Consider the following 72089-nt stretch of genomic DNA (forward strand, 5'->3'; position numbering starts at 1 on the left):
AAATATTGTGTATAGTAAGAGAGGTGTGAGAAAGGCCACAGACAAATGAGTATAACGAAGGAAGAAGTGCGTGCGTGAATTCTCTGCGGAGCGATGAAAAAATCACTGACAAAATTCAATTGGTAGTACATACCTATATACACTCTGTTTTATATTAATAAAAACATATATTATATTACATACGTTCGAAAAATGTATGCCGTTTTGTGCACTTGCGGAAATTTTTTTTCACTCATTTTAAAATTCATCGAAATAGAAAAACTGATACTCGAGTACTAGTATTTATATACATACATTTTATGATTTATTTCTAGACAGTTGCCTGTTCAGAGAGAGGAGCCGCCCGTGATCGAGATTCGAACCAGCGACGGTCTTCGTCGGAACCGACGCCTCAGTCCACTCGGCCACTCCGTCCCCCTATAAATATAATTATTTCCTGACGAAACCACGAAACTATGGTAACGGAAAGACCCGAAGGATTAACAAAAATATTTTAAGATAAAATGGAAAACAGAAATCCAATATAATATTACTCAGTTTGAAGGTTGTACGGTGATAATTGAATCTCCCCAGACACCCGTCTGGCTGTATTTTATTTTAATATACTTTATATTGTATGATAGTAATAATAATTAAAAAACCTATCATATTGCATGTATTATGTTTTTGAGACGAATTTATAATTTATTGTTTAATTTTTCAATTCGATTTTCTAATTAAGTTTATTATTGCGTGGTTGTGAGATATTTTTAATTACAATATATAAAAACTAATTTGAATAATAATCAAATGTTCACGAGCTTAATAGTTTTAAATAATTTTCTCGTTTTTTTTTTTTTTTTTTTATATTAGCGTGTTTTTGTGGTATTTTTTATTCATTTATTTTAGTCATATATACATAAGTCACGACTCGTACTGAAACTAATGAATACAGAATAGCATCTATTATTCAACTGACTTTGTTATTACAATATATATATTATAGTCGGCGTATGTATACAGCGTGTTGTATTTAAGTAGATTGGCTTCAAAATTCCTACGCGTTTTTCATTTGTAGGTATACTGCCTAATAATGTGATACAATTAGCACAATTCAACGTCCGTTATTCAGAAATAATTGTTTCGAAATTCCGTCTCGTGTTGACCTTTTCTTGTTGTCCGTTTTTTTCTTTATGTATAATATACTACCGCTTTTATTACTTGGGATATTATAAATTTATAACTCTAATCGTATTGTATAGGGATTAACTGTGCGGCAATATGCTTATGTGCATGTAATATACCTGTATAATATCTTATGTAATATATTCATAAACTGCGGTACATTTAATTATGCATTTCAATTGAAATTCGTATTTATATGAATTTTGCCGAGTCTAGTAATTTGTGTTTTCTTGAAAAATTTGAAGGCTACGGATTGTTCATCTTGGTTCTCCACGTAAGTCAATATTGTTGTATTGTTGACTGTTGTTTATACTAATTATATATTTTGATAAGCCTTAACTACGATAATAAATCATCTAATAATCGTGATTAGTTATTTATATATACTTCACTGTAAATTAAAAAACTTAAAAATAATAATATCAACAAAACCCTCTGAGATGTTCTAGATAATATTCTTACCTTTAAATTTTATAAGAGTTTTTATCAGTTAATACGGTTCAATCTTTTTTTATAAATTACAGAGTAAAATGTGTTAACGTGAACGTAAAATTGTAATGTTGTACGTTTGTAAGACGGAGACAATGAATGCCCGTGTGGCGTCCTCTTAAACACGACATGAGTAACGTCGTAAACGACTTTAAAAATGTATTTAAAATTGTATAAAATAAAAATAGAAATTTGAATAGAAAACCACAAGTTTTCAAACTTATTTTCTACTTACAGGACGGACCTGCAGGTGTTCTAAAATAGTAGTATTGTTCACACAGAGCCCCCTCTGCTGTCGGCTATACAGGGAAAAAAAGTGTTCTAAAATGACTAAAATTATTTGAAAACATATCTTTCACTAATAGGTTATTTAATTTTTGTATGAACAGATATTATTTGTACACATTTTTTCTAGGACATTCGGACACTTGTCTTACATCTATTTATTATTGAACATTAAACAATATAGGTAGGTTATATAATAAATTTCATTGATTAATATTTCGATTCAACAATATTATCAAACAGTTTGAGTGAAATAATATAAACGATTTATTCTCCAGTCATTGTTTTTCAGTAGTGTTCTAGTTTTCCACCATTATAGTATCCAATTGTATAGATAAAAGAGGGATTATCTCAAACTTTTTAAATCGTTGGTGGATTTAAACTAGATGATAAGATAAGTACATATATATTGAGGAATACTGCAAGGGTCGATCAATTTATTATATTTTCTATATTATTATGGTATCGGTTCAAGTTGTATGTTTGGAATCGACTTTGCACCACACAATTGAAAATAATATGTACTCGTCATTTAAAATATATACAATAATATCATAATAACAAAAGTTAGAACGGGTCAAATGCATTAATTTATACATAAAAGGTAAGTAGGCACCTATACTTATTAATCAACACTAACGCGTTAAAAGGTTAATAAATTGTAAAATTGAGATGGTATTAAATTACCGGATATCGCTACTGTTGTATCGCGTGCACGTCATAATCATGTGACGAAAAAACAATATGGTCGTAATAATTATATAATAAATGAACAAATCTGCGATTTCGTCGGTCACGTGTTTAATAATAATATGCAAACCGTGATATAAATCCAATCAACCGACTCGTATATTTATGGGCGAACAGTTGTATAGACTGTAGTTATATAGTAGTAACACGCGAACACATACCTAACTAAACATCATAGTAGCGATAATGAGCCTCAAAAGTTAAGGCATAATATTATATACAATATGTTGTAAAGGTACATACTGTATACACGACTGTGATAAAGGCTGTACGACTCGAACCCAAAACCATCCTTAACTGCGCACTCCGAGCATGTATAGGACTGTGCAGGCGAAATCGTCACGTTGAAATAAATTCATTTTGGTTCAAATAAATTGCTTAGGTGCACGGCTTATCGATTTCCATTGGACTACATCAATCTTGGGGTTAAGCCATGTGAAAACGGTTCGGTCTCCATGTAGAGTGATTCATCCGAAAAAAAAATTTAAAAGGTGCATGGGAATTGTGTATGTTGGCAGGGCCGTATTTAAACATTTTGCGCCCCGATACAACATATTTTGTCTCGCTACCACCCAAAAAAAGTTATTAATGTAAGGTATAACTACCCCTAACCCCTATACGAGGTCTTATAACAGGTATCTTTCAATGTTTTCTGTATGTTGGGCAGTCGCGTTTCTCTGTTTTTCCTTTTCTATGTCAGACTTATGGGAAAACATGGCGGTAGCGAGTCACCGTGTGCCAATACTGTTTTCCACCGACACAGTGGCGTATTTAGGAATTTGTCATGGGGAGGGTCCAGATAGTTTTCAGAAAACTGAGCCACGAAGGCAAAGCCCCCCATACCACCCAATTTATTAAATAAATATACCATATTTATAAGACGATATAAAATGTATGAGTTTTTAATTATTAAATAATAATATGTCCTACAAAACAAATTTAAAAAGCGGGTAAGTGGATGTTGCTTTGCTGTACAGTAGGTTACATGTGGGTCAATGTATAATGGGTTGTATTAAACTTGAATTCAATGATATAATAACATTGTATAAGAAAAACGATTCTGAGCGGAGACGGTTTGTCAATCTGAATATTTTATATTGTTATTATTTATTATAGCCTGTAAGTTGAATTGATATTGAAATTTTTTTTTTTTTATTTGTTTCTATGGTGATAAACAAAGCGTTAGAAATTAAAATTCCATTTTTAGGTGGTTTTTCGTTTTTTCCGGTGGTTTTTCCCGTAACATTAAATTACTATTGAGAAAATCAAAAAATGACTTCCTTAAAGTACCATCTTGAGTCAATTTGCTAAAATATAAGGTACTATGTATTAAAATTGAAGCACTCCTTCTGGTAGAAATTTTTCTATACAGGATGAAAAAAAAAATAAAATAAACATCATTGTAAAACTACTAGCTTCATCGCTCCGCTCAGAATCTAATACAGTTATGTTATAACTTTTATAAAAATATTTCCTTAAGGTTTGAGGAATTTCAAGGTTGAAAAAGATCTCTCTGGAGTGGCTGTAGATACTGGCAATGTTCAAAACTACAAAATATTTGAATTAAAAAATGAACTCGGTATTTTAAAACCATTTTTGGTACCAAACTAATAACAAAAAAAAAAAATCACGAAATTAACTGAACATGTTGATAACTTGAAGCTTCAACATTTTTTTACAAAATCCTTAGTATTTTATGATAAAATTTGTTTTCTTATGTAAAAACACAAAATTTAACGAGACACGAGTCGATAAATACCTACGCCACTGCACCGACAATGGTTGGTGGTAAAGGAACATTGGTTTAAACGCACAGCTTACACTCGAAAACATAGGTATTGCTGTAGTCACTCTTTTTCAATAATTCGACGGGAGGGTGAAAACAACATGTCTCAACACTCGTCAACATTTTCAGATTACGCATAACATATATCATATTATTTGTACGCATATCATCGCAGATGAACAAAATACATAGACAACGAAAATAAAACTATAGTCCGCGTGTCTATATAAGTGTCTAACGTACACTCGCAGTCTATATATATTATTATTATATAAAAAAAAAATTTATGACGAAAATATTATGTTTGACGCTGTCCGTAAGCTTGAATAATATAGCGGATCATTACACGCACGCCGAGTGTATATATGTGTAATCCATATAGAGTCTGTGTATATTATGTATATTTAAGGTTCAATGGCCAAGATACTGTAATATAAAATGTAAATGCGCGCGTATGAATGATACGCTTATGCACTGCTTATGTACGTGAGTGAGAGAGATAGTAATGGCGTTTTTGACGATCGCCGGCCTTCTGCTGTGCCTTTTTCGAAAGGTTTCGGACGAGAGGTCATTATTCGGCCGTGACGTCTCTTACAAAGGTACACACGCACACACTTATACGCGCAAATAATATAATATTATTATCATATGTGTATAAAAACACCGATGTGTGTAAACAGCCACCACGGGATTTTGGACCAATTATATATATTATAATTTTTACAGCGACGTATTATGATATTTGATTTTTTTTTCGTTCTAATAATAAAATAATAGTTATGTCTGCGCGTTGCACTATTATAGCCATATATCCATATAGCTATGTATATTATAAGGTTGAGGGATAGTAAAAAACCGACGACCTAGCAATAACTATAATGCTACATATATATATTATTATAATATAGCTATTAGCTGTAGGTACGTATTAATATATATATTATAAAATTACGTAATTATTTTTTTTCTGTTTCGGCCGGTCTAGACGATCATATTTGTTTTTATAGAAAGCCATGTCAGCGTGCACAGTATAATAAGTATAACAATATTTCAAAATTTTCATCAACTAATTTTGTCTAATAATACATGCATTTATATTGTGTGTGATATTATTATGTCTACGGACAAAATATGTTACAATGTCCAAACGTGTAATGAAAAATCTTTGTAAAAGCCTATTCTTTCATAATATTTGAACTCGTTTAGGGTGCAGCTGCATGATTCATGTATACAAATTGAAATAAATATTTTCCTAGTTATATGTCGTTTTGCTCTCAGTTTTCGTCAGTATTTTGGTATGATTTGATTATTTTGAAGTAGGTATAGTAGATACCGTCATACCAATGCATTTTATTTTTATAGTTTTAACTATACTACAAACTAGAAAATTGTTTTTCAAACGATGATGCGTTTTTTTTTAATTTTTTATCCTGAAGAAGAATTTGAATCCAAGCAATTTGACCGTTTTCGTTTGACAGAGACAAAAATAAAGCTCACGCCTATACGATCTTGGCCAAAAATTAGATATATTGTATTGTTGTGAAATGTAAAAGACATTTTCTCTCGGCAGCCATGTTTCCAAGGATTGGTTTTCCCTGGTTTTTTTTTTAAATTTTTTATGTAGGTAATTAAAATGACTAACGCGCACGATTCATGTTTATGAACACCACGAACGAGGGCGAGCGCGCGCGTGACATGCAAACTGACTGACCAGCGTTATTACAGGTGATGGGTGAAAGGGGTGGGATGAGGTATAGAGTCGACGATTTATATTTTCAGGCGAATGACCTTTTTACCGGGCGACAAGAACATGTATCGGCGTTTGGTACACTCTGTTAGGTCGTCGTGCATGTATATAATTCGCGATCGTCGGTAGAATCGACCTAATAATAATAATAATAATTATATTTAATCACTTTTTGTTGTTGTACAAAATTCGATTTCATCGTTTGCCAAGTTGTGTAGTTTATAGTCATTATAGGTAATATATATACACGTATAAACTAATATAATAGTAATAACTAATAAGCATTTGCTGGTAAATTATTACGATCGTGTCAATAGTCAATACAATAACATAATATATCAATACTATATCTCACATGTTTGGTGTTATATTGTACTAAAACTTCTTTTCTTCAGGAGGTACAACATTATGGTATAGCCTCCATCACCCTTAAAACTATCTGTAAAAAAGATTTGCGTATTTTATTATTCATTTGTGCATTTAATGTTTTTCATTAACTGTCTGCAGTACATTATAATGTACCTATAATAAGTATTCTTATCGCATGGTAGTATAGAGAATGTATGATGTCATAATGACTTCATATTAAACAAAACTTAATTATATATATATATATACATACTATAGTGGAGTCGAACTAGTCTAAGATCGTTGGGAAGGAAGTTGGGAATAAATAAAATTTAACTATTCAAAATAATTACCTCACTTTCCTCCCGTCAAAGATGCAGCAGTCTACACTGACGATGTAAAGTTATCATTCGGCCGTCTGGCGCACTACACAAACCGAATAAATATCAACGCGTGTATATATGTATATACAAAAGCACGGCGTGGCGTGGGGGAAGGCAATATCCCCCTCGACGTGAGTTGTTTTTTAAATAAAACTTATTTTTACACGTACTGAAACAGTGATGTTAATATGTTATACACTTTTCACGTTAGAATATTATATATATACATAGCCATTAGCCATGTACATAACTATACGGTGCTCAAGGAACCCCTCTATCGAATTCACCCAAAATCAGCGAGTGCCATCCAGCCAGACGCCACTTTTGCCATGGATGGTATTATTCGTTATTCCTGAACGGATTGATTTGTTTTGTAACCTCAATATTTGTATTTGTGTAAGTTTAAGGTTATAGTGGTATATAGTGGTATAACCACTCATCACTTTAACCAGCTTATTTGTAATAATTTGTATATATAGATATAGGTACACAATATATCACGTAGGTAGCAGAGTTTTTATTGAAAACTATTAACTCGGTTAAATCAAAACAGATTGGTACAGAGAGTTAAAAGAAAATTAAATTGTTTTTTATAGCACGAACGTCCTGAATCGTTTAAAATTTTTGGAACTTGGACGTTTTTATATTTGAACGTTTTATTTTACCACAAAAATCGTTAAAAAAAAGATAATTGACTATGCAAACGGACAAATGTGTTTAATATTGTAAGCCAATCTATTTTCCGCTTATCTCAGAAAATAAAATATAATTAATTAAATAATGATAAATTAATGATTATTTGATAATAGCGTATAACATTTTTTTTCTTATCAGTTACACGTTGCAAATTACATAGTGTAATATACAAATAGTAACAAAACATAATCATAATATTATACTTTTGTTTGTTTAATATTTCATTTTCGTTATCACGTTTTTTATTACGTTTTACGAGTATTATGATGCAAAACCGGACTTGGAACTGTTCAAATTAGATAGCAAACACATAGTAACAATAATAATCACAGCTGTTAGTTGCTACATATTATAAAAATATTTATATTCAATTAGCCGGATTGTGTACTGTGTGAACCTAAGGTATATTATATAATATATTGTATACAATATACTTAGGTGCACCTATTAGCCGGGCGTTACCATTTTCCGCCCAATAAGGCCAAGCGGGAAAATTTAAATCTTCATTTTCCTTAAACACTAAAATATAATGTCTGGAATAAAATGATAATTAACTCTTACATAATTGTAACACAAGTATTTGGTAGAAAAAAAGAGTAGTAAACTCAAGTTTACTTGGCATAGATCGATAAAATAAAAGTAATGGTTTCACTATAATTTTTGATTAAAAATCTTAAACCTAATATCACAGAAGTATCCGTTCAAATCCAATTACTGTATGAAGTTCGCTATTATATTATAATATTTCAGATTGGTGGAAGTTGACAAAGTATCGTGTTTTTTTCTCGTTTTCTCTACCACCGACAGGAAAGTCAAAATTCATTGGGATACAGTGGTCGTATAATTGTAATGAAAGGTCGTAACTCGTAATACTTCAAATAGGTACCATAATATACTTTATGTTTAGTGAGATGAGGATCTATTGTTATACACGTATTGTACTACATATAATATACGAATCTTACAGGTGTGATCGTGACGATCTATATATACCATCCGGTTCAGGTGTTTCTGTATAGATGTTACGTGTATAACTGCAAGTCCTTTATGTAGCTTTTAAAAGATGAAAAAAAAAAATGAGAAATAAATAGAAACCACCCCCTTACCGAAAACTATAGATTATCCAATATAATATATTATGTAGATATCATATATAGGTCGACCTACCTGAACAATATGATTATACTCAATAATCCCCAAAACCTATACTGGCTATACTGAATAGTGTATATAATAACATAATATACATTAATATGCCCGAACACGATTTCCAATTTGGGTTGCGTGCGTCCCGAGACGATAGAAGATGACAAAAAAAAAATCGATAAAATACTTATATAATATGCGTTGTAGTGAATTCAAAACGTTTCGTATATTTAGGTATATTGTACATATACATTATACATATAGGTATATATTTTTATATACAGCCTACAGGTACCTACCTTTTTTCGTGGAGAATAAAGTCTCCAACAGATAGCTCATTACTAATGACTCATTAGTCAGCTTTTACAATTACATTGACATTGTGTTAAACATTAAAATTATTTTTAGTCTATAAGCTACAAAGATAAAAACGTAAGACGTACGATTTGGTTGTACATTTAAATAGTAAACAATACATTTAAGGAATTAATTAATTAATTCATTGTCTTATATTTAAACGATCCATAGCAACGCATGGAGGGTAGGCATTGTCCAATAATGGTTTTTTTTTCTTATCTGCAGAGGAGGTCCATCTTTGAAAGAAATGATCCTTTCTTATATTGGGCTAAGACGAAACGCACATATGGAAAGTCTGATTTCTTTGTTATGAATAGTGTCTATACTGTGGAAGATAGGTTTGGCTGAACTATAAATTATTGAACCATAATCGATTTTAGAAAAGATTAATGATTTGTGAGAAAGTTTTTTTTTTTCCAAACCTCATATCATGTACGATGAGAGACTTCTTTGATTACTTTAATCTCATTTTTGAATTTGATTTTGAGTTTTTTAAGGTTTGAACATAACCTAACCGTGTAAACTTAATATCATAGCCCATAGGTTATCCCCAGTATACGGATAAGTAGTATTGTTTTTAGTGTAATCAATTTCAGATCTATTTAGATATACGTGATATAGTATGTCGTTGTGGTTTTTGATTGTTGACAATTATGCAATGTGTTTTAGTTGTTGAAAATTTGAGACCTGTGGTGACTGGTGGATGACTAATTTAGCAAGGACTTAATCGTGATTTGTTCTGTTGTGGTTTTGATCCTCTGCAGTAAAAGTACATCGCAGTCGTCAAAAAGTAGTGTGTATTTTATGGAGCGTTGTAAATTGTTGAAAATATCATTGATGGTGACGAGGAACAATGTAACGCTTATTGATGAGCTCTCGAGTAATTCAATGTCCAGATAATCCGATTGTACGTTCCCTGATTTTACCTAAAATTTACAATCGAGGAGGAAATTGTGAAGCAAGGTCAGAATGTTTCTGTTCGAACTTGAGCCTTTTCGTGCCTATTACGAACAGTGTGTCCGTTTGACACTTGTTGTCACCCCGCTGACGTTCCGACGCCGAAGTGCGCTTGCGCGAACTTTTGGCGATCGGCTTCGCTGACCACCGGTTGTCCGCGGCCCGGCCGTCGCTGTCTTTTTCCTGCGGTCGGACCGTTCGTTCCGTCCCGACTTGTGCACGTTTTGTTCGGGTGTGCCGACCACAAAACCTCGTGGTTGAGTCTTTTCGTGTGCGTACCCTTCTGTGCCGCCCGTAAAACGTGTCGTGTTCTTCGCACGCGTGTTGCCATCTTTCGCACCGCCGTCCGGTATTGGTCGCCGTGCCCGTGGTCGTTAATCATTTTAATATAATTATTATTATATACCTGCGCCGATCGTTCATTCTACGTCGCGTCGTGGTTACGCATCTTGCGAGAGGTCAGTGACCTAACCCCTGCCCGGCTGTTTACACCAGGGCCGTCATTCCGAAGATATTTCGCCAATCGTCGTGGGATCCCGATGTCCACAAACGGTGACCAGCGGTATCGTTAATATATATATTATATTATTATTGTATTCTTATTTATTTGTATATTGTGCACCTGTGTGCGTCCGTTATTTATTATAATTATTATATGGCATTTGTTTGAAGAGACGTCTTCGGCATTGTCCCTTTATTGCATTTAGTGTGTTGTACTTGTACGTATCAAATAATTATATATATTATATTGTGAAACATTATTTTTGGATCTTTATCACTTGCTCCCACACATCCGCGAGTCGTCAGTAAACTGCTGTTAACGTAATTGCTGATGGCGCAACATTTTTGGTAGCAGAGCGTGGTTTTCCGACCTTTGTGGGGGTTCGGTAGCGGTGTGCTGGATTTTGGTGGGCTGGTATCCTCATAGTGTTTCCTACGGTGCTTACAGGCGACATAATTTATTTTTATTTTTTATTTGTATTTGGATTATATATTCTATTTATATATTTATATTATAATACACTTCGCTCGTAATGACAGACGAGAAAGACATTGAGCGTACTTCGCGCCTGCTCGCGCGTGCTAAAGTAAAGCGTACTACCATTATATCGCAGATTCGAGCTATACATACTATGGCGTTGCGCGTACAATCAGAGCCTGATCTAGCCTCAGAGTTTGCGTTAAACGCGGCTGATTTAGACGCGCTATGGTTTCAATTTCGGACGGATGACGATTCCGTATTAGACCTTTTAGCGGCGTCCGATAAGCTCGCCGACTATTCACCCGACATGATAGCGGAGGTACGCCAACTAATTAACTCGGCTAAAAATATCGCCCAGCGGTTAATCCCGACAGGTGCCGACGCCGTCGACTTGTCGTATCTCCGAGAGGGGACATTAAGTGTCCAGAAATCGCGCGAGGATCCGGTTAAGTCACTCTCCCGCTTACCTGATATACCTCTACCCTCGTTCGAGGGTGATTACCGATCGTGGCCCAATTTTCGCGATAGATTTTCCGCGCTTGTCCATAAGCGATCTAATTTATCAAACATCGATAAGATGTACTATCTAATAGGTTGTCTAAAAGGTGCCGCAGCCGACGCTGTCCGAGGCATACCGGTGTCGGCGGACAATTACGAGTTAGTAATGAGCACCTTATCTGACAAATTTAATCGACCGCGTTTGGTCGCCACGTCACTCGTCGACAAGCTACTGCAATCGTCGGCCATGACACAAGAGTCGCTTAACGACTTGAACACATTTGTAGGCACGTTCAGTGAATCCATCTCATTATTAGACGCGCTAAAAATACCAGACTCTGGGTCTTTTATTTTATTTTCTATAGCGTTTCGACGTTTACCAGTTTCTACCCGCAAATTATTTGAAGCGAATAGTACAGTCGATTACCCGTCGATAGGACAATTATTAGACTTTCTCCGGTCCCGAGTGGCCATTCTCGAAGTTGTGGGCGAATCCCACAAAAGTAGTACTAATAATGCGCCGTCAAAGTCGACAGGTCAGTTCCGAAAGGGGGGAGATTACGCAGGGAAGCCTCGGTTGACGTCTTTAGTCACGTCCAAGTCAAATAGTACGTGCCCATGTTGTGCGGGTACGCACGCACTAACATCGTGTGCGCGGTTTAAAAATTGGGGTCCCGACGAGCGCGCTCGATGGACGCGCGATAAAAAATTATGCTTTAATTGCTTTAGTGACGAGCACTGGGCTCCCAAATGTAATGCTAAATCGAGTTGTCAGAACTGCACGCGTAAACACCACTCGCTTCTTCATCATAGTATATCGTCCAGTAGAGATCACGATGTTCGAAACGAGTCACCGGCTGCCGAGGCGTCGTTATGCGCGTCCTTGCCGCGTCCCCCTCCACACCAGGCGTCGTCTATAATTTTAGGTACCGCGCTAGTGCATATGCGCGATCGTTCCGGGTCGTGGCAAACAATGCGCGCATTAATTGATTGCGCGTCGCAGATAAGCGCCGTTACGAGTGCGTGTGCCGATCGGTTAGGCCTTAAGCGTTCCCGTTGGACTGCCCCGATAAGCGGTTTATCCGGAGTTCCCGTAGTAAATGTCCAAGGTCGCGTTGAATGTAACGTACAGCCGCGGTTTGCGTCCGAACCTGTGCTTTCCATAAATGCGTGGGTGTTGCCCGCCATAACGAGTGACTTGCCTCGAACAACGCTACACTCGAGCATTAAAGAGAGGTACTCTAACCTCGCGCTCGCCGACCCGTCATTCGATATCACTTCACCTATTGACATATTATTAGGCGGCGACGTATATGCGTCAATAATGGACGGTCGAAAATTTTCGGTGGACAAAGCTTTACCTACGGCGTTTAGTTCGGTCTTTGGTTGGATCTTAATCGGTCCAGTGGACGCCCGAGAGGCTCACCCGTATCAATCGGTGCCGGTCGCTATGACTGTTTCCATTGAAGGGTTAATGGAACGGTTTTGGCAGGTTGAGGAGCCAGCGGCTGCGCCCGCGACGTTCACGGACGAGGGGCGTTGTGAAAAATTATTTTGTGAACAGTCTATACGTTTGCCGTGTGGCCGTTTTTCGGTACCGTTGCCCTTTCGTGCTCCGCCGTCAGCTGATACATTTGTCGGGTCCCGCGAACTCGCGGTGCGCCGTTTTGACGCACTCGAACGTAAATTGGCTACAAGCCCTCAATTAAAATCTTTATATGTCCAATTCATGTCGGAATACATTTCGCTAGGTCATATGTCCGTCGCAACGTCCCCGGGACGTTATTTTATTCCGCACCATGCGGTGTACCGTCCGGCGATCGACGAAAATAAAATACGCGTTGTATTCGACGCTTCCGCGCAAAGTAGTCGCGGACCGTCATTGAATAATTGTTTGTTTACCGGTCCTAAATTACAACAGGACATAGTCGACATTTTGACTAGATTTCGGGTCCCCAAGTACGTTTTTACGACCGACATCTGCAAAATGTATAGACAAATATTAATTTTACCGGAATATCGTCAATTCCAACATATTTTATGGCGACCGTCGCCACACGACGCACTTGTAGAATATGAGCTAAATACCGTCACGTACGGCGTTAATTGCGCGCCTTATCTCGCTCTACGCGTGTTACAAACTATCGCATCCGATGATTGCGATAATTTCGAGTTTGTGGGTAATGCGTTGACACGTCAAACCTATGTCGACGACATTTGCGACGGGGCAGATACAATTTCGAACGTATTAAAATTGCAGTCCGATTTAATCTCTGTTATGAACAAATCGGGATTAGAACTGAAAAAGTGGGCGTCAAATACGCCACGCGTTTTAGACGCGGTATCAGCCGCAGATCGCGTGTGTGCGCCTATGCCATTCGAATCGGTCGACGGCTACGGTACCAAGGTGCTCGGCTTACAATGGCATCCCGAGGGGGATTTTTTCTGTTGCGCGTTAAGTCTCGACTCAGCACCCGTATGCACTAAACGTGGCATTCTTTCTTTAGTAGCGCGTATATTCGACCCGCTAGGTGTGTTCGCTCCCGCGGTATTTTTAGCTAAGTCTATAATGCAGCGTACCTGGCAACTTGGCATGACTTGGGATGAGCCTTTACCAAACAATATTCACGACGAATGGATCGCGTTCGTCTCCGACTTACCGTCGTTATTAAATATTCGGGTTCCGCGTCATTTGAACTCGAGTCGCGGCGCGCCGTGCTATTTAATTGGATTTTGTGACGCCTCGCAACTCGGCTACGCGGCGGTCGTGTATGTGCGCATGGCTGACGTCGATGTTAACGCGTCCGTATTTTTAATTGGTACAAAAACTAAATTAGCGCCCATAAAATCATTAACCATCCCCCGATTAGAATTAAACGCCGCGTTGTTATTGGCTCGATGGTTAAGTCGCGTCCGCGACATTTTGGCCCCGCAACTTAATATTGTCGGTATAAATGCGTGGTCAGATTCCACGATAGTGTTATCATGGTTAAGTGCCCCGCACGAAGCATTTAAAATTTATGTGTCGAATCGAGTGCACCAAGTTCGCAATTTACTGCCGGATTGTCGATGGCGGCATGTTGACTCGGTCAATAACCCCGCCGACTGCGCGTCGCGTGGCATCATGCCGGCTGCTCTAGCGCAGCACAAATTGTATTGGCACGGCCCACAACTAGCGTACGGCGACCCATCGGAATGGGATGATGCTCGTTCGCCGCTACCGTTATGTGACCTGCCCGAACTTCGTCCAGTGTCCTGCGCCGCCCGTGTTGACGAAATTAAAGTCGAATGGTTTAATCGTTTTTCTAGTTACGACCGTATGTTACGAGTGGTGGCGTATATGCGCCGGTTTATTGCCGCCGGTATTCGTCGAGTACGTCGACAACCGGACCACATCGCGCCCGCATATTTGCAAAAGTCGGAACTAGATAACGCCGCTCGTATATTAGAGGCTGAGTCACAGCGCGTACATTTCGCCGTGCTGTTACATGAATTGTCGACAGGTAAACATGTTTCGTCCAAGCCGCTTGCTCGTTTAGCACCCTTTATAGACCCGGACGGTGTCATCCGCGTTGGCGGACGCCTGCGGCATTCATTATTAACTTATGATTGCAAGCATCCGATTTTGTTGGCCAAGCGTTCGCATTACGCATATTTATTGTGCCATCGTTGGCACCTGGTGACTTGTCATGCGGGCCCGCGAGTTCTTACCGCGCTTATTTCACGTCGATTTTGGATCATATCGCTTCGATCGGTGTTGCATAGTATTATTACAAACTGTTCGGTTTGTGTGCGGTTTGATGCTAAACGCGTACAGCCGTTAATGGCAGACTTGCCCGACACTCGTGTCCAACAGCGACGACCCTTCGAACGTGTAGGCGTTGATTATGCGGGCCCCCTACAAATGCGCGAAACTAGACTACGCAGATCCCGCATTTTCAAAATTTATATTGCGGTTTTTATTTGTTTCACTACGAAAGCTGTCCACCTCGAAGTGGTGACCGACCTGTCGACCGACGCCTTTCTAGCTGCGTTCGATCGTTTTATTGCCCGTCGAGGTTTACCAAGCGACGTGTTCTCGGACTGCGGCACTAATTTCGTCGGGGCTGATAAGAAATTACGCGCGCTTATCCACAGCCCGGAGGGCCGGGCCGCTATCGCCAATTCGCGTGCTATCTGCGAGTGGCACTTCAATCCGCCTAGCGCCCCCCATTTCGGAGGCTTATGGGAAGCGGCGGTGCGATCGACGAAACGCCTTTTAATACGAGTCATAGGGACACACATCTTCACGTACGAAGAGTTTACGACCATATTAGCGCGCGTAGAGGCCGTTTTAAACTCGCGTCCGCTCACGCCCGCCTCGACGGATCCGCATGATCTCGAGTGTTTGACGCCTAGTCATTTTTTAATAGGTCAACCGCTTCTTACCGTTCCGCCTAGATCGGGTCCAGAGCCCGCCCGTAGTTTAACCGATCGGTGGAAGTTGATGGATCAGTGCCATCAGTCTTTTTGGCGCCGTTGGTCCTCTGAGTATCTGACTACGCTACAGGAGAGGTCCAAGTGGACCAAGGGTGTCCCCAATGTGAAGGTGGACGATATGGTCGTGGTAGTAGACAACCAAAGCCCCCCCCTAAGGTGGCGACTCGGTCGTATAGTAGAGTTGTTTCCAGGTACTGATGGTCATGTCCGTGTCGCTCGAGTTATAACGCAAGCAGGTAGCGTCGTACGACCAGTGGTTAAACTCGTGCTGTTACCCACCAAGTAATGTTCTTCTTGTCGCGTTAGGTACAGGGACCTTGTGGGTACCATGCGTGCCGACGTTTCAGCACATTGCTTCAGCTCACCCGTTTAATTTTTTATGCTACGCGCGATTACCAAAGATGTTGTCAATCGCTTAGTGTTGGGCAAATGCTCAATGACCCATTGGTAGATATATAAAACAAAAAAAAAACATTTTTTTTTGATTATTAATTATTTTTTATTTATATTATACTTTGTATTTTTTCTATTTATTATACATATATGTACATTGTACATATATTGTTACCTAATATTTTGTTTTATATTTTATATCATATGTATTTCTCCTGGTCTTATGTTCATTATTATAATAACTATATGTTCACCATATGTGATGAATTTTTTTTGTATTAACGATAACCGCCGTCACGAAGATCGGATTCAATGTTGGGATATGCACCACGGTTCCTGCGCTGTCGACTACTGTTACTCCACGATATGTGAGGCCAGGCCTCCCATAGGGGGAGGATGTTCGAACTTGAGCCTTTTCGTGCCTATTACGAACAGTGTGTCCGTTTGACACTTGTTGTCACCCCGCTGACGTTCCGACGCCGAAGTGCGCTTGCGCGAACTTTTGGCGATCGGCTTCGCTGACCACCGGTTGTCCGCGGCCCGGCCGTCGCTGTCTTTTTCCTGCGGTCGGACCGTTCGTTCCGTCCCGACTTGTGCACGTTTTGTTCGGGTGTGCCGACCACAAAACCTCGTGGTTGAGTCTTTTCGTGTGCGTACCCTTCTGTGCCGCCCGTAAAACGTGTCGTGTTCTTCGCACGCGTGTTGCCATCTTTCGCACCGCCGTCCGGTATTGGTCGCCGTGCCCGTGGTCGTTAATCATTTTAATATAATTATTATTATATACCTGCGCCGATCGTTCATTCTACGTCGCGTCGTGGTTACGCATCTTGCGAGAGGTCAGTGACCTAACCCCTGCCCGGCTGTTTACACCAGGGCCGTCATTCCGAAGATATTTCGCCAATCGTCGTGGGATCCCGATGTCCACAAACGGTGACCAGCGGTATCGTTAATATATATATTATATTATTATTGTATTCTTATTTATTTGTATATTGTGCACCTGTGTGCGTCCGTTATTTATTATAATTATTATATGGCATTTGTTTGAAGAGACGTCTTCGGCATTGTCCCTTTATTGCATTTAGTGTGTTGTACTTGTACGTATCAAATAATTATATATATTATATTGTGAAACATTATTTTTGGATCTTTATCACTTGCTCCCACACATCCGCGAGTCGTCAGTAAACTGCTGTTAACGTAATTGCTGATGGCGCAACATTTTTGGTAGCAGAGCGTGGTTTTCCGACCTTTGTGGGGGTTCGGTAGCGGTGTGCTGGATTTTGGTGGGCTGGTATCCTCATAGTGTTTCCTACGGTGCTTACAGGCGACATAATTTATTTTTATTTTTTATTTGTATTTGGATTATATATTCTATTTATATATTTATATTATAATACACTTCGCTCGTAATGACAGACGAGAAAGACATTGAGCGTACTTCGCGCCTGCTCGCGCGTGCTAAAGTAAAGCGTACTACCATTATATCGCAGATTCGAGCTATACATACTATGGCGTTGCGCGTACAATCAGAGCCTGATCTAGCCTCAGAGTTTGCGTTAAACGCGGCTGATTTAGACGCGCTATGGTTTCAATTTCGGACGGATGACGATTCCGTATTAGACCTTTTAGCGGCGTCCGATAAGCTCGCCGACTATTCACCCGACATGATAGCGGAGGTACGCCAACTAATTAACTCGGCTAAAAATATCGCCCAGCGGTTAATCCCGACAGGTGCCGACGCCGTCGACTTGTCGTATCTCCGAGAGGGGACATTAAGTGTCCAGAAATCGCGCGAGGATCCGGTTAAGTCACTCTCCCGCTTACCTGATATACCTCTACCCTCGTTCGAGGGTGATTACCGATCGTGGCCCAATTTTCGCGATAGATTTTCCGCGCTTGTCCATAAGCGATCTAATTTATCAAACATCGATAAGATGTACTATCTAATAGGTTGTCTAAAAGGTGCCGCAGCCGACGCTGTCCGAGGCATACCGGTGTCGGCGGACAATTACGAGTTAGTAATGAGCACCTTATCTGACAAATTTAATCGACCGCGTTTGGTCGCCACGTCACTCGTCGACAAGCTACTGCAATCGTCGGCCATGACACAAGAGTCGCTTAACGACTTGAACACATTTGTAGGCACGTTCAGTGAATCCATCTCATTATTAGACGCGCTAAAAATACCAGACTCTGGGTCTTTTATTTTATTTTCTATAGCGTTTCGACGTTTACCAGTTTCTACCCGCAAATTATTTGAAGCGAATAGTACAGTCGATTACCCGTCGATAGGACAATTATTAGACTTTCTCCGGTCCCGAGTGGCCATTCTCGAAGTTGTGGGCGAATCCCACAAAAGTAGTACTAATAATGCGCCGTCAAAGTCGACAGGTCAGTTCCGAAAGGGGGGAGATTACGCAGGGAAGCCTCGGTTGACGTCTTTAGTCACGTCCAAGTCAAATAGTACGTGCCCATGTTGTGCGGGTACGCACGCACTAACATCGTGTGCGCGGTTTAAAAATTGGGGTCCCGACGAGCGCGCTCGATGGACGCGCGATAAAAAATTATGCTTTAATTGCTTTAGTGACGAGCACTGGGCTCCCAAATGTAATGCTAAATCGAGTTGTCAGAACTGCACGCGTAAACACCACTCGCTTCTTCATCATAGTATATCGTCCAGTAGAGATCACGATGTTCGAAACGAGTCACCGGCTGCCGAGGCGTCGTTATGCGCGTCCTTGCCGCGTCCCCCTCCACACCAGGCGTCGTCTATAATTTTAGGTACCGCGCTAGTGCATATGCGCGATCGTTCCGGGTCGTGGCAAACAATGCGCGCATTAATTGATTGCGCGTCGCAGATAAGCGCCGTTACGAGTGCGTGTGCCGATCGGTTAGGCCTTAAGCGTTCCCGTTGGACTGCCCCGATAAGCGGTTTATCCGGAGTTCCCGTAGTAAATGTCCAAGGTCGCGTTGAATGTAACGTACAGCCGCGGTTTGCGTCCGAACCTGTGCTTTCCATAAATGCGTGGGTGTTGCCCGCCATAACGAGTGACTTGCCTCGAACAACGCTACACTCGAGCATTAAAGAGAGGTACTCTAACCTCGCGCTCGCCGACCCGTCATTCGATATCACTTCACCTATTGACATATTATTAGGCGGCGACGTATATGCGTCAATAATGGACGGTCGAAAATTTTCGGTGGACAAAGCTTTACCTACGGCGTTTAGTTCGGTCTTTGGTTGGATCTTAATCGGTCCAGTGGACGCCCGAGAGGCTCACCCGTATCAATCGGTGCCGGTCGCTATGACTGTTTCCATTGAAGGGTTAATGGAACGGTTTTGGCAGGTTGAGGAGCCAGCGGCTGCGCCCGCGACGTTCACGGACGAGGGGCGTTGTGAAAAATTATTTTGTGAACAGTCTATACGTTTGCCGTGTGGCCGTTTTTCGGTACCGTTGCCCTTTCGTGCTCCGCCGTCAGCTGATACATTTGTCGGGTCCCGCGAACTCGCGGTGCGCCGTTTTGACGCACTCGAACGTAAATTGGCTACAAGCCCTCAATTAAAATCTTTATATGTCCAATTCATGTCGGAATACATTTCGCTAGGTCATATGTCCGTCGCAACGTCCCCGGGACGTTATTTTATTCCGCACCATGCGGTGTACCGTCCGGCGATCGACGAAAATAAAATACGCGTTGTATTCGACGCTTCCGCGCAAAGTAGTCGCGGACCGTCATTGAATAATTGTTTGTTTACCGGTCCTAAATTACAACAGGACATAGTCGACATTTTGACTAGATTTCGGGTCCCCAAGTACGTTTTTACGACCGACATCTGCAAAATGTATAGACAAATATTAATTTTACCGGAATATCGTCAATTCCAACATATTTTATGGCGACCGTCGCCACACGACGCACTTGTAGAATATGAGCTAAATACCGTCACGTACGGCGTTAATTGCGCGCCTTATCTCGCTCTACGCGTGTTACAAACTATCGCATCCGATGATTGCGATAATTTCGAGTTTGTGGGTAATGCGTTGACACGTCAAACCTATGTCGACGACATTTGCGACGGGGCAGATACAATTTCGAACGTATTAAAATTGCAGTCCGATTTAATCTCTGTTATGAACAAATCGGGATTAGAACTGAAAAAGTGGGCGTCAAATACGCCACGCGTTTTAGACGCGGTATCAGCCGCAGATCGCGTGTGTGCGCCTATGCCATTCGAATCGGTCGACGGCTACGGTACCAAGGTGCTCGGCTTACAATGGCATCCCGAGGGGGATTTTTTCTGTTGCGCGTTAAGTCTCGACTCAGCACCCGTATGCACTAAACGTGGCATTCTTTCTTTAGTAGCGCGTATATTCGACCCGCTAGGTGTGTTCGCTCCCGCGGTATTTTTAGCTAAGTCTATAATGCAGCGTACCTGGCAACTTGGCATGACTTGGGATGAGCCTTTACCAAACAATATTCACGACGAATGGATCGCGTTCGTCTCCGACTTACCGTCGTTATTAAATATTCGGGTTCCGCGTCATTTGAACTCGAGTCGCGGCGCGCCGTGCTATTTAATTGGATTTTGTGACGCCTCGCAACTCGGCTACGCGGCGGTCGTGTATGTGCGCATGGCTGACGTCGATGTTAACGCGTCCGTATTTTTAATTGGTACAAAAACTAAATTAGCGCCCATAAAATCATTAACCATCCCCCGATTAGAATTAAACGCCGCGTTGTTATTGGCTCGATGGTTAAGTCGCGTCCGCGACATTTTGGCCCCGCAACTTAATATTGTCGGTATAAATGCGTGGTCAGATTCCACGATAGTGTTATCATGGTTAAGTGCCCCGCACGAAGCATTTAAAATTTATGTGTCGAATCGAGTGCACCAAGTTCGCAATTTACTGCCGGATTGTCGATGGCGGCATGTTGACTCGGTCAATAACCCCGCCGACTGCGCGTCGCGTGGCATCATGCCGGCTGCTCTAGCGCAGCACAAATTGTATTGGCACGGCCCACAACTAGCGTACGGCGACCCATCGGAATGGGATGATGCTCGTTCGCCGCTACCGTTATGTGACCTGCCCGAACTTCGTCCAGTGTCCTGCGCCGCCCGTGTTGACGAAATTAAAGTCGAATGGTTTAATCGTTTTTCTAGTTACGACCGTATGTTACGAGTGGTGGCGTATATGCGCCGGTTTATTGCCGCCGGTATTCGTCGAGTACGTCGACAACCGGACCACATCGCGCCCGCATATTTGCAAAAGTCGGAACTAGATAACGCCGCTCGTATATTAGAGGCTGAGTCACAGCGCGTACATTTCGCCGTGCTGTTACATGAATTGTCGACAGGTAAACATGTTTCGTCCAAGCCGCTTGCTCGTTTAGCACCCTTTATAGACCCGGACGGTGTCATCCGCGTTGGCGGACGCCTGCGGCATTCATTATTAACTTATGATTGCAAGCATCCGATTTTGTTGGCCAAGCGTTCGCATTACGCATATTTATTGTGCCATCGTTGGCACCTGGTGACTTGTCATGCGGGCCCGCGAGTTCTTACCGCGCTTATTTCACGTCGATTTTGGATCATATCGCTTCGATCGGTGTTGCATAGTATTATTACAAACTGTTCGGTTTGTGTGCGGTTTGATGCTAAACGCGTACAGCCGTTAATGGCAGACTTGCCCGACACTCGTGTCCAACAGCGACGACCCTTCGAACGTGTAGGCGTTGATTATGCGGGCCCCCTACAAATGCGCGAAACTAGACTACGCAGATCCCGCATTTTCAAAATTTATATTGCGGTTTTTATTTGTTTCACTACGAAAGCTGTCCACCTCGAAGTGGTGACCGACCTGTCGACCGACGCCTTTCTAGCTGCGTTCGATCGTTTTATTGCCCGTCGAGGTTTACCAAGCGACGTGTTCTCGGACTGCGGCACTAATTTCGTCGGGGCTGATAAGAAATTACGCGCGCTTATCCACAGCCCGGAGGGCCGGGCCGCTATCGCCAATTCGCGTGCTATCTGCGAGTGGCACTTCAATCCGCCTAGCGCCCCCCATTTCGGAGGCTTATGGGAAGCGGCGGTGCGATCGACGAAACGCCTTTTAATACGAGTCATAGGGACACACATCTTCACGTACGAAGAGTTTACGACCATATTAGCGCGCGTAGAGGCCGTTTTAAACTCGCGTCCGCTCACGCCCGCCTCGACGGATCCGCATGATCTCGAGTGTTTGACGCCTAGTCATTTTTTAATAGGTCAACCGCTTCTTACCGTTCCGCCTAGATCGGGTCCAGAGCCCGCCCGTAGTTTAACCGATCGGTGGAAGTTGATGGATCAGTGCCATCAGTCTTTTTGGCGCCGTTGGTCCTCTGAGTATCTGACTACGCTACAGGAGAGGTCCAAGTGGACCAAGGGTGTCCCCAATGTGAAGGTGGACGATATGGTCGTGGTAGTAGACAACCAAAGCCCCCCCCTAAGGTGGCGACTCGGTCGTATAGTAGAGTTGTTTCCAGGTACTGATGGTCATGTCCGTGTCGCTCGAGTTATAACGCAAGCAGGTAGCGTCGTACGACCAGTGGTTAAACTCGTGCTGTTACCCACCAAGTAATGTTCTTCTTGTCGCGTTAGGTACAGGGACCTTGTGGGTACCATGCGTGCCGACGTTTCAGCACATTGCTTCAGCTCACCCGTTTAATTTTTTATGCTACGCGCGATTACCAAAGATGTTGTCAATCGCTTAGTGTTGGGCAAATGCTCAATGACCCATTGGTAGATATATAAAACAAAAAAAAAACATTTTTTTTTGATTATTAATTATTTTTTATTTATATTATACTTTGTATTTTTTCTATTTATTATACATATATGTACATTGTACATATATTGTTACCTAATATTTTGTTTTATATTTTATATCATATGTATTTCTCCTGGTCTTATGTTCATTATTATAATAACTATATGTTCACCATATGTGATGAATTTTTTTTGTATTAACGATAACCGCCGTCACGAAGATCGGATTCAATGTTGGGATATGCACCACGGTTCCTGCGCTGTCGACTACTGTTACTCCACGATATGTGAGGCCAGGCCTCCCATAGGGGGAGGATGTTCGAACTTGAGCCTTTTCGTGCCTATTACGAACAGTGTGTCCGTTTGACACTTGTTGTCACCCCGCTGACGTTCCGACGCCGAAGTGCGCTTGCGCGAACTTTTGGCGATCGGCTTCGCTGACCACCGGTTGTCCGCGGCCCGGCCGTCGCTGTCTTTTTCCTGCGGTCGGACCGTTCGTTCCGTCCCGACTTGTGCACGTTTTGTTCGGGTGTGCCGACCACAAAACCTCGTGGTTGAGTCTTTTCGTGTGCGTACCCTTCTGTGCCGCCCGTAAAACGTGTCGTGTTCTTCGCACGCGTGTTGCCATCTTTCGCACCGCCGTCCGGTATTGGTCGCCGTGCCCGTGGTCGTTAATCATTTTAATATAATTATTATTATATACCTGCGCCGATCGTTCATTCTACGTCGCGTCGTGGTTACGCATCTTGCGAGAGGTCAGTGACCTAACCCCTGCCCGGCTGTTTACACCAGGGCCGTCATTCCGAAGATATTTCGCCAATCGTCGTGGGATCCCGATGTCCACAAACGGTGACCAGCGGTATCGTTAATATATATATTATATTATTATTGTATTCTTATTTATTTGTATATTGTGCACCTGTGTGCGTCCGTTATTTATTATAATTATTATATGGCATTTGTTTGAAGAGACGTCTTCGGCATTGTCCCTTTATTGCATTTAGTGTGTTGTACTTGTACGTATCAAATAATTATATATATTATATTGTGAAACATTATTTTTGGATCTTTATCACTTGCTCCCACACATCCGCGAGTCGTCAGTAAACTGCTGTTAACGTAATTGCTGATGGCGCAACAGTTTCCAACTGTTCTCCATTTTTGAAGGGTGGATAGAATATTTTTTTTCAATACCAAATCGTAGCTTCTTTTCTATGCCAAGGCTTATTCGAATTAAATGTTGTTTTATTGTGGGTGGTAGCTTTGATTCTATCTGTGTGAAGAGTTGCTAGGACATCTTGGTCACTGATCGCAGATGCCACATTGTTGTTTAATTACCTAATTGTTTTTTTTGTTTCTGTTTCCAAATACCACACTAGTGTTTATATTCATTTTTTTAAGTAGTGTGCTGAGAGAGCTTATTAGCGGCTTTGGTTGATAGCTAAGGATATTAAATATATCTTTCTCTGGTTTTAAAATGGAGACAACGATTTCTTGCCTCCATTGGTTTGGAAAGATTCCGCTGTTTTAAATGATATTGTAAATTGTATGGAATGTATTAATTGCTTTCTTGGAATTTTTTTTTGAATATGTAGGTATATCGTTCGGAGCTATGGATTTATGTTATTTATAAATTTATTATATTAAATATGTACGAAACTAAGTGATAAATGTATTAATATTAATAATTTAGTGTTGGTGTATAAGTTATATGTACTTATGTTGTATATTGTACCTATAAATACAATTTTTATTTTGTCAACTTTCGTTTTATTGAAAACCATAGCACTAAACAATCAACATTATAAAATGGTTGTATTCTTATACAACAATATGGTAATCACAGTAGTATAATTTAATGACAACTTAACGCCAACTTAAAATGCTACAGAAAACATAAACATATATAGGTATGGTAAGATATGTTGATTTTAATGTAGGTAATAATTAAAAAATGTAAAAATCGTACCTACAATAGGAACATTTAAATAAGTAGCTGGGATGGGTAAAATATTTTTTTTAAAGTATACCTAATGTTGACCTGCAACGTTTGCACCACATCTAATATTACACAAAAAATATAAATCAAATTATTTGCTTTTATGTTTTTTCTGGTTGTTATATTGTTTTTGGGGTTCATATTTTATTTAAAACAAAAGTTAACTAGAAAATAAGTTGGAAAATCATTAACTTAAGTCGAAACTAATTACTAAATGTATACAGTACCATTAAGAGGATGTCACACCCACATGTGTTGTCTCCGTCTTACAAATGTACAACATAGCAAAAACTGTTTTGCGTGGGACAACTTTTCTCGCACCATATTTGTTGTAGAACTACCAAATTTTCACAACACGTAAAGAAGAAATTTATCTGTGCAACAGTGTGCTTTATTTTTAATAGCACAATCCAATCATTTTTTATAAGCAAATGAAAAGAACTAAAAAAACCAAATAACTTTTATTGTATTAATGTTATCTAAAATATAGGCAGGCTGTTGCATAGACAATTTTCCACAATATATGTTCAACAATTTTGGAACCACTACTACAAACACAGAAAGATAAAAGTTGTCAAACAGTTTTTGCTATGTTGTACATTTTTAAGACGGAGATAACACATGTGGGTGTGAAATCCTCTTAAGTACAATTATTTCAATATTAAAAGCAAGATGAAGATTGTTGAAAAGAACTACACGCAATAATTGCATCAATTATTGATTATAGAATTAGTAAGTGAAAGTTCGCGATATTTTTAGTTTAAGTTTAATTTCGGGTTAAATAATAGCTTATATTATAACAATATATTTAATACATAATAGGACTGAGAGAGATGTGGGTTTTAGTAAGTTTTGATTATCAGCAACATAATGGGTACATAAAGGCTGGATTATTCAAATGATGAATTCTCGCATTTATAATAAATTAACCAATATGCAATTTTCATTATATGAATTATTATTTGTATTTCCGAACTTATTTAATTTACGATTAGGTACTTATTTTTCAGAGCGCAGTTGGCAAAAGTCTGAACAGCATAATAAAAGTAATTATAATAAATGTATTGTAAAACTGGTCAATTATATGTATTTTAGTTTAAGTTTCAACTCGGTGAAGTAAAGTTAAAAATAAATCATGAATGTTAAAATTTTTAATTACATTTTCGAAAATAATAATTCTCTGAATTTAAATTAATTTTGTATGCACATAATGATGAAAGGTGACCTTGCTTAGTGGACAGCTGTATAAGTTCTGGTTGATAAATTTGTTACGGGTAAAATATTGGTATAAAAAATAAATACTATTATTTTGAATTGCCTATTCATGAAAATGTAAGAATGAAAAAAAAATACTTGTATCTGATAAAAATTTCATATTCAACTCCAATGGGATTCAATTATAAATCAATTTGTTATTTTTTTTATGAAGCTTATAATGTACAATTGAGTAAAGCTTATAAAAATAAAAATATCTCGTTAATCATCTCAATCTTATTGGAAATTAAATTAAATATTATTTTTCGTCTATTGTCGTTATAAAAATTAAATATTGAAATACTATAAAATAATTTAATAAAAGAAAAATACATATAATAATAAATTATATTCACTGTAAATAATTTTTAAGTTCAAAGCTGCGCAGGATGTACAATATTATATTATTATAGTTACAATACTATTTTAATACACAATCAACTATATTTGTTTTACTTGCATGTTATTTGCTTTTTTTTATGGTGAAAATATAACACTAAAAATGTGATTTGTACATTTCACAAATATTACAACTGTAGTTATTAATTTGGCGCTAAAAAATAAATACACTATGATTCAATGTTTCGCGTGCATTATATTCGTATATTATACTCACACTATATTGTAATTATTTTTAATATTATATCGTGACAGATTTCCTGATCGTAATTTGGTAGATTCACTTACGACTTGCGAATCCACACGGCGGCTTTGCTAGATACATTTTTTTCCGCACTGTACGAAAATGCATAACAATATTAATATAATCTATGTTACATTGATTCTATATATCCAAATAATTCGTAACACTGTATAGTCATAGTTTATCGTGTGAAATATAACGTTATCGTTAGTACAATGGTTAATATAATGATATGAATTGTAAGTACTTACCTCGGCTGCTTATATCGCGTATACTATAATATTATACAACATACGTAATAATATTATATTATGATAAAAAAAAAACCAAAAGCCGTTAATTTTCTTGACGCTATATTATTATATATTACATCATTATCATCGACCATCATTTATCATCAGCGCTATTTTTACAAGGTTTTCCTAACACACACAGTGGACGTAATATTTTTTTGTTTCACGAGCCTAACTCATTATTATTGTTTTGCGGTGTTACGAAAATGTCATAATTTATTCTCTTGGTCGGCGCGTCTAACGCTGTTCTAGATATGCCTATAGGCAATAGGCAATAGGCCTATATACCAGTGTATACCAATCGGTAATAGGTATATACCAGTCTAACTGAACGCCTGAACTGCAATCGAACGTATAAATATACCTTATAATAATAATAATTTTAATAATAATAATAATAATAATATATTCTTTGCACAACAAAATACGTGTGGCACGTATATAGGTACGTTGTCTATAGAATTAATGACAAATCGCATAGCACGATCAGTCGTGGATACCTATAAGTATATAATATATGATTGTGTTATTGCAGGAAATCACCGCTACGAAATTATCGATGAGTTTTGAAGTATCGGAAATCCATAGATCAATATTCAACAATAATAATAATGTATAGCTATTATTGGTTTTCTTATATCGAACAAAAATAATTAAAATTAAAAACGAAGATGTATTTTATTATTATTACAGGTAGGTACCATTTAAAATGATAAGATAGATAAGATATATATTATTATTATGTCCATAACCAATTTATATGTTTTCATTGAAATTTAATGTGCCTATCTACATTATACAGGTAGAAATGAAACTGGCAATAAATGTCCAACGACAGTGATAAATTAAAACATTACGATTAGACAGTGAACGAATCGTGGGAGGCCGATTTATAGATATCTCAAACAATAGAAATTTCGATGGGTGCGATGGTCGGCAAATGACTTGCTCGCGTGATCACCGATCCAACCGGGGCAGACAATCAGGTTTCGAGTGTAAAAAAATTAAAAACTCTTCAGAACGATTATACAATACACCTCTGATAATAATGTACATCATACATTTAGGCATATTAGATCCTGAGCGGAGCGATGAATGTATTTATTTTACAATGATGTTTGTTTTATTATTTTTTTTATTTTTTGTGTCTGTGTACAAGATAAGTATAGTTGAAATAATGCTTCGATTTTAAACTTCAGTATCTTGTTTGATGGGAGAGTAAATTTAGTTGATGCATTGAGGAGGTCAAAATTTAAAATTCCCAGTAATTTTCAAAAAGCGCCGGGAAAAACAAAACAAAATTAAGAAAAAACGGGAATTTTTACGCAAAATTTTTTTTGGTTTTTGGTGTAACTCTAAAACAAATGACCGTAAATACGTGAATATTGAATGTTTATATTAGCATTTTTTGTACACCGTACAATTTTCAAAATATTTTGACTTGTGTACGACATTTTCAGTTTCCAATTTTTTTAAAGTTTTTCTTTATAAATATCGATAAAATTTTTTCATTGGGTCAAAAAGGTTGAAAATTTGATACAAGACTTCTAATATATTTTTACAATGACAGTTGAAAAGTATAAAAAATCCATAGTTTTTATAAGAATTTAAAGTTCAAATTTCGACAAAATGTATCAAATTTAAAATTTAAAAATGATTTTTCATCAACAATTTATAAAATGTTTAACTTTTATAGCTAAATAATGTAAATTTTAAAACAAGGTTTAAATAGGTTATATATAAATTACTTTATTCACAATAATATCATCAAATATACTTAGTAATATCATAGACTGACTGACTGTCTTTGCTCAGAATCGTTTTTCTTCACAGTGACCCACTTGTGACCTACTGTACACTAGAGCGACACCCACTAGCCACCTTTTTCTTTTATATTGCCTATATGTATACTATTTCGTTTTGCAGTGTTCGTAACGTTCCCTAAAAAAATTAATTCGTTCACGTTCAGTGCTTAAAAAAGGAACTTGTTCACGTTCAAATTCATATTATTATTTTTCAAATGAACACGTCTACGTTCACGTTCTTTGAAAATATGAATGCGTTCATTTCGTCGGTCATTTAATTTTTTTTTTTTATTTTTATGTATCGTTTAAACACGAATACAAAATCGTGGAAATCATAATATTATTGTTGTTTTATGTCCAGGCATGCCCACTGGATGCCACTGGAATCGCATGTATTATATTTTTATAATTCCTAATCTATTACATTATATTATAATAGTATCAATTAATAAATACATTTGGACGTCTTAAAAATCGTTCAAATTCATTAAATATATAAACGTCGTTTACGTTCTATTTGAAAAAAGCGAGTGACGTTCACGTATCATTTACTAAATACGAACGACGTTCTTTACAAACACTGTAATTTTGTCACTAAGCGGAACTAATATGTGATAATAATTAATAAAGGTGAATATACATACTATACGCATATTAATTATTTGTACAAGAGAGTATATATATATTATAGATCTGCAGCTGTTGCCTTTAAGTACTTACATAAATTCATATTGTATATTAATATATTATACATACTCATAAGTACATACATTTCTATATACAATATTTTAATACGCATATAAGTATGAGTTAGACCATTTTATTTTAGTGAATATCCTAGACACTGAGTGTTGTTTCCCTCCAAGTACTTACTTCCTTAAAAAATAATAGAAAAACAAACATCCCATTATAACCTCTCCTTCTATAGTTTAATTAGCTCCTCACCATCAACACTGTTGATTTTTTTGTATTTTAGATTCTGAGCGAAGCGATGAATGTATTGATTCTACAATGATGTGTGTTTTTTTTTTTTTTTTTTATTTTTTTAATTTTATTTTTAATTTTTTTTTTATTTTTGTGTCTGTCATCACCTTTTAGGACAGTAAAAGTGCTTGGATTTTCTTCAATAGTAACTTTTCTGATAGGAAAGTGAATCTAGTTGGTACTTTGGGGGGTCGAAAGTAAAAATTTCCCAGTAGTTTTCACAAGCAACGTGAAAAACAAAAGAAAAATTAAGGAAAAACGGGAATTTTTACGCAAAATCTGTTTTCGAGAAAATCGATTTTGGTTTTTGGTGTAACTCTAAAACAAATGACCGTAGGGACATGAAATTTTGACTGAATGTTTATATTAGCATTTTCTATACACCATAAAATTTACAAAATATTTTGACTCTTTTTGAGCTGTTTACGGCCATTGTCAGTTTTCAATTTTTTTAGTTTTTTTTTTTATAAATATCAATAAAATTTTATCTGTTGAGTAAAAAAGCTTGAAAATTTAATAGAAGGCTCCTAGGTTATTGTTTCAAAGGCAGATGAAAAAAATTAAAAATCCTTAGTCACAGTTTTTAATTATAAGCATTTAAAGTTCAAATTTTGACAAAATACGGAAAAATCACGAAAAATAGCAAATTATTTTGATGAGAATTCATAAAAATTTTTCTTTTTAAATCTAAGAATTGAAAATGTAATATAAAATTACTCATAAGTTTGTCTACCTTTATCAAAAAAAAAATGTCTAGAAGAAACTTAAATTAAATTTTTATGAGCGTCTGAAATTTATATTTTTACAACATTTGATATTTACTCGATTTCTCATGTAACAATTTTCTTATTTTATTGTAATTAAAAAACGAATGACTGTAGATACTTGAAAATTTCACTGAATGTTTATATTAGCATTTTCTATACACCATAAAATGTTGAAAATATTTTGACTCTTTTTGAGCTGTTTACGGACATTGTCAGTTTTCAATTTTTTTAGTTTTTTTTTCTATAAATATCAATAAATTTTTATTTGTTGGGTAAAAAAGCGTGAAAATTTAATATTAGACTCCTGATATATCGTTTTAATAGCAGTTGAAAAATATTAAAAATACATTTGCACAATTTTTTTTTATAAGCATTTAAAGTTCAAATTTTGACAACATTTATCAAATTTATAATTTATTAATTATTTTGTGGTTAAAAATTTATAAAATGTTTAACTTTTATGGCTAAGGATTGAAAATTTAAAACAAGGCTGCACGTAAATAGGTTATATATAAATTACTTTATTCACAATAATATCATCAAATATACTTGGTAAAATCATAGGCTGACTGACCGTTTTCGCTCAGAATCGTTTTTCTTATACAATGATATTATATCATTGAATTCAAATTTAACACCATCCATTACAGTGACCCACTTGTAACCTACTGTACAGCAGAGCGACATCCACTTATCCACCTTTTTTAAGTTAATAACAATGATATTATTCCCTAAGTAAAGTTGTAATAAATTACATTTGGCGTGCAAATAAATATTATTGGCATTGTAATATTTGTATACTAATTTAATCATCGAACATTAAATAATTTTGCACTTGTCTTTGATGTCTTCTAACATATTTTTTAAAAATATATGTAAAGAATAAATGATTTAGTTATACACTTATTTTTTGTATTTGTATTTGTATTTAATTGTTACCTATAGCTGGCCACAATATAAACTAGGGAAACTACAAGACTATTATTTATATATTATATGACTGTTATAATAATAATTTGAAATCCGTCATTACATGTTTATCACTCGTTCGCGACAGTCGTAGACATATTAGTAAAAAAAACCATTTTTCATTTCTGTTTGTCGTTTAGACTTCGTATATACAAGACAGAGATGGAAGCCAACGTGGGATCTTCAAGATTCACACAGTCGTTTAATTTTTCCGACGAGAGTCGTTGCTTGATCGACGCTTTGGACTTGGCCGGTGACCACAGGAACACTACAGTCGGATGTCTGTTACGGCGTGGACTTACCGGTTTCCGGTCGACGCCAGAACTGACAACTGACTCACCCGTGAACAGCCCGGTAGTACAGATCGACCCATCACCAGTGCCACCTGTTCTTATGACTTCGGGGGCAGACGACCAAATGGAAACGCTGAAATGCATGCAGCAATGTTCTGGTCTTTCCGTGATTGAAGCTTTGGATTTGGCCGTGGATCGCAGGATCACCACAGCTGTCGGGATACAGTTACGGCCGCTGCGAGAAAATGCAGTAGTTTTCCGGTCTTCCGCAGAGCTGAGCATTCACTCGCCCATGTACGGACCAGTGAAGTCAGCTGTCCCACTGGTAGCAGCTGAAATTCAGCCAAATCCTGCACGGTCTGATGGTCGCACATCATTATGGAAGAGGTCGAAAAAATTCATGAGGGAATCCATGGTCAACTTTGCACGCAGAATATGCTTCTGCCAAAGTTTTGTTGACCTGGAATGATATCCGCAAAATTTGACCTCATCCCCTGCCACCGTGATCCCGCCCATGTTACCAGTTACCACTGTTCACCACCAGTCAACCAGCTTTTGGCTTAGGTACGCTTGTACCAGGCCCCCGTCGAAATTTCCTGAACCCGCGACGCCCGTTGTTATTGTCGAACACTTCGTCTGTTTTTGTCCAAGTTCGTCAATGTACGAGTTCGTCGGTCTGACGTTTTTCGTTCTCGTTTGTTCACCGTCGTCGCCGTGTTTTGTCCAGCGTCGTTAAGTCAACGTCCACCACTCACCTCAAGCCATACATTTTATATTATCATTGTTTTGTATGTGTTAAGTTTTTGATTCAACCAATACCATTTATTTGTTATTAACATATTATTATTATATGCCATGTTTATACCTTATTTAAATTGTACTGATTATATCTGTATAATGTATACTGTGGTAACCTACTCCCGCGGTCGACTGTCCCCAACAGTTCGCAAATTGCAAGTCGTTGACGCTAACCGCAAATTATTTAAAAGTAGGAGCGGTGTGTCGTCAACAAATACGCGTTGAAATCAAAGTGTACCTACTTTTGTAGAGCTGGTAGCGACATGTCTGTAGAATACACACACACACACACGCTGTGCGTACACATCGACGTGTCATAATTAGGGCTAGGATTTATGTACAATAAAAAATGATGAAATATGCATTTGTTTTATTAAAAATATTCAAAAATATGCTAAAATATACTACATAAATATTATTAAATAAACACATTTTCTATAAATTTTTTTTCAAATTACTCTAAATAAATATTATGTTAAAATACGACAGTAAAATTTGATAAAATGAACACTTAATACAAAAACAATTATGGTTATATATATAGTAAGTTAGCATTATAATATAACGTGAGTCATATACAGTTAAAATAATTATGCTTCTAACGAATATTTCAAATTTTTTTTTAATTTTATAACTCGTTATTTTCATAATAATAATACGAAATAAGTTATAATTTGCGTATTTATTTTTATGCTCATTCGGTTGAAAGTTGGTATGGAAAATATTTTATTACCTACCAGGAGATGAGGTGTATAAAAAAGTATTTTAAAGTTAAAATGTGACATTTCATAATCCTTAAAAATAGTTTAATAGCAGAGTTTATATTATGTTATTCATGTAAGCTCTGAGCTGAAGATAATATAGTAAAAAATACAATTAAGTGTACCAGGCGCCATGCGTTAGAATTTTATTTTGATACTTTTTCCCAAAATTGACTTTAAAATATCAAGCGTGAGGTACTTATAAAAGTCAACCAATTAAGTTAATAATAACAATGAGTTACATATACCCATCGTTATGAAAATGGGCGGTCTGCATTTGGACGAATTACCTTTTTTTGCTCATAATAAAAGTAATGTGTTTGGGCGAGTTTCTTATAATGTGTTTGAGCGAGCAGTATAAAAGATAAAAATCTAAAGATGGTACCAATTCCGAACTTGGTGTTTGGCTTAAATATTTTTTTGGATTACCATATTTACCACCCAACGAAGTAGGCGATGGTTTTATTGAACTTATGTCAATTGCTCCAAAAACTCAAAATAGCATTGAATTTACAGATTATATACTTGATACATATATTACAGAGGATACTATTTTCCTCCTTATTTATGGGCAAGGAAACCTGAAAATGATCCAAACACAACAAATGGAGCCGAATCATTTCATGCACATTATAATTCTCAATTTTATTCATCGCATCCAAATGTATATCAAGTAATTAATGTGTTACAACAAATTCAAGTAGAAACTAACACAAAATGTAATGCTATAAATAAAAATATTTACAATATTCGACGAAAAGTCATATTAGAAAAACAAGAATATTTAAAAACGAGCTAGGATAAGTATATGTCAGGTGAAATTAAGATTTTAGATTATATACAACGTATGGGCGTAAAATTCCCAGGAAAAAAAATTTAAAAAAACAAATATATTTTTTTTTAATTTTATAACTATTTTTATAATTTTTAACTTAATATTATTATTATATATTTACATAATATTTTTACTTCAGACAGTCCCAAGTCTGTCAAAATGAGAGGGGAAATTGATTGATAAAATACAGCATCCCAATATACTAAAAAAAAGGTCGCCCAAACACATTACAATGTTTTAAAATCACTCGCCCAACCACATTATGCTAAATTGCCCAAACACATGGCAATTTTTAAAAATTCGTCCAAACGCATTACGCTCTATGAAAATACTCTTTGTATGGCGTAGGTATGTATAGGGCTGGGAATTGTATGCCCTAAAAACGAAGAAAATATTGATACTGCATACTGCATACACAATGTAATAACATTATACCTATACAGTATACAATCAACAGTGAGAGCATTCCATATTCAAAATAACTGAGGGTAAAATTAATTTAAACTGTTCGGTTTTACCGCTAACCCTATTGTTCTGAAAAATCTAATCAAATCTAATTTGTTATCATTCAACATATTCAGTGATAATTGATATTGATTTTATGAATTAAAATAAAATTGGAGAACTTGCTTTGCCGTATAGTAGATTCCAGCGTACCTCGTCTTAGTAATTCAGTTTTGATCGAAAAAGTATATGGCGTGTACCAGATACCTAATATGTATACAATAAATTAATACCTAATTAATAATTATTATACAATAAGTAATAAGTATAATGTACTTTATAATTCCTGGTAATTGGTAAATAATATATATATAATGATATTTATTTATAGTAAAAATAATGACAGCAAGTTATTATTTTCACTTTTCAGTGAAACATTAATTTTCAAGTTTCTTGTATAAGTCCTCCAATACCATTTATTCACAAACTCATTCATATAATTTTTGAAATTTCGTTCAAGATCGTTTTCTATCCGTAAAATTGTCAAACTAAATGTTCCTGCAGTCTTATAGAAGTTCTAGGGTAACTTTTATGGAGCGGCTTTGGCATAACAAGGATCTCACGTGTTACCATTTGTTAGTATGGTTAAAAATATTTCCGTTATGAGTGTTCAATTTATAAACTTAACTTACATGAAATTTGTCATGAATATGCATTCCACATGGCCACGTGTAGGTATAGTTGTTATACGTTATAATAATAATTTACCTAATAGGTAATAGCCAATAGATAACTGACGTGTGGAAGGTTGCCGATGCGTTTATAACACACTACAACATTTTTGATTTCAATTTTTCAGCTAATCACGCGAATTTGCTTTGTGTAATACCATCATTGTATATGTACCACCTCGGCGAGCCGGATAGAGACACGTTGAGTGGTTTTGTCTTAGGACGACCAGATTGCGCATCGCATCGGTCGCTGCAGGCATTAGCATTGTATAAAATAGTAGGTAGGTTAGGTAGGATGTACCTTTGTATATTTAATCACAGTATAAATTCAAACATGGAAATTATTATATTATGTATAGACGTTTCTAATAGAGTAATAGTGTTTTCGATTTGACCAAAATTCAGTGAACTGGTGCAGTATCTTGTATTCGATTTGATTGCACCGACAACACTCGTGTGCACTTTCTGCACCGCCGATTTGACCAGTGCAATTGGTGCATTTTATAAATATGAACCGTTTTTCTCTATAATGGGACACATTATCATCTAATTTCCTATTTATCATATTATAATCATTAAAACTATATTTATTATTTATACCTGATAATAATATTTTTTTCTTATTCGATTTATAGAAAACTAGGGCAACACTCGCGTAGTGTTAGTGGAATTTCAGTGCATACTATTTTGACAAATCAAAAACGCTATTAGATAATCTGTCATTATTTATAACGAGTTTACAGCTGACCGCTGAGCGACAAATTCTAAGAACTAGACATATCGGCAATAAATTTGTGCACTGGCCATTTCATCCTATGTCGTAAAAAGCACCAACAATTGAGCTACGAACCCTCAAAAGAATTCAAAGGTGACAAGGGGCGTTAAGACTTAATCTGCAGACGATGACGTATAAAAAAATAAAAATCTTATATAGTAAAATAATGCATAAACTGTTAAGCATAACATATTAACATCATCTATAATTTATTGTTTTAGTAATATGTGGCCGATGGGTTATTGAGTGCCGTGTGTGTAATTTCCTATAGCCGTGTTAGCTCACAATATTAATATTATACTGTGTGTACCGTGTGTACGACGTATATATACGATTCGGTATTTGTACCTTATATGTCCTTATGTACGGCATATACACACATTTAAGGTACAACAAAGAGTTTTTTTCACCGACGAGTTTCAACAAAACCTGATGCGCACAATGTTAATCTGTTATATTAGAATGCCGAGGTTCTCAAACTGTGGATCGTGGTTATATTTTTGGTGGGCGAGTCAAGTTTTGAAATAATTATATATTTTTTTATAATACAAATTATTTATTATAAGATTAATATAAAATATATTTATACAAAAAAGAAAAGATAAATTGTATGTATAAACACGAGTATAATATGATATGTACCGTATTTTCCGTACCTATGACTATACTGTACAATTTATGTACTTTGATGTTCGAATTTAGTTGTAAAATCGATTACAACTTACAAGTGTACCAGTGACGTGTCATCACGATGCTTCCCGACTAAAAGTTCTCTCAAAAATACTGATCGATAATGAGATATAAAATAGGTTATCACTCATTATCATATTTTGTCAAAATTTAAACATTTCCCAAAATGGGTCGTACAGTGAAAAGTTTGTGAATCTCTAAAATTGATTTATTATAATACATGTATAACTCTATAGTCTATACACAATACACTCAAGTAGTCAACTGTTATAAAGTCAGTTGTTATTAAATACCGAATACTGAAGACTCCAATACTCCTGGTGCAGTGCAGGCGTGTTTTCATTTGACGAAATATTATTACTATCAAGCGCACTTTTTCGTGGAAATCTTTTTAAAAAAATACACATAATAATAACTGTAGTTCACGCAGACTGAGCTTTGATGCTTTATAGAATGATACGACGATAGGCGAATTTAGAGTTTGATTTTTCGATGGTCTAATACAAATATTTTTAAATACTAAACAGATCTTGTCACTTGTCAATATTAAAATGTTTTTTTTTTTATTTATTCTTAGATAGGATCTATACGGACAAAGCTAGAAATTAAAATCAAAATTGATTTTGTCAAATACTGGAGTAGCACATTTTTTCTTATTTTTCGTATTATTTTGGAAAGTACAGAGAATTGTTCTCAACGTACCAACCACACACAATATTTTCTACCAGAAACCACCCTCAAATTTGAAGATTCATTTTTTCCGATCCAAAACGGGTGACAGAAGCAAACATAATATATAAATAATAATAATATTTGTATATTTTGTAACCATAAATAATACGAACATAACATAAAATATAAATATCATATCGTGGTTACACATCACCTATAGTAAGCATTAGCTTGTAATGGAATAAATAAAAAGAACATTCGTGCCTATATAGTATTGTAAAATCGTATAATAATATGATTGCTCCGAATTAGAATAAAAAATATAATCGATAGTTCACCATATTATATTGTGGCAATCCCTCTCAATCGCCTGTAAATTATATCTGACGAACTACGGTCGGCGCCTTGGAGATGGTTCTCCGTACATATTATTATTATATTATACGATCTATGGACACCATTAATGATTCCGATGTATTAACTAATAACTATGGGCGTATATTATACTTCCGTGGTAATAACTAATACAGTAATACCTACGTATGAGGGAATAATTCGTTCTCGTTCGCTGCATTATAGAACAATATTCCAACGTTTTGCGCTGTTGCGGTGTGCCATCGATACGCATATTATTATATTATAAAAATTAATAATTATCATTGTATCACTTAGAGCCTTATCTCATTAGAGCCCCGTTCTTACAATGTCCGGTTAAGTGTCTGATAACGCTAACCAGCAGCATTCCTTTTGTGTTACCGATAAAATTCTGCCCGTTACCCTTAACCGACACTTAACCCCGGCCATTGTAAGAACGGGACTCTAATGAGATAAGGCTCTAAGGGATATAATGATAATTATTAATTTTTTTAACATAGAACATTATTTTTAAAAAAAACGTGACATAACAATAAATTGTTAGGTATAAATAGAAACGTGTATTATACTATTGTATCGCGTTTTCGAGAAGTTAGATTACTCATTAATTGTACAGTTGTATGCATAATTTCATAGGCGTCAAAAATATAAAGATTAGACACGATTTATATTTTATATATACATGTTATATTAAAATATCACAAATATGCATATCACATAAATTTGTAACGAATTTTACCACCAGCTGAATTTTTAGGAAATGTAATATTGTAAGTATAATATTGTGTAACAGTGCACAGATGGGAGTACAGGTAATTATAAATAATAATAATAAAAATAATATTTCAATATACTTCGGTGGCAGTGTATATTTCGTCTGTAGACATTCGTGTTTGAAATGTTTCAATATGTAGGTATCAAAGAGCAAAAGCGCAATGATTTTGGTGAAAACGTAAACGATATTGTATTCAAAAATCTATAAAGTGTATATAATATAATATTTTTATTCAGCATTAATTAAATTTTCTTTGAAGGCAATGCTATTATAATTGATACTTACTAAAAAAATCTAAACAAACCATTAAATAATCATAAAAATATTTCAATTACATTACAGCTATATATAATAAGCAATACGCACATAACACAGCAATCACTACCTACATAAAGCTTCCAAAGGGTAAACAATTATTAGTACATTTGACTGCAAAAACTTGGCAGGATTGAAGGACGCAGATATAAAATGATAAAGAGTTTTATACGACCGTAGAAATATATTTAGGTTCCCTAGTCACGTACCTACAAGTTACAACTGGTTTTTATGAAAAATGAAACCATATTATTTTTTCTATATAAAGTCTAAAATAAGTAAACCTGAAAATCTGCGTTTTTTAAGCTAGGTATGTATTAATTTGTGCAGTTGAGGGGGTTGCTGAGTGGTTGTTTTGGTTTATCGAATTATATGACGTCAGGCGTAATATTATAAATTATAATATTGATTTTAGAGCGACTAAGTAAAAATATCCATCCCGATTTAACCGATTTAGGACTAACAATACAAAGGTTGCCGAAAGTGATTTCCTTATTGCGAAATGCTGAAATCTCCTTTTGACATAATTTACTCTACGGTCAATCGTATTTTCTCTTCAATATGATATCATGAGATAAAATCGCACAAAAATATATAAATGTATTTATAAATATTATGTATATATATACATCAGGTTGCACACACACACACACACACACAATCGAAGATAATATGACAATTTAACATTGAAATCGCATTAAGATCTCGCATGATACACTCTGTATAATAATATATACGCGTCGTGTTTCAACGTGTCTTCGGAAACAGATTGTCGAACAGGTTTATTACTATAACTTTTTTTTTTTACACACATTATATTATATAATATCGTCTTATATATATATATATATATAAGTATACCTAGTAGATATATTATATTATTATGGGCGTTCACGCACTCGGTTTGATATACAATATAATAATAATAATACGTTCTTTGTGCTGCCACTACCAGTACCTTTATATATATATATATATATATAGTATATACCTAACAATGTTATACGAGAGTGGTCCGAGGACCTATCTATAGCATGTATATGTATGATGTATATATATATATATAGGTACGTGTTTTTTTTGGTTGGACCCCGAGTGCCTTGGCAATTCGGCATACACAATACCGACGTCTTTTATTTACACGCGGCTGCAGCAGCAGGTCCGCACAAGTGCACTTTTATTTATTATACATTTGTATACAATACACAATATATCGTATATATACGTTATATGAACTAAGGAGTGAAGGTCCTTCGACCTTTTCGTATATATTATTTAATATTTCAATCCGACGACAGTGGTAAATAATAGACAAATTGCGGACGAACAAGAATAATATAAAATAAATTCAATCTCCGATATTGATTTATTTATTAATAATAATATATTAATCATTGATTAGAGCATTATAATACAGGGATTATAACTTTATGCTGAAATCTGTCATAGTTAGATCTTACGTGCTCGTTTGCGAGTCGTGACTCATGAGTCATGACTTATGGGCTATGGCACTGTCCCTGCACCTGCAACTGTAGTTAGCGATGAGTGGTAAGTCGTTAGTGCCTGGTGGTTACGATTTGATGTATAGTCTTCCCAACCTCTTCCGTATTATCCTTGTAAGTCTTAAGACGTTCTTATTGGTATTCCATCTTACGAATTTCTTTTTGTTCATCGATTTTCAGATCTGTTGAAATCCCTGGAGCCCGCGATCAAACGTACTTTCACGCGATTCCTGCAGAAGCTATAATATTATATGCGTATTTTATATAAGATATTTATATGTTATATTTTGGATTTATCGATACTGCGATGAAACGTAAATGAGCTTATCGTAAGTGAAGCTTATACTACTTTATGTTCACTATTTCTTATTTATGAATGAACTAGGTTGACTGCATTCTTATATTGACCTTGAACGTTTAGGTGTATAAGTATATTATATCATAGCATGACTAATTTAATATAGGTATTGATTATCTCGATAGGACATTTGACGTCAAACAATTTGTAATTAGCATTCATGAATATATAACGTCCTTTACATTTATAAACACTTTAATCTATAATTTACACTGGTCTATATTTGTCTGGTGTAGGTTATGTGTCTGGTATCTGTTTAGTTTTGTATCAATAAAGAAATTTACGAAAACCAAAATCGATAGCGGTGATTCATAATTGCATATTTGTTGTGTGTAAAATATTAAATAATAATAAAATTATCATAAAATGTGTGACGTTCCAATAATTTTGGCCGATTCCACCCTATAATATCATATTACCCGCCCGAGTTAAAATTTCCAATTTATATAGCGATTGTGGAATCCGGTTTGCAAATTACATAGGGCTGAGCATACCTATAGGAGTCTAGGAAAAAATCCCTAGAACAATTATCCCCAAAGCTATACCTAACTGTTGTATACTGCTGTCAAAAATAATAATTAATAATAATAAGAAAATATAAAATTTTAATGATAATGATTAATTATTATATTATTTATTATAATATTGATAAATAGGTACAATGTACATATTATATTACATAATATTGCTATATAAATATGTATTTATAAACAGGTAGGTACCCTTTAGAGTAATATCAGTATAGTAGGTTGAATCTCTATTTGATAAAAATATTACAGCTGGTGAAATTAAATAATATAATGTTTAAAATGAGTTAGTATTTTTAAAATTAGTTTTATTCCTTTTTAATTTTTATGAATTACTTACATCATGATTTTTAACTTTAGAATTAATATGTAATGTACAATAATAATTATGTACTACAATTAAAAATTTATAATTATAAGTAATAACCTTATCTCGACGAGAAAAAGTAATAACAGTACAATTATTTAGTAGAAGGTAATTTTGACGACTCCAAGTACCTAACAAATTTGTCTAGATTTTACTGTAAAATTAAAGTATCAGTTGGACACTTTTAATAGTCAAACATAATATTTAATATTTATTTATTATAATATAATTTTGATGTTTGATCGGAAACAGGATAACTACTCGTATTCGAAATCGATCTATTCATGAAAAGTTGTCCATTTCATGAAGTGGAAACGGTAAGTACTCAATAATGTACTGTGTGTCAACAAAAACACTTACACATTAATATAATATATAAATATTTAAGTAATTTTTAGTATAAAATAATAAAAATACTTATTTAGAAAAACGTTACGCTCAGCAGATCCCGTTATAGTTTAAAAATTAGAGTGAATTTTCAATTTAAAGATAAGATTATCCAGGCAATATCATAGGATTTTTATTATAATATATTAATTTTAAAGCGAATTTTTTTTTTTTTTTGATCTTGAGCCCGGCAATTATTGCTATTAGCTATTATTATTTTTTTTTTGTAGGTTTTTATGTTGGTAGGGGGAGGAATACGTGTGTGTTTGTTTTGGCAGAATTTTTGATTTGGGCATCCGTAGGTATCTGCCATGCCCGGGTGGGGGATGGCGGCACTTATTCTCCGGACACCGTGACTTGTCCGAAGAAAAATGCCGCCCATGACCGAGTAATCGAACCTTAGACCACTCGGCCACTCCGTCCCCCTAAAGGGAATTCATTGAGTATTTTAAGTTGTACAGTTATTATTATGTATTTGCTTTGGGGATTTGTTTTTCGATTACCGAGCATAGATAATATATATATAAATATAGATAGGCCATGGCTATATTAACACTGTATATGAGGTCCCGTTATTTTTTGTGTAAGAGAGAAAATATCTTTAAGAATGTTCTCTCTCTTACGTGGGGTACTATTTAAGGTTGTGTTCAAACTTTAAATAAAATCGTCGATGTATTAAATATTGCTAAACGTTTACGCGTGAAAATTATTTACCCCATATATCCTTAAAATGTATAGTAATACATGACCATAGGCAATAGCCTCTATCCGCATATCTTTACTATCTATGGGACTGAGTTCATGTCCAACGTTTTATGTTTTATCACCCGTTAGTTCTGTGCTGAATTAAAATTTGAACTAAACAATAACTACCGTCCTCATGCTTATAGACGGTTAAAATATGGTGGTAATGGGGTATATATTATATAAGTCATAGCGGTGATAACCTCACGTATTTAAATTCCTACACGGCTATACGGGATTAAAATCGGTGTACTATATATACTATTTATACTATATATAGATACATATATATATGATATAGTATAATATATGGTATGCTCATACACGAGACAAAGTTACAGGTTAAAATCCAAATAAAAAAATCACATTATGATGGTGTTGAGTTTTTGATTATTGAGCCACTGTAATACAATCTAATTGTCGATGTACAATATAAATAAACCTATACTTTAATAATTATGTTAACTAATTATATTAAGAATGGAGTTAATAACAACACAAAAAACAAGCAAACTTAACCACACTTGCAACGAAACATATATTAAGTTATTGCCACTGCTAAGTCTAATTAAGATGGTGAGGGAGCTTACGTAAACCTAATACTCTTGTACGAACATGCATATTATTATAATTATTAATACTAGTATTTAAAATAAATGTTTTTACTTGTGACTTCATTTCAGCTTATATATAGTAACTAGAAATCCGACTGTTTAATATATTGTCTTGTGTATAAATTTAAATTCAACTGTTAAAATTATCTAGTTTATTAGATGTGTCAAAGTTTCGAGTGCGTGAACCATAAATTATACAAAATATGCATATCATTGGCATACATTATAAATGTTTTCACTAACAAAAACCTATGAAGAACCTAATATTACATTTTCAAGTTTTTTGACCGAGTGAAACATTTATATCAACATTAAAAAAAAAATTATATGTCATATATGATAAATAGCTCAAAAAGTGTCAAAATCTTTTTAGAAGTTTATGAAATAGAAAATGCTGATATTAATATTTTGTGAAAATTTTTAGTATTTACTGTAGTTGGTTTTTGAATTACAAAATAAGAAAATCGATTTGTCAATTTGTAGTTTTGCGTACAAATTGCTGTTTTTTTGATTATTTAGAAAAGTACTGGGAATTTTTAATATTGACCTCCCTAAAGTTCCAACTAGATTCCCATCAGAAATATTGAAGTTAAAAATCAAACAATTTTTTCTACTATAAATCGTGTGCGTATACTGCAGGTACATATCGGCATAATCCATCTCAAACGCAGTTTGCTCATAAATAAAATAGCTACATTTTTTGTATATTTATATACTAGTGCCATTCATATGCAGAGTTCACTTTACAGTAAAACTCATAACCAAGTATCGTGCTTATGAAAATCTTTATACATAATATAACTTTCCGGACCAAATATCTTCAGCACTCAACTCTCATCCCGATCAACAAAAACATTGATCCAAAAGTCAAGACTCTTAAAAAAATGATGACATCAACTGTTCTTTATATATGAACGTAGAACTATCAATAACATGTAATTTAAAAAAAAAATTGTATTTATATTTATTATTATTAATTAAATAATTAATTTTTATATACACAAGTCCTAAAATCCCAATGACTTTTGAATCCGATAACAATAATAATAACCGTCAAAAATGTTCGATGTATATATTATTCATATAGGGAACGGAATTATATGTTAGTTCATATATTTATTAGAATAAGATATTTGAAATCTGATTAGAAATGTGCGATTAATGTGCAAATGTGCATTTAAATCATTCTTGTTAAAATAACAAAAATTGTATTTACATACATTTTTCATATTTTAACATTTTTAACTTTTTAGCATATTTAATGAATATTAATTATAATTTATTAGTAGATATTTTGTGCTTGTAGCACATATTTTACTTTTAGCTCATTTTCACGTGTTCTTATTTCCTGATATGCACTTCTCAACTATGTCAACTTTACGATCACTCGTTATAGGTCAGATATTATAATAACTTATCAATATATTATGTTTAATGTGTGTAGGTATACTGACCATTGAGCATGTTATCGGTGAATACTGATAATATTATTACATATTATCAAAGACAAGGAATTAATTTACGACTATTTATTATTTTATAATATTATATTAAATATTAAAATAATATTAAAATCTGAATAGAGCGCATGCTCTGCAAGAGAAATTGAGGAATAGTAGATGTTTTTTTTTTTATTATTGATTTTTATTTCTAAGATGACAACAAAGCGTTACCCAGAATCAGTTAGAAAATAAAAAGTTTTATCTAGCCAAAAAACATACCTACACTATGTTAATTAAAAAATAAATATTTTAAATTATATTAAATTTGAAGTGAACAGTTTGTAGCATAATGTATAGTACCTACCTATAGGTACTATTCTTAAATGCATAGTCTGAGGGTTTTTTTGTGCATATAAATTCGTTGCCTAGTAATAATATTATAGTATTACTATACAAATTGATTATTACGATAATGCGCAGTTCGCCAAAAAATTTTCACGATGCCTCAAAGTCGACGAGTGCGAGCACTATACAACAATATAATATTATAATATTATGCGACACTCGCTATTATAATCTGCCATGTTGCTAGTCAGATTTAACGCACAGCGAAATCAATACATAGCCCTACCTACCACCTACGTCGTTTAATTACTAACTATTTACGAAAATCTATGTATAATAATATGATTTACGACACTATGTACTATGTAGGTATATAGATAAGCGGATAATATTGACGGCGAGTACCCGGTTTACGGTTATTAATTCAATGCATTGTTATAGGTAGGTTACCTACCTCGCGACGTTATCTAACACTATGATATCATATTATATATTTTATCTATCTGCATCACAACCAAATAATAATAATAATAATAATAATAATAATATAGGTAATTATATGAACACGCGTGTCTCGTAAACCGTGATGTACATAGATCTGAAATTATAGAAGAAAACGCATTATTCAAGACAATATTATGACAGGGGTGGCCGGATAGGTACTATTGTTGTGCTATAAGTGGTAATAAATTGTTTATGTGTAAAATTTGGAGTTTACTGAGAGATAAAATCCTGCACTCTAAAAGGTTTTACTTTATTACCCCGTAAACGATTGATAAATTCATAATCAAATTCATCATCTGTACTATCAATGTCAATCTATAAACAAATAGTATAATAAACTATTAATTAACACAATTGTATTACAAATGTATGTAATTATAAATGTTTATCTTACAAGAACGATTTTTATTTTTATTTCATTGTTCAATGCTTTCCCCATTGAATCTAACATCATGAATAGTTCCGTACTCTCGTGGATCATAATACCTTATTGAATGTTATGTATAACTGGTAGACAAACAATAGGACAGGTAGTAATTAATTAGTTTAATATAAATGTTTACGACCGTAAATTAAAATTAAAATTTATTTTCTTATTTTAAAAATTGATATGGTATAGCTTATCAATTATCAGTACGAAAAGATTGATAACAATATATCGTTTGGTTATTCGGAGTAATATGGTTTAGAGTACAGGTGATAAACTCTACTCTACTCCAACTAAACGTACTCTACTCTAACTATTCACCCCTGAATGTATCAAGTCTCAACCATGCGTTCGGCGAGGAAAATGTCACTTTCAATGACGCCCGAACATTGCACGTCGCATACTTCGGTCTACGCAAATCACAATACCTATCTCAATATTTGAGGCCTGCTCAATGTTCGGAGGAGAAGCTCGCGTAAGGATATGTTTAATTCCAGCGGCCCGGTCTCGACATCTCGACGACTCGATCAATAAAGAATTTACACTACTATCTTGGTAAATAAATAAGTACATCAACGATAAACTCGCGAAGCGATAGTTTAATATTGATGATTATAATAAATTGTAGAATGTTTTTTTTCTATTCTTTTACTCCGTGTGAAGTAGAATATTCTTATTCCTATATATATATATGTATGTATAAATATTATATTATTATACAGGTGCGTCCAAATTGCATGCAAAAAAAATTAATATAAATTGGAATGTCGAAATTTCATACAGTCTCTTGGAAGGGTCTGTCCGAACTCCGAATTACATGCCATCTCTTGGAGGGGACTGTCCGAATTGCATGCCATCTCTTGGAGGGGACTGCCCGAAATTGCATACCATCTCTTAGAGGGGTATGTCCGAATTTAACTAAATAATAGACCTACTTTTACACTGAAGGAACGGGCATTTGTTACATTACAATAAAATATGTATATACATATTGTAGAAGGTGACACTGCGAATAATAAATATTAAATAAAACTATTGTAGTTTAGGGTAATCAAGTGAATGTAATTTACATTTTTACATGGTATTTCAAATAAATAACAATATTATAAAATGTAGTGGGTTTTTTTTTGAAATTTTGTATATTCATATAGCGATAGATCATGATATTATATATATTGTATGCATGTTCACGAATCAATCACGGATATCACCGTATTCATATAAAATCAATGTATTTCCTTTTTTCAGAAAGTTTTCATTTTGCTGGTTTGAATCCCTTGGTTTTTGAAAAAACTAGAACATCCGGCTAAATAGGTTTGACTCTAGCGGCGATTTAAATAGCCACCGACGCTTACGTTTTAAGTCTTAATTTGTTTGACAAAATAATTTTAACGAGAAAATTGTAGTTTTCTTGTTCATTAGTTTATAAATCTCTGGATAAAATATTGATGTATGTAGGTACCTACATAAAAGATTAAGATAATATGTAATACGTTTTTGTTCCTATGGCCCAAAAATAATAATATATTTTTCATGAAAATAGGATTTCTTTTCTTTATATATACATTATACTTATACACATTTCAAGAGCTATATCAAACCAGGTCTGACTACAAGTCGTAGTCTATAATATGGTTGAACGTAAATTATTGTTATTATCGTCTCGTTCATCCGTTCCTATTAACAAGACGGACGAACAACGCGTTCATATATAAGTATATAACTATTATAATATATATTTATTATTTTTCATTGTCATGATTTATAACCTCAACGTGGTATTATATACATATACGCATTATACACAACTTACTGTTGCAGTTTCAGATAAATGAGTATAACATTTTTATATGTTTTTGTCTTCCAGTTGGATTTCTATGCGACATAGCCCTAGGTGGTGGTGATGATGGGTACTGGGTACACAATACAAAGAATTGGTACATAGAAACAGTACAATATTATGCTGTACCTAGTACCTACTGCAGTAATAATTATAAAGTACAATGGAATTTACTGAATAACAACGAAGGTACCTATCGTATTATTGAGAACTGTTAATTTAACGACGGAGAACGCACTAAAGTTTTAGCTTTTACTAGACATTGTTAAAATTGTACGGTTCGTACTTATTGCATGATGATGAATGGTTTATAAATACCTTTAACGTGACTAATAAAAACAGATGATTTTCGGTTGGAAGTTATGTAGGTAATTTTTTTGATTAAAATAACTGAAATTTATATTTAAAAAATCCGTACAGACTACGGAAGGCCCTCATTATTGGCACGTGTGTACAATCGCCCTATACAATTGCCCAACTATATTACATTTGTTCGTGTTTGTAATTAAAATTATTGTGTAGGTACCTACTATTACTATTATTTTATTCGATTGGCCAAAGTAAAAAATCCTAATAAACTATCGGGGTTTATAAAATATTTGAAACATTTACTTTCTTTTATATTTAAATTTGAAGTTCGGAGCATGCAATTTATTTTATGCTCTTTGTATCATGTTTTCTTCTACTAGAGCTTTTATATTTCAAACTGGTTAGTTTGTGTACGGAATATGTAATAAGATACATTTCACTGTAAATACAATCTATGTGAACAAATTTAGTTTGCCAATTCAAACTGTCAAAAACTTAAACGATAACATTATTCTTGCTTCAAATAACACTAAATGACCCAAATAAATTATAATCCTCCTTATTCTAGTACTAGTATAATAGTTGTATCACGTATCATACATTTTATGATCATTTTTCTTATCGATTTATTGTTCAGCCAAGGTTATATATTATGCTATTAAGTTTGGGTATAAAAAACTTCAACAATGAAATCAATGATTTTGCAAATTACAAGTAATTCTTATTGAAAAACGTTATTACATTGATAATTATTTTAATGTGTTGTCATTTTAGTTGGTACTTTGTTATATTATTAGTTATTACATGACGCACGATGACGTCAGGTTGTCAGATGTACAAACGACATAATTTAATTGTTAAAAAATTATTTCTGTATTTTGACAAAAAAATGAATAGTTTACGTAGAAAAATTATACTTAACCATAATATTATATTTATCATACAATAATAACAATCTATTAGTTGGAAAATAAATTCTATAATAAAATTTAGTTTTAAAAATAATACAAACAATATTTCATTTGCAGATGGTTTAAATAATTTGAGTAATATATTATAATATACTCTCTATATGTCGTTTACTGACCGAAAATAATAAATTATCATGATTGATCATAAATCGACAAGTGTGAGTATTTTTATCAAATTATTTAAATATAAGTGCGCTATATTATACTGCCGATCGTCAGGTTCAACACTTTACAGTGTTACAATATCAATACATAGTTATTTATTTATTTTTAAAAATATGAGTTTTTGTTTAAAGTTACAGAGTTACATAGTGTTTGAAAGTAAAGTACCGAAAAAAAGTAGTGCAGTTTCATAATAGTAATAATAATTAATATGTATATACATAGGTTAGGGTTATGCATTTTTTATATAGAAATTATCCGAGTATTTACACTTTTATTTTAAGAAAACCAATTATAAAATCGGTAAATGTAATACACTAATACACTTATTACTCATACTAATTCAAAATAAAAATGACGTTTAGTTTAACTAATAACTTGTATCATAAAATATACTTTACCCTCCCCCCCTCCTCCCAGAAAAAATTGTATCTACGCCACTGACTACACAGTTATAATAAAACATAATATAATATACTGGATTAATATTCATCTAAAAGGATTAATCTTTGTTGGTAATTCACATAATTCTAACAAAGACACTTCAACACTTGTGAGGTTGATTCATACCATAGTTAATGGCGCACTGGCACACATTGTGATAGGACAAGAAAAGATAAGAATATAATGCTGGGGTTTTGAAATTAAAGGTATGGGGTAGTCGATATCACCTTCAAGTATAGCTTATGATTTATGAAGGAATCTTACATTCACTTTGATCCTTTTGTCGAATAATAGAAAGGACTTGCTACTTGCCAAGATACTGAAGTATACTTGAGTGTAGTTGTGTGGTTTTATAGAGGTTGCTCAATCTTGAGCATACAAAAACAGCAATAAGTACCGGCGTCCTCTGATTTAAAATTATTTAAATTAATGACGCATATTGTACAGTAAGTTTGTTATCCAAATAAATCTGCGCAGATTATAATTTATAACCACAGCATTACTGTATTTTATAATTATACCACCACAGGGTAGAATAATATTATAACAATATTAAAATTATAATTTATTGTTGTATTATAGAAACAACATGCGGATCGTGATGGTTAGGTTATAATATGATGCAGGTTTACACATCGATTAGGTGTTATAAGAATGTATAATAATTTATAATATTACATATTATATGGTTACAGATAATAAGTAATAATTAATATTATTAATCGTGACGCGATGACTGAAAATATAATCATTGATGTCTCGACGGCCGACCACGATAATCACATCGCAGATTATGTTGTGCGCTGCAGGCCGTCATCCTCTGCTATTGCCTCCAAAGATCAGAGACGCGAATTGCGAAGTCGCATGTCACCTCACGCATTCGTGGCGTTTTGAACGAATCGCGATTGAGTCTAAACAGAAACCGCATAATGTATAATGTATAATATAATCTCGATAAAGTGCCACCACGTAACGGTGAACGAGTGGGCTCACTGCAGAATATTGAATATCAAGAACGCCCGTGCCCGTTCGCATATTAACAAAGTGTTGCCGAAGTGCTGCCCGTTCAAGTCTATATAATAAATAATAATATATACTAGAGTGTACTGTACTTTTATAATAATAATAATAATAATTTATTAAAACGAATTAAACGGACAGGAGACCAATAGTATAGATAAGAAACTAAGAAGTTAAAACGATATTGGGATTAACATAAAAGTAAAATAAATTGGAATATAATAATTATAGAAAATAATTTTGTATAACCAGTATAATATAGGCACATAATATCATTATTTAAGTGCCAGTTTAAAATCACACGTATAACATGCAGGGCTGTCTCGCGTGTCAGTGACAAAAACAGCGACTGTGTGTCGGCTTCGTAAATCGCAAGTCCCATAAAATCGACGCGGAACACCCGTCGTGTACATCGTACATTTTATTATATTGTACCAACAATATACATACGACATGACGTCGATAGGAAGTGATCAAAAATAAATGAGTTGATTATTAAACAATAATATTTTTGTCCGAACGCTAAAACTCAGTATTATCTGTATCGACTAAAGCAATCTATGTAGCGACCCCTGGGCCGATACCGTCGTGCCGCTAGCACTATATATTATAGAATTTTCAGTTTTGCAAAGTTGGAGATAAGCGGAGTGAAGGTCGACAGATGTTTTGATGGTGTGGGGAAAAATCATATTGAAAAATGGTACCCCGTTTGGACCAATTACCTATGTATATAGGTTCATATATAAGCAGGTACAAAAATGTGAGTTTTTAAAAAAAGTAATACATTTTATTCAATAATTCAATAATTCCTTTATTTATGTTAGTAAACGTTATCATTAAATACATTTTCTTTATACGGTGTTTTTAATGTAAGCAAAAACACAAACGACAAATTATTTTATTACAATTAATCTCGATTGGTGCAGCTCATCTATCGAAGTATTATACATAATATGATATTATATAAAGCAGTGGCGGATCCAGGGCTTAATTTTTAATTTTTTTGGGGGGGAGGGGCAAAAGTACATAAAGGACAAAAATTTGTTACAAAATTGGTGAAACATAGTGTATAAAACAAAGGGAAACTACGGTGATTGGAGGAGAGAAATTGCCCCCTTTGCCCCCCCCCCCTCTCCCCACCGATATAAAGTCAGTCTGGACGGTACACGCGCACTGTAATAATAATCATAATGAGTATAATGACTAAACGTCCTATATTTCTACCGTCTTTCGCCTCGCCGAATTCGCGGTTGTATCCGAATTGATTCCCATGCGGCCATGCCTATAAAAATCGACATGTGGTCATGCGGGAAGTTATACAATATGGAAGACATTGAAGTTTGGAAAATTGGAGGAAAACCTTGGTGAAACAATCGTTTTATGTGTCGTAAGACGATTTTGAATATACCTAATACCTACTATAATAAGATTTACAAACTAGGTATTATCATGATTTATGACTTATCGTCTATTGACTATTCCATTTCCTTCATAAGCCGGCGACACATAACATGCGCATTTTTGTGTAATGTAAAATGTAACCGTAACGCGGAACTCGGCGCAAGTGTGCCCGATGTTATTATACTAGTATAATATATTGTGGTTCACAGTGCAGAGTATAATATAATGACGAATGTATCCAAGTATCCAATTAGGTTTATGACTTTTAAACAAACTCTCACGTTTAGTTTTTTACTACTTTAACGACATTTTTTTTTATATACTAAACCAATAATATGATGTACGTTGGTATGGGGGCGGTAGTAAAAATATTGTTTCCAATATTATAATATTATAAAATACACCGCGTCAATGCATGCAGTCGAAAAACGTCTACCGGGTCGTAGTATTCAGTAAGTTGTTTTGATACATGTAACTTAAATTAATAATTATTAGTCAGTCCCCCAGAACCGACAATACCGTACCGGCCGGTCGCAATTGATATAAAACATTAATAAATGATATAAGTGTTATAATGTATTACATTAATTATATGTACCTATGCAGTAGTATGCACACATTGTCCATGAGGATAATATACTGTGTAGTGTGGCATCGTATATTATGTTTCAACTGAATAATAATTGTCGTTGTATACAAGTGGACGGGTACTTTATACAACCGGTCACCGCTGAACGGTGTGTACCAAATTTGTGTTACCTATATTACGTAGTATAAAATATGCTAATTGACGTGTATTCGACATGATAATATAATATTATTTTATACACTTATTTTTGGGATAAACCTTATCCGTAGTGTCGAGTGTGTAAGAGTTTTACTATATCATCATCACAATGTGATTATGACTGTCATAATAAATAATAAAATAAGTGCGTTTGAAAGTCTGCAGAAATAAAGCATTTTTGTTGTTTTTATAGCTCTCCGAAAGTGATGAGTGCTGCTGATTCAGCCGGGGCCCGTGATCCCACACATTTGCCCGCATTTAAATGATGGATGTTTTTGACATACAAAGTTCACTCTGTACAAGTAAAAGCTGGGATGATGTAGTAATTAGTGCATGAAAAAATGTGCGAAATCGTAGTACAGGTCATACGTCAAATAAAATATAGGAGTAGGGACAACGTAGTGTCATATTATTAAAACTTGAGTTTCGGTAATCGTATAGTACAAAATAATGCATAGCTCATTTGTTCGTGACGACAACAACACAAATAGTACACAATATATTATTGTGTTCTTCTTGAAAAAAGTGCTTCTGACCGAATGTTAATTGGAACCAGTTAACTTGTGTACCGGCACACAACGCGCACGCATGCAGCCCGCGCCTAAAAAGGTTTATGGTTGTCACAATTACTGGTAATTAAGACTCTTTCATTTGGTCAATTGTTATAATTTTGTTTGTGTACATTTAAATTGCTCAGTATTTAAATTAAAGTTTATTTATTTTTATCACAGCAACGACGTTTGTTTGTAGATTAGAATTATTTAAAATAAAATCAATGACAAAAATCGATTATTTTTATTTTTGTTTTTTTTTTTTAAATTAACCATTAATATTTAACTTGCTTACTATAATATTATATAATAATTTATAATTATACAAGATCTTAGAGTTCAGAACAGAATAGGAGTAATTTTCTTACTACGTTGGGTGTTGTCTCGTATGCGATGTATAAATTATAAATTGTACTCCGCGTGAAGAACAAGCAATTTATCAGGGTTAATGAATGAAGGATAATAGGATATTTTTGTTATCCTCATATATTTTATTATATATAGTTTTAATATCTCATCACTCTCTCTACATAATATTATTGTATATTATATAATATTTGTTTTGTGATGTGTGCGTGGAAAACTTATCGGTAACTAATGCTGTGTGCTCGTCTTTTCTATTTCGGAAAACTAGCGTGACCCGCTGCGTTCAAACGGAGCGTATAGTTCTATAGTGGCAGAACAACACGCTATTAAAACGTCACCGCGGGTTCTGTTGGCGAAGGTTTTCAAATTATATTATTATATACGTACATAATATGTATTATATATATAATATATAATTTATATTTACGTTCTGCCGTGCAGGTCACATACACACACCAATCAAGTACCACGCGCGAGAAAGAGGAGAGTGATGGCGTGAGTGACAGAGGGAGAGAGAGAGAGAGTGAGAGGGAGAGAGAAACAGTGTGAGAGAGAGAGACGATCCTTTGTGAGCGTGCACAAACGCTTTAAACCACATCACTGCAAGTATTATACTGAAATACGTGTTATATATACTTAAATACCTACGAGTGCCTACTCGTATATCGAGATATTAAAATCACGCATCTCAGTATTGTAATTCTCACGTTTATAATGATATTATTATCACCATAATTTCTCGTTTTTTAAATCAGATTTGTCGTCGAGTCTATACTTGAAATAGGGTATTTTTCACATTTTCAATATTATTACGTATATAAATCACAAAAAAGTAAATTGGAAAAATTGCAATTTTTAAATAAACTATTTGTATTCAATTTTTTTGCTAAACTTTATCAAAAATATGGAAAAGTCGATCACTACTTCTGACACATATAAATATATTGTAAACGGTATCCGTATCGCACAGCGTATACTTCTATGATATATTATACCTATGTCTTATAGGTATTATTATGTGTGTTTTTTTGTTTTTACATACGCTTTGATAATTTACTATACTATACAGGGACACAGGGCGATTCACCAAGCGATTTAAAGCCCCCATACATTATAAACCCGTTACCATGGATCTTTTATCTTTAGAACACAAAGTTGAATAACTCAAAAACTACTAGTACGAATTTTGATTTTGATACGTCATCAATTTCAGAAAAATGGTTTACAGTATAATTTATAGTTGAATAGGGGTGTTCTCGTTTAAAAAACAAAAGTTTATAATATCTTCATAGGACACTCCTGTAATAGTACAAAAGATCTCATAAATTTGAAAAATATATGGTCTTGAAGTGTATTTGAAAATCCAAAATATCAGATTTTGAATAACTGCATTATTTAAGAAAAAAAGGGGGTGAGCGTGCTTGGCGAATCACCCTGTGTATTATGTCATGTTTCGGTGTGATTTTTCTCCGTCTGCGTCTGTACCGGTGAATCACCATAATATTTTGATTGTTGACTCGATAGCGCACAACCAGGCACCGCTCGTTATCGTATGTAGACACGTCGCCGCTATTATAGAGAGTATTCTATTAAAACGCTGGCCTCGGGCCCACAGGGATCTTGCGGTCGTTATTTATCTTCGCTCATGTGTATATTATATAGAAGTACCCTCTCGTCGGTTATTTTTCTTCTTGAAATAGTAACGCGCAAACCGACGTCATCAGTTATTTTTTCGGTATAAACGGACGACATTCGTGGTACCGTATATATGGCAGTTATTTAAAAAAAAAAAAAATCTGACTTGCTGACAACAACAATGTTATGTTATAACCCTGGGCAGCGATCGAGAGCGATAGGTCCAAACCACGCGTCATCGCTGTCCGACCGTATTTTCGTATCCACCGATTCAGTAGACGACAGGAAGATGCGAGATGAAGGGTCATCATGGCATCACCAGCGTTTTTTATTCACCGATGTTTCGTTTCATTTTTGTCTTTTTCAGGTGCTCCAAATGTACTATTATCTAGTACGCACCTACTTACCTACATTAATGATTCAAATCGGATGTTTCTTGCCCATATTATTTTGCAATACTTACATATATATATATTATGCATAGTATAAGTGAATAGCCAAATAGGAATCATATTTAAATGTTCTATTTATACTCGAGTGACCATTTAGGATGTGAATACAATTTTCTAAAATTTACAATACTTAAAGAAAAACTAAAATTAGAAATATTTAAAATGTAAATGAAGTGGCTGTAGTCTGTAGATATTTTCGAAATTCAAGTTGGTAATTTCAAAAACCTGACATTTTGATTAATAATAATGTATTATAATAATTGTATACTATTAAATATACATATATTATATCAGGTTGTACATTCTCCACTGATCGTTTCTTATATTGAATATTTGTTCAAATTCCTCTTCCTCTATATTATATGTGCTTGATAGTTGATACTAATGTTTCCATGTTTTTTCCAGTCGTTTTTTTATTCCTATTTGTGTAGGTAGTAGGTACGAAGTAGGTACCTATAGAATACTTCTTACGACTTCGTCGAACCAATCGGTCGGATGGTCGTACCTACTGAGAAAAAATAAAAATAAAATTACCTATCTCAATTGATATAATTTTATTATTTTAAGCAATTATCTGAATAATTTATAAGCAAGAACTAAATAAAAATAGTTTTTATGATCGGTTTTCATGTTATGATTACATTTTATGGATGGTGTGTACCCAAACACTCTATACACTATACGTTTTGTTATTATTATTATTGTTCACTGCAGATGCCCAATGTGGATATCTGTTTACATTTTTTTTTCAAATGTCAAAGCATTATTTGCGGTAAATTCGAATGATTCGACTGTAGAGTTTTATTATACGTTCTGTAAACGTACAATTACACGTTCAGCTAAAAGTTCAATGGACCGTTTTGTTAATGTACATTATGATGTTATGACTGTGTGTCTGTGTATTATTATTATACTTTATTAAATTTTTTTACTATTATATGAAATGAACTATAAAGATGTGTGCTAAAGACGAGTCATAAGAAATACTGAAAATCGTTATTTTGTCAAATGAAATTGGGTGCGAGTCATAACGAAATTTCACTATATACATGCACGTGCACGGTGTCCCATAGAATAATTAATTAATTAAATAAACTTTTTATAATCGTATCAAATAATAACAAATTACAGAGTATAGTATGACGTTTGTAATAATTTCTATACCAGAAAAAAATACCAAACAATTGTATTGAATATCATTCCGATATACCTAAATAATACACATTACACAACTCAAAGGTAGGCATTTCATTACCTATTGTTACCTACACCGTATGTTTGGGTACTTCTCACTTAGTAATTAGTCTTAATATACGTCACTTAACAGTTAAAGAAAAAAACTAATTTAAACTGACATTGAAAAAATTAAAACATTAATAATTATTATAATATAGGTAGGTACAGCCATTGATTATGAATACTTTAGTATTTATAATCAATGGTACAACGTATTTTAGGGTCTTATTTATTTTTTTAGTTTAATATTAACTATAGAGATTTATTTATATTGAAGGTTTCTTTTTCAATTGAAAAATGTTACTTTACTTAAAATACATCTTGTGACTAGTATTCGATTAATTTTGCAGCCATAAAAATGTCAAAAAAACACACATATGTCATAACACACGCAATCAAACGAAACGTCAAATGAAAACAAATTGAGTTGTTTTAAAACTCTTAAAATTAGTTGTTAGTTATTACTTATTACATATGAAATCGTTTTAAAAAAAATAGGTCAATTTGATGAGAGTTCACCGCAATAACTGCACTACATCGTTAACATAATATATCATTTAAACTAATGTGTTTTAGATTATGAATGTAGCTAGGGAGCTGTTGATAATACAACGATGTGTATTATTATCTGGATAAAACTTTGTAGGGCAGTAAAAAAATTTTTAAATGTTTACAGCACATCTATACAGATTGAAATTTTATTAGTAGGTATTGAGAACATTATGGAAATTAACAAAAAATAGCGTGATACAAGAAACACATCCTTTTTGTATAAATTTAAATTATATTGTCATATTTTGCATGATAGGTGTTAGTTTTTTCAGTTTTTTGTTTTGTAGTTACAATTTAAAAACGTGTAATTTAGTGTCAAATGAAGTAGAATTTTAAGGAAAATGTAATTATAAAAAGTTTAGTAAAGTTGATTTAATTAACATTATAGTTATTATTGTAGTTTTGTGGCACCAATTAAGTTTTTATTGAAGATTTATTTATTTTTAAATCCTTTACACTAGATTAAGATACCTTTATATTAGTTTTTAATTTTTCTGATAACAAGATTTATCGATAGTTTAGACTTGAGTTGTGTAAGCCAAAATGCAAAACAAATTCACTACTTACCCAAAAAATGTCAACGTGACCAAATATAATTTTTAATTATTCACCATTTGTAGAAAATGTTATATAATTTTACGGTATACTTACTTATGAGTTATATGCTATATTATTGGCGAAAATTATTTAACCTACTGAATAAAAAAATACTAATGTAACTTACACTAAATTTAGAAATATATACTAATCCTAGGCAACATCTCCTTTTCTTATAATCGTTTTTTAATTTTTATACAAGGATTTGTCATCTAATTCAAATTTAACACAGTGACTTAGGTACCCGGTACCTATATTCTATGAGGTATAAACTTACTACGTCAAAACCTACTACGTATAGTAGACGTGAGTTCACTCGTTTTGTTTATAGCGACATTTTTGTTTGCTAGTACTTAGTTGTAGGTGTATAATCTATATAATACAAGTTTCAGTGAGATACAATTTTGTTATGATCAAATCAGGGTGGTTAGGCTTTTGTTGTAACTGTTAAGCTCGCGGCGGTACATCTGGACTTGATTTTCACCACTACAATAGGTACTTAAAATAATATAGACACTTATGACTTATTGCGTGCGTCTACTCGTAAGTAATTTGAAAGTTTATCCAACCGTTTTATACCATGATCAAAATTGTTTTTTTCGATTGTATAATATATTATCTTTAGTAATTGAGTATTTGTTATGTCTTATATACTTTGGTATATCAGTTACATACAAGTATACAACATAATATAATATGTCCATACATTTGATAAAAAAAATCGAATCAAAATAGTGTCTTAGACATCAGTTGGTGATGATCTTGGGATTTTCAGTGAACTATATAGTTGACATATAGTATACATATTATATTATAATAAATAATAATTCCCGATACCAATAAATTAATGTTTCGAATGCAAATCGGTCGTTTGGAATATTGCAGATTTCGTTACGTTTGATAGGCAAAAGAAACGGATTTACTGAGAGTGAAGAATGAAGATGTAGCATGTATTTCTTGTCATTAAGACTCAATTAAGATGTGATAATTGATAAAGCAAGACGTGGTATACTGTATATAGTTGCTAGTACTAGTATTGTTACATTTTATGGTTACAGCCTTGAAATGTGTCGACGACGAGTAAAGAGATTATAATTTATATGATGGCACGATGCATATTATTTTGTATTATAAAGGTGTACGCGTTGACATATTATTGTTGTCATTTGCAGGTAATAATTTTTTATCGTCGAGAAGTTTTGACTATTTTTAGCCTGATTGTTATACAACCACTCGACACTCGATTCCTAGATTATATCGAGTGCTCGTCGTACAATGCTTACAGGTACCTACAATAATATACCTACACTGCGGGTAATAACAGGCTATTGTCGTGCATGTATATTATTTTTTTATTACTTTAAAAAGTGTGTGTACAGTGTACTGACAAGCGCTTTGTTTTCTACCAGGCACAGCTTTCGAGTTTTCAACATATTTTGTGTAATGCAATATCGTCGTATATGTAATACGTAAAGTATATTATAACCTGAGCGTAAACAACTATAATATTATATATTTATATCCCTATATAAAAATTAAATAATAAATATGTTAACAAAACGAACGTATTTAAACCATTAAAGGAGTTCGTGAATAAATACGAATATGATATTTTATTTAAAATATCAAATATTATATATTATACAACATAGGTAGTAGGTACATATTGTATACTTTTTTAAAATGTACAAACAAACAAATTATTATAATATAGCGTGTAAATAGAGTTAAACGACGTCCATTAGTCATAGTATTATGAATGTTGCGGGAGCATCTATTATTACTATTAAGTAGTAATGTAAAAATACAGAAAATGAAAAATATTCTACAGCATTCGTATATTATTATAATAATCATGTATAATGAGACTGTGTAGTAGGTACATTGCGCGTGTTACACAGTGTAGGTATATACTGTATAATATAATAACTAGTGTTAGAAAGTAATAGAAAAATCACAAAATACACGTGTTTATTATGATACACCAAATTGTGTTTTATTATAATAATTATTCTTGAGGTAGATTTAAACGAAAATAATCATAAAAAAAAAACGAAAACAATAACAATAAAATTACCAATAAAAAATACAATTTTAATGTTTTTATACGAATGAAAATGTAATTCGACATCGCCGAAAAAAAAGTGGTCGTTAATTTATGATTTTTCTAGGCCCTAAAGAGAAATAAAACTGTCATAAAAGTGTTGTCTTTGAGAAAAATATCGCACATGTGTGCACTAAAATATTGCAGATGTTGCGATTATAAATTTGTATTTATTCTATTTCGTCACGAATCCAATGATATATTATTATTTAGTCGTGCATCACCTTTATTTATACACCACCCGAAAGGCCAAATCCAAGCATATGCTGGACCTAGTGTTTGACTAATTATTTTAAATTATGTTTACGAGATTTTCTTTATTTGAAGAACCTTTTTGAAATTGAATATATTTTTAATCAGTATAGTATAGGTAGTACCTACCTAAATAGCCATTAGCCACGCAATATAGGTATGTATAGAATATATTTTGACTCTTTACATATACATCACGTACTTGTCTAAAATATCGATTAAATTAATGATAAACATTTTTATATGACTTAATTTTTATCATAAATTTCTAATTATTATACTCATAAATTATAGTCATAAATCACACTACACCTGTGTTCAAATAAATTTCATTCGATAAATGACATAACACATTATGTTTTCTTTTGATTGTTTTGAGTCGTATATAAGTCTACGTGTTAAAATCGATTCAATGACATACGAAGGTGATTGCATTATAATAATAAGTATTTTAGAATTTAGGATGTTATATTATAATGCTGAATAATGAATGTCGAAGTATTTAGTTTTAGTAAATATATAGGTACCTCTATGCATATTTGTTTAATTTGACAGTATATATTTTATGGTCATCAAACATTTCGTCCATTGCCCGATAAATTTAAACTATAAATAACTAATAGGTAAGTATAATAACACATTGTACAAAAAGGTAATATTTTTTCAGTATATAATTACATAATATCTTAGGTGGGTTAAAGTGCATCCGTGTAACAACAATAAAGCATATTTTATTTCCGTTTTTTATACGTTTTTTCCTCCTTTAGGATTTCCAGTAAACAAACATCAAGAAAAATAATTAACAATTAACAAAAATATTTTGCTTGTAGTCACATTATTGAGACTTGAGACGACGATATACCAGTGCAATAGAATACAACATAAATAATAATGATAACATAGATACCAACTACTTCTGAAAATTAATTTGAACAGTTCATAATTGTTGCTGGTATATTATTCCATCGAGAATTAGAAACGTGGGACTGCAAAATAATTATTAATGAGTAATGACTAAAAATACAGACATTTTTCGTAACTGTCCATCATAATATAATATCGCTGGTGTATTATAATATAAACATAGATATTACCTATTTAATATATATTATAATATATCATACCTTCTGCAGTTCTCATATTTTTAAGAATAAATTATGCGTAGTATTCATGGTCATCGTTTATCAGTTATCACATTTTTGGGCTATTAATTTTTACTTATCTATCTATAGCATAATGGTCTGCATTTTCAGCTTGATATATAAATCAAGATGCCAGTCATTCGTTGGCCTGAAAATAAAGGGATACGTGGAAATGTTTGGACGTATTACTCATCGGACCAACGCGAAATGGAAGACTGAAGAAGACACATTGTCACATAACGAACGGAAAAAAAATTTAATGAGAAATTTTCTTTTATAAAAATGATATCATAACATCTAGTCATCAGACATTCGTCCGCCAACGGATTAAAATAGACTTGTAACAGTTCAAATGTAACCACATCTGACGAGATACAAAGATACTTCTTTGAAGTACTCAAACTATATACCACCCATTCATGTACTTAAGTTAACTATTTAATGTTTGCAATTCTCATTTCAATATTGCATACGGCTTGGTAACTGAAAATAATAATAATTAACGATGAGACTAGCATTTGCTATAATTTTAATATTGCAATAATACTTGCCAATTGGTACAATATTATATCGTAACAAAATGTATTCGTAAAAATGTTGAGTTTTACTCTTTAATCGTACTCTCGTAGGTACTCGACAGAAATAATTACAAACTGATCACTGTTACTGCAGTAAGTTATATAATTATTGCGTTTTTTAGATAGATGTAAGCTAGACCACAATAGTTTCGTATTTACTGTTTAAAAAAAAAATCATTACGTCACAACTATCTAAAAAACTGTCGGTACAAAAATATTGGTATATCTTGCGGATTTACGTATTTTAACTTACTGCAACGTACACACATGGATGGAATATAATACTAGCAATTATAATGGGAGATAATTATTTTATGCAATTTGGTATAATTAACGCAATAACGTAAAACATCTTATATTCTTATCAAGCCTATTATTGTCTGTATTCGTATTTTTAATTATCTACAGTATGTATAGTGGTAGACAATCTTTGTTTATTATAATATTATGTGTGTACCAATTAAATATGTAAATTATTATCTTTTTTTATATAAATAAACATTATAATTTTTAATGATGGTGCCGCTTTGTAGACAAAATAAACGTATTCAATCATATAAGGAAACCTGGAAAGTGGAGGCTGTGTATCACGAACGAATACACTTCTCGAAGATAACAATAAATAGTACTATTCGTGTACCAATATACAACTATTGTTGTACCTATACTATCATTGGTGTTATAATAGTTTTTAGTTTAAAAATCAACGCCATTATATAATAATATCCATGATTATAATATTATAATAATATGATGCATGATCAAAATACATACGTATTATTATATTATATTGTAGTAAATGAAACGTCGATCATTCGTCGTCCGTTGAACACGATGAACTCTGTAATCGCATCAAAATCGATTTCGTCCCTGATTCATACTACTGGAATGTGATTGTCAAGAGTCGATATGTTTATAGTGAACATTTCGCGCAGAACATCGACCACGTGTATGAACGAATTCACGAGTATTTTATATACAGAAATTATGAAGACGATTCGCATCGTTTTAATACGTCTGATGGAGTATTTAGTGTGTATGTGTGTATGTATATAGTGCATAATATAATTGTATACATAAACATGCATAACAGTAGTAAATAATAATTTATAGTTGTGTGTATGCTTTTGTATAAATATATTAAATTATCATATTATACGAGTGCATTTTCTGATATGAAAATAGACGATATACGTATAGGTTCGAATCGATTGCAACAAAACGAGGTCATTTGTTTTGAAAAAAAAAAAATAAAAAATCTATGCCATCCGTGTGACTCGTTTGACGTAAAAGGCTTGCGAACATTTATCTATCGTGATACGATGTGGTGGAGAGGCGGGGTGGTATATAATAGTGATAGGGCGATGACCGAGAAAAGTGCAACGTTTGCCCGGACGTTTGATGTGTATAAGATATGATTATGTAATATGTGCGCGTCGCAAAAACATCGCGAAATATTGCGCATTACGTATTAAACATGTACAACTAGAACGGTCAAAGTTTACTGGGTTATTACCGAAAATGTCGCGTATTTATAATTAAATCATTTTTTGTGTAAGTCGTCTCTACCATATTATTTCGATGGACTTTTAACGTCGAGTTATCTGTTTGTTCAGTTGTATTTATATAATACGAGTACACAAGTTCATCTAAATATAGGTACTGTTATACAATTAAATATTATATATATAGGTGTGTGTAGTTTGTGGATTTTCGTGGGGTAGAGTGACGAGTGGATCTGGAAGGGGGGGGGGCAGGCAGATATCCACATGGCTCTTGTTTGCGCACGAATGTAAACATAAATACATAATCCGTTTGCGTACAATTCAGCGCACAGATTTGATGAAAAAATGTTTACAGAATAAATGTTGTGTGCATAATATTATTCAGCGCATAATATAATTATTATAATATATTGTGTACTGTAGTAGGGTTTCTACAACAGTGTAATTTACTAGTCTTGTCCTATGAAACAAAAAGAAAGTCAGCTCCAGCGCAGGTGTTATACGCTGCGTGATTTCCCATGACAAATCAATTGATACCTTAGATTTTCGAAGAGCAAACCGACGGCGACGATACGTTTCAAAAAAATGAAAACTCGAATATAATTGGCGATTGTGGGCGGTGTCTGTTTAATGTTTTTCTTTTCACATTTATTAATTCATTGTTTGTACAAAAATAACTGAAGCAGCACACCATGGTATATAATTATATAATATTTTATCACGATGACCTATAATAGCAGAGTAGCGACATTTGGCTTTTATAGTTAATAATTTTGTAATTTACCAAGATATCAATTGTATAACGTTTTGGCTGATGATGAAGATCATAATAATAAGTCATAACTGATACATATACGGGCGGATACAAGCTCTCATTAGTTTGAATGAGAATATTTTGATGGTTGTTAATTTTTATACGACAGTCCATTGTAAAAGTATATATAAAAAGAATAATATTGTACCTATACCTATAGTTTTCCCATAATTTAAGACATTTGAGGGAAGAGCAAATGACAAATGTAATAACTAATAACTTTTGTTCTAATAAATATTTAAACATTTTTTAAATATATAATTTATATACGCTTGCTCTATACAAGTACAGTATTAATTTTTTTATTTTTATTTTTATTTTTTAAACTAAAATTAGTCAATTTGTCAAGTTATTTATTATCTCTGTAATTTGCAAAATTTTTATCTTACGTTTACCTTGTATCAATTTTTTATTTTTATCTGTCAGGTCTTTCTGTTACACTCTGGGTAGATGAGTACCCGGACGTACCTTCTTAGGATATTATTTTCTAGCATATATATTTTTAATGCGGCAACAGTATGGGGCTGTCCAGTAAACCATCATCGTAGAGAAAAGTTGTACTAAATGACAATACAAAATAATATTACAATAATTATTGTTCTTTCCGGGTCCACCGTCCACCTACTGGCCAACATCTTCTCAAAAGCACCCTGACATCTATTCGAGTTATTTTTGTTATTAAGCTACCAACCAATATCCATGCGTACCTATGTAAATAATTGGTTATTTTTAAACAAATATTTATGCAAATATATTAATTGTATCATTGTATTGTTTTTCGCCATCATCGCTATTACTAGAAGCTAAAAAAAAGTTAAAATGTGTGCGTTCAAACTTCAAATATAATAAAAACGATGCTATATCTCTAAGTATGATGAGTTCATGGCAGCATGTAAAAAATTTCCTAGTTCCGTTTTATGATAGCATATATGAAAATATGTATAAAATATTATATTATATAATATTATTTTTTATATTATATTATATTAATTTACCTTATGTTATAGTCAGACACATCTTGTTTGTATATTAAATACTTTTCTTTGGCAATACTTAATACCTCGTAGCCCGTAGGTATGTTTGCCGTATATAATATTCTCTTCGAATTTTTACCACTGTTGTTTGAACAAATTGTGTTAAAGAATATTACAATCCGTATCGAGTATTTTTTTATGTTTATATAAGACGCCTGTTAATATTAATATTTATTTTAATTTTAATGTAAGGCGAAAATCACTTAACAATCATCTTAGCATGCTAAGATAAAGAGTCGACATGTATATTATTTTATGATTATCGGTCTTCTTTATAAATAATACATTATTTTATAATGAATATTATATTTTAAAAAGGTTAGAGTTTTCTGAAATAATGAGTGTCTTACGCGTTTTAAATGGATCACCCCATATAATAAACTGGTGCTAAATTAGTGAAGTTTATTTATAAAGGTAATCGTAATATCTTATTTTCTGCCCTGAACGTTTGTTGCAGAATTCGTAACCAATTCCCCGCACTGACTTTTTCGATGTATCACGCCATATTTCTTCAAATTATTTTCAAATAATATAACATGTCGTTTCATGTTGTTATTTATTTTTTTCTGTATTTGTCCTTGCCACGCGTTCTTTTCCGGGTCCTGTGGTCTCTAGACCAAACAGCAGGGCCGACTTAACCATTAAAAACATATTTAATGGTCTACGCTGCTACGCACACATATATGAGGAATAAAAACCACCATATGTGTGCTCCATATAGGACGCACATACGAGTATGTACTATACAGAGTATACCACACTCTCGGATCGGGGTCCAACAAAGAACACATGGCCGAGTATTCCAATTTTTATTTTTAACGTACTCGTAATTATAGTCAGTATTTACGGACTCCTCGATTTCATTGGCACCGGTGCTGGTGGAAACGAATTCGTAGCCACGTATGTATTTATTTATTTTTTCATAATTTCACTAATTTTGAAAAATTAAAAATATTGCTACCCGCTGTTTACAAGTCTTATAGAATTAAACCTGTATGCGCCTAATATCATATCACTCTTATTATTATTATTTTTTTTTAATGTATTGTTTGGTACGGAATTTTTTGATCCACTGGATAACATAAAAAAAACCAGCGTTTCCTTATAAAAAATATACGAGATAACGGGCTGAGCACGATTGAGCATAAAACACCTTTTTTTGCGACACGATTGAGCCAAATTGTCGGCGTATCAAAGGAAATCGGAATACAAAAGAAAACCTACACGATTGAGCATAAAAAACTCTGCAACATTGCCATTTTTCATTTTAAGTTATATTATACAAAAATATTTATTTAAATAATTATAATAATTCAAAATATAGTATTTCAAAAAAATAACATAATTTCATAGTCAATAAAATAGTGACATTTCATAAATCTGTTTGATAATAATAATAATAATAATAATAATAATAATAACAATAATAATAATAGTTATAAAAATAATAAAATCAAAATATGGTACGAATGAAAAAAAATACTGCATGGTTTATAAATTATAAGTTAAGAATATTATAGAGTATGGGTGATCAAACACTGATATTATTTCTATAATAATTTCAGAATTATATCTTAATTTATTATCTTATATTTTCTCCCAATTTTAAATGTTTAAAACGTTGGAACTTTATTGCTTCGGAACTAATTTATTAATCGATAAAATTGTCACGGCTCACGTCTGGTATGACAATAATTTGTGTAATAATACGTGAAAATGATAAATTACAAAATTTCGGCCACGTGAATGTGGCAACATCGCATAAAATATTCTATCGTGTTGCTAAAAAGGTATATGCTCAATCATTTTATGCTCAATCGTGCTTTACTGAGATAACGTTGTTATTGAAAAACAAAAACTACCCCATACATATAGCACGAAACCATATATTATAGGTATTGTATTTGTATAATATTATATTATATAAAGAAATGGCACAGCATATACCTAATATTATATTGTATTATTGGTTTTTTATAACATACGAAGAATAAAAAATGTCAACCGTCAATTACACTTTCCGAGAAACTCAACTTATCGGCTGAATGTTTCTTTTAAACGTAATTTGAAAAAAAAATACGTCGCATAACACATAAGACATAAGTTACAAGTGACTTATAACATTATTAACTATTAAGTTTGACGTTATTCGTGAACATTTTAGCGACATTTCTGCGCGATTCTCGATAGTTTGAAGCCGAAGGAAATCGTATAAACCTAATAATAATAATTGCCAACCATAATAAATTCCATAAATCATAATTTCCGCCACTACTTCCGTGAGATTTTTGAAATTCTTCGCTAAGAATTTATTATCTTACTGTATAATAATATTATACGCGTTCCGTAACGGTGGTGTTTTCCGCAGTTTGAATAAGTTTGATTTCTAGCACGGCGTCGAGGAAGTTTCGCAAAGTATACAAATCTACTGACAATAATATTATATTGTAGTTACAACAATACCACTTCAACATTCCTCTAGATACACTGAATTTTTACAGATGTATTTTTTACGTCGAAGTTTCGGTAATGGTCGAATGCTGTGCATGTATTCCTCTGGGCTGCCTGAGAAATGTTGTCACAAAATATTATTAATGCTGTAGAAAGGGATTTAATATGGGGGGGGGGGGTTATCATAATAAATACATATTATATTTTTTATTTTATTTTAATTAATATATACGGACAAGTGTTCTGTTACATAAATGAAGTTGTGTTACAAAATATAGTTTGATAAAATATAATAAATACATTTATATACTTTCTATACTGATTTTACCCCTCTCTCCCGTGTCTACGGCCCTGTTACTGTACTTATGAATTTATGGCATATTGATTTAGTCAGGTTATTATAGGTTAATTAATAATAAAATGATTAAAATAATCAAACCAGACGATATATATTATTTTTAAACGTTTGAACAATTTTTAATGTGTTTTCGTTTTCATTATTGTAATAATTCACATATTATAATGCATATTGCATATGACCAAGCAATCATAACTATATTATACTTCATACGAGTCGTAATTTATTTGCGGCGCCCTACCCTAAAATCGCGAGTAGCTTTGATTTTTCAAATATAGTGCTATATATGTGTTAGTGCTATATGCTGCAGTTTTATATTGATACTTATGTTATAATATATGCACATTATACACATAAAGTATTGTAAGTACAGTTAATTATTTTTTAACAAATACAGGTTTCTCAATTTTAAAATTTCAACAAGATTTTTTGATATTTAGATAAATAAATTCGTGTTTTAAAAGCCTATGTGTGTCAATATACAACTGGATACTACAGTGTACAATATATATGTTTATGTAGGTAATACCTATGTTCGTATAGTTGTGTTGTATAGATTGTAATAGGGAACATAACGTGTAATTCGATATATTTTTTGCTGTGTGATATGTAATAGCTGTAAAATACATAAAACTATCGCGTTTATCGCTGAATGGCTAATATAGTAATAAATAATAATATAAAATAAATCATCATTATATTACAGTGTAATAGTCTGTTATACAGTTTGTTCGAATATGATCCAGCGACCTTATTAGCGCGTTTTAATAATGTAGTATAATATGCGATATACATAATAGGCATACAACTCTACAAAGCATATAATTTTTCATTAAACTATATTGTTAATATATTGTTTTGATTGTTAAAGATAAAAACATGATTAATTGCGATATATATATATATTATATAATGCGTATTATATTATATTATAGTATATTTGTATGATTCTTATCGACTGACTAAACGTGATATATTTTTTAGTGCACTGATAATGAATTTACGGAAGTAAGCCGCGTGGCGTCCATCGATTGTATTTATTATAGATATTATAATGATTTCGTGAAAACATGTTCAACATGTTCATGCGAGAGACTCATAGGTACACCGTACAGTGCACGAAAGCCCAAGGGCTTATTATAATAATAATATTATTAATAGCAGTAGGTAAAATGTATAACGATGTAACAATTGTAACACAAACAGTATGTATATACAGTAATTATCAAGACTAAAAGGTGAGACTTTTCCGACCGTAAGCTATAAAATAATTCATTGCAGGCTTTATCATAGCATAACAAATCAATCGATTAACAAAGCGTCTCTTGCCGACTGTGAGTTGTGACTGCTATAATATAATGTTTAGATATGACTGATATATTTTTAAAACAACGTGTATAATAATTAATATTTCATCGCATGCACTTGTAGTGAAATATGTCACACTATGTCACTTTATCATATTGTACCTATTTACAATGTTCACATCGTGAAACGATAAAAATATTTTATTATAACATACCTATGTATTATTATATAATTTCTGTTTCAGTTTTTAGTTATCTGTGGACAATTATATATTATACATATCATAATGTATTAAGATATATTTTAGTTGATTTTATTTGTATTTTTCTAATATAAAATCACTTATATATATTACGCCATAACAATTATTCACATACAGAAACAGATTGAGCCACATACCGAGAATGAGATAACAGGGGGGGTCGAGAAACTTAAACGAGACAACAGTAGTCGAGCCATGCACCCCAAGAGTCAGTATTATATCGGATGAACTAAAGTCAATGAGTCACAAGGGATAAACGTGAAAAACGATAGAGTGATCGTAAGAAGGGGAAAAATTGTTTTTTCGATTTTCCAGCCTTGAACCGAATGTATTGATGATGATGTACAGTTGGTACCGACGGCGAGAGAAGAAGTTTGAAGTTTGTGTCCCTTCCGGAGCTAAAAAAAATATACGATATTAACACAGGTCGACCACTCGTATATACTTACGTGTCACGTACACGTATAACACGGGGATAATATAAATAATAAATAATAATAAAATATCGATATAGGTTTATCGAATATGTAACTTGTACCATTTACTTTCAACTCGAGTCGTCATCAGTAAAAAATAGTATCATGCCCTTCATCATTATCACATTATACCCTATATATGCTATTTGGCCATATACAGTCAGTGGTCGAAGTGGCTCAAAATAAGTGGAGGGATGCCTTTCGTGTTTGACATATCTTATACAGTTCTTATACAATATGGGCATATGGCTTAAATAGTCGTACACCATGTGGATGTGGGGGAGGGGGTGAATAAAACTCCCTATACATTTTTTTATAATACAATTTTATACTTAAAATAAATTTTTGGTTTTTAGTTTGGTGTCTTATTTTGCATTTAACTATAATATAATTACCTACATTAATTTATTTATATATTTCTAATAAGCAAAAAATTATACAAATTAATTAAACTTATTTTTTAGTGAAATTATAAATTGTATAATCTCAAATAAAATAAAATCTGATGGCCTATTACCATGGAAAACGTTGGTATTAGTGATTCAATTAACTTGTACCCGATTTTTTAAAAAGAAATTTAAGATAGCTTTATGAATATAAAAGACAGTACAACTTTTTTTTATGGTAAACTCACGAATAAATAGTAATATAGTGTGTAACACATACAGACAGGGACAGCTCGCAGACTGGCAAATCTCGCAAAATGGATGACAATGCAAGATGATGTGACTGCGGAGGATGATGGAAATTTGCTAAAATGTCCGAATGCTTATACAAGGTGTAAGGACTTGCGTGAAGAATTGACACACATCGAGA

At 33.6% G+C, this 72089-nt stretch overlaps 2 protein-coding genes across 2 annotated transcripts; both read left to right on the forward strand.

Moving 5' to 3' along the window:
* Positions 1–11142: 11142 nt before the first annotated feature.
* Positions 11143–16353, forward strand: LOC132949118 (uncharacterized). Its single transcript, XM_061019900.1, has one exon. The coding sequence runs from the start codon at positions 11143–11145 to the stop codon at positions 16351–16353; it is 5211 nt and encodes a 1736-aa protein (XP_060875883.1).
* A 1496-nt stretch (positions 16354–17849) lies between these two features.
* LOC132948454 (uncharacterized) lies at positions 17850–28138 on the forward strand. The gene is made up of 2 exons (XM_061018906.1): positions 17850–24130; positions 27996–28138. The coding sequence occupies exon 1, from the start codon at positions 17873–17875 to the stop codon at positions 23081–23083; it is 5211 nt and encodes a 1736-aa protein (XP_060874889.1). The 5' UTR covers positions 17850–17872; the 3' UTR covers positions 23084–24130; positions 27996–28138.
* Positions 28139–72089: the final 43951 nt, after the last annotated feature.

The sequence above is a fragment of the Metopolophium dirhodum genome, chromosome 7 (genome assembly GCF_019925205.1).
Source record: "Metopolophium dirhodum isolate CAU chromosome 7, ASM1992520v1, whole genome shotgun sequence".
In the NCBI taxonomy this organism is placed as follows: domain Eukaryota; kingdom Metazoa; phylum Arthropoda; class Insecta; order Hemiptera; family Aphididae; genus Metopolophium; species Metopolophium dirhodum.

Bases quoted from the DNA above. Each gene is read 5' to 3' on its own strand.
- LOC132949118 (XM_061019900.1), top strand. From the start codon at position 11,143: ATGACAGACGAGAAAGACATTGAGCGTACTTCGCGCCTGCTCGCGCGT.
- LOC132948454 (XM_061018906.1), top strand. From the start codon at position 17,873: ATGACAGACGAGAAAGACATTGAGCGTACTTCGCGCCTGCTCGCGCGT.